The sequence below is a fragment of the Colias croceus genome, chromosome 15 (genome assembly GCF_905220415.1).
Source record: "Colias croceus chromosome 15, ilColCroc2.1".
Lineage (NCBI taxonomy): Eukaryota > Metazoa > Arthropoda > Insecta > Lepidoptera > Pieridae > Colias > Colias croceus.
The window spans coordinates 4,081,788-4,147,954 of NC_059551.1; the positions used below are offsets into that span (position 1 = coordinate 4,081,788).

At 32.3% G+C, this 66,167-nt stretch overlaps 1 protein-coding gene across 1 annotated transcript; it reads right to left on the minus strand.

The window, feature by feature from the left end:
* Positions 1-52,709: 52,709 nt before the first annotated feature.
* LOC123698083 (protein drumstick) lies at positions 52,710-60,524 on the minus strand. Its single transcript, XM_045644679.1, has 4 exons — positions 60,392-60,524; positions 59,792-60,052; positions 54,202-54,273; positions 52,710-53,878 (listed from the first exon to the last, which is right to left on the minus strand). Exons 2-3 carry the CDS (start codon positions 60,007-60,009, stop codon positions 54,249-54,251), a joined length of 243 nt encoding a protein of 80 aa, XP_045500635.1. The 5' UTR covers positions 60,010-60,052; positions 60,392-60,524; the 3' UTR covers positions 52,710-53,878; positions 54,202-54,248.
* Positions 60,525-66,167: the final 5,643 nt, after the last annotated feature.

Genomic DNA, 66,167 nt, shown 5'->3' on the forward strand with positions numbered 1-66,167 from the left:
TGTTTGAAAAATACTTCCTTTATTTATTCAATTGTTTATGTATTCAAAACTAAGATCTAAATTATAGACCCAGTTGTGAGGTGCCTATCACTAATAGTTTTTTAAATTGAAAATTGTACCACACATATTTCTATTAATCGCACCTAAATACCTCGAATTTGTCGCAAGCTCTATCATTAAACAACCCCGTAGTCATTCAGTTTGTGACAACATAATAATGGAACCAAGAAAGCGAGTGAAGTGTAATCCACGATCACAAATTATATACCAATCACCCCAGGAAATCCCGCTGCGTTAAGTCGATACCTTCCATTTTTTCTCACATTGTCATCGACACCGAAATTACTGTCAATTGTCACAAAGGATTGTTTACTTTTAACGGTGTTTGAGAAATATTTGCTTTTAGCATCGAGTGCTTTGAGATTTTGTGGTGCGTTTATTCGACGACCACACACGCTCGACTTTTTTTTTCGTTTGCAAAATTGTATAAGGTGTTTTGACAATGCTTTCGAAACGTGAGGTCGGACTGTTTCGTATGTTAGCGCTCTTTGTGGTGTGGCTTATTGTTTTAATGGTTTTACTTTATTTTTATTTGTTTGAACGCGAATTATATGGACGGCTTGAGTAATCCCCGATCTCGGCGTTAGAACAACGGACACCTACAAGCTTTTGACTCTTCACACTTCAAGTCGAAACCAGTTTTCGAATAATCAATGCTGTCTACGTCATACTTCCGCATAGCGACTGAGGTGTGTTCATTCAGTTTAGGAAAAGCTTAAGGTTGTTTAATAAAACCCGTATCAACAACGTCTTTTGAATTGCAGAATATTTTATAATGACCTACTTGTATATTGTGATTGTATTGACATGTATTGATATCCTTGCTATATTATTATTCTAAATTTATAATTTTATAGTAATTTACAATAAATATGGCCTAACCTTATTAATAGAAGTACCTAAATGAAAATTATAAAAACGGCACCAAATAATTTTAAGCTCAAAATTGTGGCCCATAAAAAATAAAATTTCACCATAACTTTATCCCTCAAACGAGGGCATTTAAATCAATACAAGGATATGACCAAAGATAAAGCAAGGGCAGAAAACAGACGTGTCATTGCGCAATCGTAATTGAAGTTACATCACAACGTAGTAACATCGGTATCGAGGAGATATGTTCTAGCGTCGTGTGCGGCCGTTATCGGCACTACTATCGCGACGACGCAGTTACTGTCCGCTGCGACACGATGCGCGTGGGCAAGCGGCAAAGATTCGAAAGCGCAGAAATGGTAATGTACATAGGTGGATACTCTTGTAAGTATGTATTTTAAATGGTGATGACATTCTAGTTTTGATAATAGCTAAATATTTGATTACCAGGTGTCATTAAGAATACTATAGTGATTACTGGTTTTAAATTAGTCTTTCTTAGTGTAGGGTATAGATAAGAATTATATTTTTTTTCATTATAAATTAAATATTATACCTATACAAACATGATTCGTTTTTAAAAATGTAGATACATATTGCGTCCTACAGAAGTAAAAAGTTGAGAATAAGGAGGTAGGTACTGGCAGCTTAAATTTTTGACGAAAACGCTTACAAATGAATCTGATAGGTATGTCTGTTGTTCTAAAATAATATGTTATTCAATGCCAAAATTAACTTTATTTGATTAAATTTGCCACTACATTTCATGCATTGCATTGATTCCTTATTACAATTAGGTACCTATGCACTGCTTAGTTATAGATGTAAAATAAATTTGCACGTTTTTATTTATCTTTAGGTAAAGGTATCTTTAAGTGTAAGTAGGCTATTTTGTGGTAGGTATATTTGATTAATCCTGCTACTTATAAAATCACACACAATCGGTAATCCAAAATATAAATAACTTAACCATGTTATTGCGATGGTTGAATAATAGTTGCATAGGCACTTAAACATGTTAATAGATGACACATCTGTTTATAAGCTACTCTTTGAACCACATACACTTAGCATATATAAAAAGGACGTGCAATCACAATTGTCACCGTTAATTCGCGGACTGATATGATAATACCGAAGCTCGCTCTTGAGATTGCAATGAAATATAAAATGAATATTTAAGCGTTCACTTTAACTTGATAGTCGAATAAATATGGAATGATCTCAGTTGCATTTTACCTTTGTTGTATGTTTGTTGAAGATATAATATCGAATGTGTTACGAACTGAATTCGAAATTATATTTCTAGGAAATTATTGAATGATTTTATATATCGAAATGACTAAATTTATTGGGTAATTAACAATTTAGTAACCCATAATTATTATTTATTATTGTCGAAGAATCAAAAGCTCGACGACATCTGACAACTAGAACAAGAACATCTGCCAACCGGCACTGGGCCAGCGTGGTGGATGTTTGAACCCTCATAGGAGGCTCGTGACGCTGTAGTTAGAATATAATATTGGTATATTATGTAAGCCCATATGTGGTGAATGAAAAAAATAGGTTAATTAGGGCGGATTTTCAGTGTAAGCTTGTGCTTTAGTATATAAACGACTGTATTAATTAATAACGACTAAATTTTTAATCGTCTTTAACTCTTTAATCATACTTAGTTTTAAATATAGTTTAAGTAGATACTTACCGAGGTAATAGGTATATTTTATTAACATTGAAGATGGCTCTACCTAATAGGGCTATCGCCACACAAGTAAATATAATGTCTGTTGCCATTTCATTTTTAATGTTACAAAAGCGTACCTATAGGTAGGTACCTTCATATCGGCCATTGGCCTATTGGAAGACAAATAATTATTTATTGTTTTATCTCTATGACTTAGTTATAAAATTTCATTTTTGCATAATAATTGTTTACTTATCTGTATACCTAGTTATAATAAAGTTGTAAAAAGCACAAAAAGGATTTATTTTTTATTCATAAGAAACGTAGGTATAGTCTCTTTTTGAGTTAGTGTTAGAACTATATAAATTATAAATGCAAATTATTGCAATGTTGTATTTATAATTTAGACCTGCCTAAATGACCTATAATAGGTACCTACCTACTTACCTTTATATGCAGGTAGATAGGTAGATAAGCGATAATAATGAATCTGTTTATGTAGGCATCATATTATTATGTTTTTCACAAGATATATTTTTAATAGGTACTACACGTAAAAAGAAACGAATCTTTCAGAGAGATGTCTGTTAGAACCACTATCAAACTATCAAACTATATTCTATTGTACTTGTCTTGTAGGTAGGTACCTACATAGCTAACTAGGTTACCTATGTTTTTTTTATTTTTCATAGCCATTAGTTTCAAAAACAGTTTAAATTTAATTAAATAGGTAATTACGCAGCTAACAAATATTTAAATAATACCTACAAGAAAGGGAAATAGATAGATGTAGGTATTTAAACATAAAATTAACTACCTCAAAATTTCCTTCATCGTTTAGGTACATGCCGTAAGTTTACTTAGGTAGTAGGAGGGTAGCCTACCTACCTAAGTTATTCACATTTTTAATAATGAAATTGTTTTGAATACAGTATAGGTAGGTAACTAGTTCTAACTTCTAATCTAATTAACATCTCTCTTTTATCAGTAGGTACATTATCTATATTCTAATAACGACTTCAAAATTTTCCTTTAAAAACAACAACGTAATTGATACCTCCACTTTTCTTCACCTGATGACATCAATAAGTTCGATCATCTGTTCAACGTAATTCAATACTTTTAAAATGCTGTTTCAGGGCGGTGGGCGGGGCCAGCACAAGCCCCACCCCCACTCATAAACTAGATTGTGATTGGGCGTCGCTATCGATGCGCGTGCGCCGTCGAAATTCAAATTGAATTGATCAGTCTTGAGCGCGCGCTTTGAGCACGTATGTTATGGCAATCTGTTAAATTGATTTTGTACACTTTTTTAAATAAGAATTATTTTACGTTATAGCAAACAATTGATTAATGTATGAATTGTAATGCTCTCAATTACATTTAAAATCTGATCTGGATCTAATAATTCCTACCCACTAACTGTAAAAGAATAATGTTTATTTTAATAAATTAAGAGTAACAAAACAAGCAATGAGTTTTTTCTATAATGCATTGAACAATATGCAATTTTCGTCTTTAATATAAAAAGCAATAATAATATTTTTCATCATTTTTACCATAATTTTAAGTAAGAACACTAATTTCGCTCTAGATTTAGAATTTAAGATAGGTATACTAATTTCCATAGCCATTTTTTAATTAGCCAGCTTTAACGTAAGTACCTACTAGGTTTTTACCTATTTTTATAAAGAAACACATCTACTCAATAATACCTAAGAACTTTTCCATAGCCATTTCTTAATTAGCCAGCTTTCACGTACTAGGTTTATAGGTACCTATTTTTATATAAAGAAACACATCTACTCCATAATTAGAACTTTGGTAAATATGTATCTACCTACTAGGTATTTGTAACAATTAGATCATGGTTGTAACACACCTTTTCCATTGAAACTATCTTCTATACCTAAATATAAAGCAAATATAAAATAGATAGCAAAATATACTACAGATTATATCAAAATACAACCTAATACCTACATAGGTATAATCATCGTGTTAGTCATCCATAAAGGTATTTCTTGATAAAACTAATGGATATTTAGGTAAACCTAAAAGCTAATAGGTACTAAAGTCTAGATCAGCAGTTGAGAAATATCCCCTATTAACTTCGACAAATTGTTCTTAGTTCTTGTATAGTATAGTATCTGTGCTATCTACAAGGAATAGTAAGCAAAGACATGTATATTATCCTAATGGTATTGGTATTGTTCTAGTTCAGACTAATAATGTTTGGTTGTGGTTAATAGATATTGAAAACATAGTGTATTCTGATAGTGTTGTGTTGTTTGTTTGTACTTTTTAAAAGAGGGTTTTAGCTCAATAGGTACCTAGGTGTAAGTGTTTAATATATGATGTTTGTAACGTGTTTTAAACAATTTAAGACACCAGCTATTATTAATTGATATCCTTTAACCTTTTTTGTCCAGTTTTTTGAGCAAGTTCTGGTTATAAACGTATCCTATGAACCGTACCTTTCCCATCTACGTAGGTATATGATTACCGTTTGCCTATTACCTATTACCCTGATGTTTAGGTACTATTTTAAATGCGCATTATCTATGACCACAATGTCAATCATCCTTGGTCCGGTTTGGTGCATCTATTCTGTGTATAGGAATACTTTTTGTTTAAAATTAGTACAAAGCCATTTTGGCCAAATTATGAACTGTGCAATTTAGTCGTGTAGTAGTAGTGATAATCGTCGATTATTTTAAATTTTTTACAGGTTTTTCTTAATGTTCGTTTTACGTTGTTTAAAAGTTATTAAGGGTTTGTCCTAGTTTGTTCAAATGGATGTGGGTGTACCTATTCACACGTTTGAGAACATAATTTCCAACACTTAGGTAACTATGTTGTGTTCTGAAATTTTCTTTGAAATATTACTAAAAGATTCTGAAGTATTTTAATGTATTAATAGGTATATTATTGATAGGTAGTTTATACTTAGTTGGTATTCTGCTTAGATTTGAAATATTATTGATTTATTTCTTCTTTTAGCCATTCTTTTTTTACTAATTCTAATTTCTTTCATTCTATTTTATAAGATTAGAAGACTATTGTTTCTACACGTACCTACCTACAATTACCTAAAAATTCTATCTTTTTCAATAAATTATACCTAGGTATATATAGGTATCAGCTATTCATAGAAATTTGTCGTAGGTACCTACATAGTTATATTTGTAGATATGTAATTAATACCTAGAGCAAGAAAATTAAATAATAATTTACGCGAGAGATTGTTACGCGTCGGTGTAACAGTCGGCCGGAGCACGCGCTAGGCCCTCAAAGGTATTCACATACACAAATATTTGACATCCTCCGCCCATTGTGTCGGCCTCACCTAAAGGTTATCTTATCATTTGTTTGCGGAACAAACACCTCTGTTTGGTGACAGGCGCTCGAGTGTCTGTCCGTTTGTCTTCAATGTTAAATAAGCGCTTATCTGCAATCGAAGTCGCGCGCATTGCTATGCGCTTCGGGGAAATGGAGCTTTGAATTGTGATAATGTTTTAATGTTTTGTGTTTTATTGTTTATTTGTTTTTGGGTTTTGTTTTTCGAAAAAAATTATGAAAGTTAGGATTAAATCGAATTAAACGTCTGTCTAAGTATGCCTGTGTTATCACATACCTATATGTGACTCTATTTTTGATCCAAATAACTTTTTAACATTAGTATAATATATCTATATTTTTAACTATTATAAAACGATTGTACTTACACAATAATACTGTTTGGTATTTTTTAGTTTGACTGTGTTCTCGAATCTTTGGAATCTTCGAGAAAACAGTCGAATTAAATCGTAATAACAATCAACACATTACCTGTTATTAAAACTAATATCTACCTATAAGTATAAGTGTTCTTCGTTTCAATTCTTAAATATAGCAGAGAATTGAATTAAATAAAGTGACAAGAATAACGCCTACCTCCTAAAAAGGCACAGCCCTGTTATTTTCAAGCCCATAAAGCTTAAGTAGGTGAATATTAAATAATTATCCCTAACAGGGACTTTATAAGCGCAGAAAGCTGGTTAACGTCTTAATTGCCTACATTCAGTCCATCAACGGGCAATTTTATATAGGGTTCAAGTAAGTTGTTTATCGTTTTATTACGCAATAGCCCCCGATGATCCTTAAAGTTCCTGGCAAAGCGCAAAGGTATCACACGGGGGGCTTTTCTTGATGTTCGATAGTTTTGCGACTGGTGAGGAAAGCGGTAAATCTTTATAAGGTTTTGAAGGTAACCTAGGTGATAAAAGGTACCTAACTCTACGATAAGAAAAAATACCTAGGATACAATACCTATCTTATTAAATAAGTAAAAAATAAATAAATTGAACAATTTATGGGTTAATCATTAATCAATTATTATAATAGATTAGACTCAGCTAAGTAAGTATCTTATAATCCTTACGTTCATTGCAGATATGAACTTTTACCTAGGTATATTTTTACATTGTATTTTGTAAAAAAATGTGTAGGTACCTATTTGTTCCTTAATTGAAATAAAAATCACCCCGTGTGAATATGGTCTAATTAACAGCTTTATTTAAAGAATTGGCCATCATTAATTAACGTACCTATAGGCCGACAAAATAGGGTTTCATAATTAAAATGTCTTAATTTTATTGGGCTACCCTTGGACGTGTTCCTTTATATGCCCAATAAAGGGGATCATTTAGGGGGCTCATTATTGAAGGATCGATAATTCGTCAGGTAAAATTGAATGGTATCTTAGTAGCCCATTTAAAAAAGTAACAGAATCCAATTGCTATAAGAAGGAAATAATTATCTACTTATGAAGTTAATTCATAGTTAATTGGAATAACTTATAACATGTTAGAACAATTGTCTGTCTCACGATACTTTGTTCGTTCACTTTGGTATTAAGTAGGATGGATAGATAAAATAGGTTATTATTTTTTACCAACATTCTAAATTATGTTTTTTATTATAATATTTTCTTGAAGACTCAGCATTTACTAAAACATGTAATGTCTTCTTACGGTATTTTATTAGATTGAACAGATCGATGACCCACTACAACTTTTTCTCAAAGCTGCATTACATTATCATGTAGGTACCTACCTTGTTTATGTTTTTAAATCATGCATCATATCTATCACATTTCCCTAACTATAGAAATACATTTGACATAGGTAGATAGTAGATACTATTACTTTAAAGTTACAACTCCAGATTACAAACATTTAGTAATAAAAACTACACAACCAACGTCTTTAGACAGAAATCATTAATTATCAATTAATTACAATAAGTAACGATTGTAATCTAGCTACGTCAACATAGAAATAAAATCTATGAAATAATACCAATTAACTTCTACCAGTTATTATAAACTAAGTTAGTTCATGGCTTCTTGGTTTATAAACTTAATTCATTATTTATATGCAGGTAGACCGTATGTGTAACGTGGGATAGTAAGAATAAATTTAAGGAATTGGTTCTGTATACCCAAGAATACAATATAAAAATAGCGATACCCAATATAATACTAGTAATACTATAATAACATGAAATGTTTAAGAATAATTGTATTTTAGTAAAAAATGATATAACTTAGGTACATTACCTAACACTAAAAACAGTGCGTTCGTTTAAACGTATGTTTTTTTTTTATTAAATTGAGATATAATAAATTAATTAAGTAATCTACTCACTAAACGTTTTACCAAAAAAATATTTATTCAACTAGAGTTTTTAATAAAAACTTTTTCACCTTCAAAGACAATTGAAAATTTTGTAGAGCATTTTTTAAAAAAAAATACACAAAATTATATCACAATATCACTGTATAACCCTAAATACTAAACTGTATCGTGTACATAATTTGAATTTGATTTTCATGTAAATTGATTTTATTCCAGATTTTTTAATTAAAACCAACCCACGGGTCCCACTGTTTCACAAATATATTACAATTTTAAACAGAAGTTTACGACCGCCACTTTTTTAATTAGTTATGTTTAGTTCTATTTGTTTAATGGCTACCAAATGACAAGTTACGGTCGTATTTTAGAATAATTTCTATCTCTTACAATTCCCATATTATTATACTCATTAATTTTTATATGATACCTTGTGGAAACGCCTATGTCACTCGAGAATAATATAGCTTTCAACTGTTGAATGACTTTATTTCATTCACTCTTCATTTCACTATAGGTATTTAGTTTAGTGAAAGGATACATAGGTTACTAAATTTATTTATTAAAAAGACGCAATTAACAAGAATATTCGACATCTTCCGTGATTTCGTGGTATCTTCTTCACATTTCGTGAAATCTCCGATATTCTCTTTTCCCTGTGTCATATACCTGTCTACTAACTTCTTATAATATTGTTGACCACAACCTTTAGAATAATTGAACAGATCCTGATTAAACTTGCACATTTATTAACATTTGGTCTGAACTTTAACCTCTTGGTCTCCTTCTGAAAATAATAAATATATATTATTTTATTAAACAACCAGTAAAAAATCTGTTGTATGATCTGATCTGATCTTGATATTATCTTAAACCTGCGAATATATTTTAATAATTTATCCATAAATAAAAATAAATGTGGACAATACTAAATTTCTTATTGATATTTCTGTAAGTAGTCCTTGATTTTACTATCAATATATTTTATGTTTAAAGCCTTATTCAATTACCGATTATATGAAGTTCAACACTTGAAACGCTTAATAAATTATTGTTGCATAAATAAGGCTAATACCATAGTGCTGAAGAAAGCGAGGCGAGTAGCGGAGCGATTTCTGTAAGTTTACGAAATGTAGTTGAACGATACTTATTATTTAAATAAATAATAAATGTGAATTGAACGATACTTATTATTTAAATAAATAATAGGTACCTATATTTAATAATTTTCTGAATTAACATTTAAATCAGACTGAAATTATTTGAGCTACGCATTAAGTTTTTATTAAGGATCTAATTTTATAATTTTGCCTCTGAATGGACCTTATATTCAATTTGATTTTAATTTTGTATTTAGATAGGCACCAAGTATTGGCAATATTTTATTTTCTCTCGTGTCATAACCGTTTTATGTTGCATTTTGTAAAGCTTTGTATAGCAAACTTTATTATAACACAATAACATAATTAACAGTAAATTCCCCGTATAAAAAATAAAACATTTTTCCGCTTATCGCTAATCGCCCTCGCTATCCTCAAGTCTCAACACCATAACCACACGCCCAATAGTAACAAGTGACAGCATCTTCGAAACGCAGCCGACAACGACTTAAAATACTTTTACACGGTCGTGTCGTAACCGTATGAGGTAAGAATTTAAAGCAAATATGGGATCCGTATTGCCTATAACGTCGAGTAATATTGATAATAAAATCCAAATCGAACTGTTACAGCCAGTTGCAGTAATGAAATAATTTGCAACAGTTTATTACGTTTAAATGAAAATCAACTTATCGACGGCGGGTGGTAATCGAGTAATGAGAGCTTTTAACACGATCGAAGTCGGATTAATGATAATATTGTGGACTCTATTACCTTGTAATAAGTGAGATAATTGTATCCGTTATTAATTGAGACGTATATCTTTGCTTTAATGTGATCACTGTTTGGTGCTTGGAAACTAATTTGCAAGTAATTGATGAACATTAAGTACATTTTGATTGTGTTGGTTACTTTTAGTGGACGCAATTAACATTTTGTTGATTTTTAGCTTTGATGTTGATCGCTATGAACTGTCTGGATATGTTTTTTATTTGTAATTATGTTTTGTAAATTACTTTCGGGCCTTAATTGAGGGCTAAATATTAAATTATGACAGGAATGTTTATTGCAAATGGAAAATTAATATTTGTATTGCAATTTTTATGATTATTACGTGGTTTAAACATTCACAAATTGTAAATTTTTTCACATGAAAATAATAATTTATTTTCCCTAATGTCAATGAAGACCAAACTAATTTAACGCACGAATATTTATATACAGGGTTAGGTACTTGTAAAACACCAGCAACCTCGCAGGACAAGATAGCTAACATCATATTAAGTAACAACATTTGTTCTACGACTTTTGGCATAACGCAATAAATTATTTTTAAATGATTTTTTTAAGCTTTTATTGTACTCTCCTAACATTTGTAAGTCTATGTTCTATTCATTAACGCGACGCGACGCCCGCGCACGCTTTTTCCCCCTCTCGTTCGCTTCTTGTTTACGTAATTTTTGGTATGCGCGTAGAGTTTATAATATTCAAACGGAAAATTAAATGAATATTTATTTTTGTATGAAAATAAAATCTAACAAATTATCAAAAGTCGTAGAACAAATGTTGTTACTTATGATGTTAGCTATCTTGTCCTGCGAGGTTGCTGGTGTTTTACAAGTAACCCTGTATACATAACTTCAAAAATACATTATTGTTTCAGAATTTTCACAAGGCAACGCAGAACGAAAAGCCAAATCTCTATTAAGATAAATATCGCACCAAAACCATAACCCACTACAATAGTATAAGTAACATTGTTTATCATATCGATTCGTGTTGAGATCTCCAAACCACACGTTCATCAGACAATTAAAAAGCAAAGAAAGGGTATCGGCTGTATCCATTATGGCACCTATTGTTAACAATCCTCACAATACGATGCTTATGACCCGTTTAGTTTGTGAAAAAAGAAATGGCTAAATAGTTAACACACTGCTGTCGAGAATGTAGAGCTTTTTGAATATTTTAATATTGGACACTTTTAGTAAAGTCATTAGGAATTACTAAATGATAAATGAGAACACAAATGTACATCTTACGGTTGTGTTCTCATTATTTATAATCCCAAGGTGACTATAAAACATGAATCAATAAAGTAATAAGAACAGTAGTTGTATTATGAAATGTATTAAGATTTTAATGCTGTCTCTACAATATCACAATTACAAAACATTATTTTTCTACTGAATTAATCTTAAATTGTCTTACTTATGCACACTATGACTTATTACAGTTTTTTTTAATTTGTTGGTAAATAATAAAAAATGTTTAATGTTTTGTTATCTGAACAAAGCGTGCGTGTGTATCATATATTATTTCGGACCATAACAAATTCGGGCAGATCAAGCGGCGAGCTTGACGTTCAAGGATTTCGATGTATGAATATAACTCGAGTTTTATTATAAACGTCGTTTATGTTAGATGCCATTGTGAAATCCAATAAAAGCTGAAACAAATCACTGACCATTATGTCAAATCACGTTCCGAAGTGCTATGTTATTGCACGCTTATCTTCGCTCTAAACCTTTACTGCACGAGTCGACAGCCGCAATTAGTTTGACTAAGATGTTTAACAAGATTGAATAAATCTGACCCACATTGGAGTACTAAACAAAACTAGCCATTACAGATAATAAACGTACAGCTATAGCTGCTATGTGTCTATAGTCTATACAAACAGTGTTGTCATTGATCGAAATTCGAACGTTATTCGAACTAAATCTAATGCAATCAAGTAAAGATGGCGTCTCGCGTTTCGGGTGTGTTTCTCGATATTGGACTCTATCGCGTATGATTTAGGGCGATGTTATGAGTGTATTAGTATAACAAGTCGGTAATGTAATGGTATCGTACGGACGGTATGACAGTTGATTAAAAGGGACCGAAAGAGAGGCGAGGTTGGGGGCCCGCGACAGCACCGTAGGGGCCACGCGGCAGGAGGGCCCTGATGATTGTATTTAAAATAAATAAGTACCTCAATGAACGATTGTCCGCGCGTTCCCGAGTGGTTTATGGATGTATGTGATTGCGCATCGATAATTTATGCGATGTTTGTCGGTTGCGATGTATCGATACCGGATATTGATAGTTTTACTTCGTTTATAGTCTTTGTATGGATTAGACAGGTTATTACGTGCAGCACTAATCGTGATGTAATAAACGTTATAGTATGTTAAACGTTCTTATTAGCAATATCTTTGCTTTATACTTAGTTTATAAAGTACATAATGTTTATAAATTATAGTGAGGTTTTGTTATAAAAGCAACTATTATATTTATATTATTTATTTCAAATTCATTATTTTTGTTTTGAAAAAATCTCCTAGCAGCTGTTAATATTGGATTGTTTTTTTTACTTTATAAACATAAAATTATAATTGTAATCTTTATTCCAATTCCCAATCCTTTCAGAATCTGTAGGTACCTACCCAAAATAATAATAAAATGGTATCATTACAAGGGTATCCGACAAAACAGATAACAACAAAAATGGTACAATCCCTATGTAATTACAAGACGATTAAGCACAGGCTAAATAGAATATCTATTAAATAACGCATCTGTTAAAGGGTAGATGTATTCATAATGGTTTTATAATGTCCAAATGCTGTAATCACAAGCTTATCTTTTTTTCAGTGTAGCTTCATTAGCTAGCCGTGGTTTAACCAGGGGTTATATTATAATAGTCTAAGAACCTAATTGTGGGTTAAGATAAATGGTTGCGCTTTTTGTGACAATATAGTAACCGACGGTTAGATTTAATCGGATGATTACCTACATGCAGGCAATATCGTTTGAATTGTGACTACTTTATTGTAAGGAACAGATGCTATTTGGTTGAAAATTATGAAATTTGTTGAAGGTAAATTTAATTGCAAACTTTCATTGAAGCTGCCTCTTAATTCTTTCTAAAGAACTGATTAGAAGAAGAAGAATGATCATGTAGGCCTACCTTTATTAGATATTTCCACAAAAATAGGAAAATCGTTCCGAAAATTCCTCTTAATACAGATAACCTAGTAATTCAAATAAGCCCAAATCAAATGCACTCCTAAACATACTGTATTAATAAACCAGATGACATTTCAAAGAATCATAAATTTTACAACTGTCTTCCGAAGAACTGCGAACAACGCGCCTAAGTAGAAACTTATGTATGTTTATTTTTTGATAGGACTGTGTAACTGTGTGCCTTTTCTCTTAAAATCTTTTTTTCGAAGGTTTTTTATTTATGTCTCCAATAAAAGAGGTGGCCTTCTTACATCGCACGACCTTTATTTTTTTCGTGGCATTTTTTTAGCGCGCATACTTACCTACATATTTATTTTTCGCGTTGGCTTTGAATGTTTTGTGATAACGCTGAGGTATTAAACAAAAATGTTTGATATTTCATAGAATGGGTCACGTTAATGCAATCTTTATTGCTTAGGTTTTCTGGCAAGATATAGGTAAGTAAATTCGTAAGTAGGCGCACGTAATATAGGAAAGTGTGTAACGCACATATTCATTTTAGTATTGCATCTATTCGAAATACGCATAAGCGGACCTCGGTAAATATGGACAGATTGAGACATTATCAGAAACTGATCCTACAAGTCATTCCCATTCTAACACGAATAATAAACAAATCTATGAATTACCTATACTTTTTTGCATTAATCTTTTTGACTTACAATCAATGAAACATCGTTTTATATATATTAATTTTAAAATCATAATTGCATCCAACATGAGCCGCTAAAATCGATTGACGCCACCTTTTTTAAACATCGGCTTAGATATAAAGCTGTCAAAATGTGAGTCAAAACTTTATAACCTGATAAACGGAATTCTTGTTAAAGTGTTAACGTTTAACAATGAAAAGATCAAAGTGATGCTATGAAAGCTATAGATAGGTAGCCCGGAATGTCGTGGGATTCAGTTTATAATCGGATATATTTTTATTCGTTAGCATGGGAAAATTTTTGTTTTTAAATTCTTCATTGACAACTCTCGTTTGTTTGAGATTATTGCATTTGAATATTTGTTTTGAAATGTTGATTAATGTTTTGGTTATTTTGGTAGCTAAGATTTGTTTACATTTGTGTTGTAATAACAATTTTCAACAAAAATTAAAAGAAAATCTTGAAGTAAGTAGGTACATAGAGGAAATTTCAAATTATAGACACTAAGTACCATTGTACTTATTGTCTATAATCGCTCTAATAAAACTTATTAATAAAATCATAGGACTATGTCAATTGTCGTATCAACAAACAACAATCCGTAACAAAACAACAATAAAAAGGGATAAAACGGTTTCGTGATCTTTATTAAAAATTCCACGCAGCGACTTCAATTTCTCAAGTCAATTATATATTCAGTGTTTGTACATGAATAAATTTATAAACTATATTGTTTGACAAATTGTGTCCCATAAAGTTACTGGAGGCGCCACTCGTAAGACGATTTTTAATATTTGAATAAGTTTTTTCATTTTTATGGTGATAATATTATTTGTGGTAGGTATTTGTTTTTTTTCAAGTTTAATAAGAAGGTACATACTGTATTAGGTACTTATTACGCAACTTTAATGCAACAATTAGGTACATATAGATACCAATTTTCGTCCTATTTAGGCGTATGAAAAAAAAAAAATTTTTAATAGATGTACTAAGTTTTTACGTCTTATAATTATTTCCATAAACAACACGGCCTTAGACAAATTCTAATTTTATTTATATTTAATTTATTGGTCTCTAAGTATATATAATTTTCGTTTCGGTGTCGGTCGGCTTCATGACCCATTTTTATGAAAAATTAACGTGTAGGTACCTACATATTATTCAATAGGTTTGATTCCTGAACTTTTTTGCATACCTACCTCTAAATTTATAAGGTTGCCCTAGAAAACGGTTTGCCTTATCCGTTAGTATATACTGTTGAAACCAAAGCTAACTTATTACTCCACGTATTACCAACATGCAAACCCCCAACAAATTGCATTTCAACCCACACAACCCATTGAATGGGTTACTTTTATCCCGTACGTAGGGCGGGCCTGTGACCGGCGATTATGGTGGCCCTTTTTATTCCTTTCGCTACGTAGATGCCTTTTACATTGCCGTTCAATTATCGAAGCGCGGTGAGCGTTGGAATCGTGTGGATAAGACGTTTTATTCTAGGGATAGCAGGTTTTAAAGCACAACGTAAGTTTTATAAGCACACAAGACAGTGAAGGAAATTCCTTTCTATACATTTTCTAAAATTTACTTACAACAAAACACATAGTCTCATCTTAGTGTAAAATTGTAAATTCAGAAATACATTTAATACAGGAATATTACCTACTGTTACAGTATTTTTTTATAGATTAAGCTTATTTTTTATTCAATATATTATAAGACTTAACAATATACTTCGACATGGCACTTATATCTGTAGATGTTACCTATAAAATACTAGTAGGATTTTTATTGTGGGCTTAGCTAGTAGCTTTTCCTAAATCCTACTAGTTTTCAACTTAAAAATTCCTCAAAAACTAATCCATCCATTGGTGAAAAAAATGAGAGTCAGTGCAGTTTATTTTTAGTTTAACGGAGGACTTTGCTTTATAATATGTAGTGTCCACACACCGCAGAATATGTAGAGAAATGTTTATGCTATTTCAACATAGGCCTATCCACACTATTCTTTCCCACCTACGCATACTGATTGCACTCTTCTTGACATTAGTTCGAGTGTGTTCGCTGCATACGCTTAGGCTTAGCACGCACTGCGGTTAAACGCGAGCAGCACAGGAATAGCTGAAAACGCAAAACCGCATACGAACACGCATTGCGGCTCGCGTTTTGCTTAATTTTATGTCAGTACCATCATGGATTTCTGGCGAGTAGCATGTGTTGTGGCTTTGATTTTGAAATATAAGAAGCAAAAGTCGTAAACAACGCCGCCGCCATAAGTACTGGGTACATCCGCTAACAGATCAAAGACATTTAAAAGGATACTTTTGCAAAATGTACAATGATGTGCGAGAGCATCCCGATACATTTTTTAATTACTACTGAATGCCTATTAGTACCTTTGATAAATTATTACAAGCCGTAGCAAGCAATATAAAACCGAATGCGGTTAAACGCTGTGCGTGCGCTACCATACTATTACTATAGGACACAAAAAAACGCGCGTTTGCAAACCGCGATCAAAATGTAGCAAGTTACGTTTTTAAAATCAGTCACTGAAAAACGTCACTAATGTGTGCGCTTGTGTAGAAAACTATGTGTTACATTTTTTTGCGGTTTCAGACCTACGATAAAACGCGTACGTTTAACCGCAGTGCGTGCTAAGCCTTATACCCCGCACACTTTTGCTAAATAACTCTTAAACTATGTTATTTCGCAGTCGAATTTGAATCAATGGCATTTATTATTGCAATATGAATGTAGAACTTCAATCTGATGATGTCAAAAACGCTGAAACGGAATAGTAATTACTTCATATTTGTGTAGAGTACGTGTATTATAATATTATATTCACATAAAATATCTCTCCTATTAAATGCCAGTAAATAACATTTTTCAAACTAAATACCTTTAATCAGATTGACTAGATTTTAAATTATTTTTTTAAGTTATTGATACAGAGCTACGAACTTCTTACCTAAATTAATAAATACGATGAAAATAAGCATATAAGTGTAAGTATAAGTACCTATAAGTCGTCTATTTAACTAGTTTTAAAATGAGGTACTCTTAATGCTATTTGCTACAAATTTCTTGCAAAATGACAAATTAATAAATTCGCTTAAAATAAATATTTACAATTATACTAAAATCTCCTAGAAATCTCTCTCTTATCATAGCTATGTGAAAGCTTGACCCGACCTCTCCAATCTCTATATATCCCGAAGTCTTCCGCGAGAAATTATCGAATGTCCTTATCTTGCTCGCCTCAAATTATTGTACAGTTAGTGATGCGCCTGCGCAGTTCGCGACGCTGCACCTTATCAACTTCAACAAGCATATAAGACAACAAATAATATAAGAGACCTTTCCTTTGTATGGGAGTTGATTATTGGTGTGAGTTTTAAAGATATTACGTATATTAAAACAAAAAGATTTCAGTTTGACCGAGATATCATACAATTGATTGGTATTCGTAAATAGATTACCTATATTATTACAGACTAATTGTTAAGTTAGTTAGTAGTAAACAAGTTGCTTTTTATTGCCGAACATTTTGGAATAGATAGTGCTATGCTCTTTGAAGGAAGCTTCAGAAAAGCTTTGTTGGTATTTAGTATTTACTTACAAAAATAAATACTCAAGAAATGAAAGCTTTACGTTTCCAATTCAAAGCGTGCATATGGAGTTTTCGTTAAATACCAAATTTAATGAAAACACAACCGCTATCAATAAAAATATCGGTTACATAGATAGCTTAATTAACAAAAGATGCACCATACGATTGGAAACCGCACACTACGCTTAAAATCTCGAAAATCAGTGCGATAAGATAAAGCGTACGTCAACGATGCCTGACCAGGATGGAAGAGCCCTACCCTAATGATACCACAATGCAGGTAGAGGTCAAACTGAACTGGTGATGGATATTCAACATCCAAATCTTAATTAGCGTCTGCGGTGACCGTCATTATGTATTAAGCTTTCGTTTCATCAGAGATCTGTTTTCTGCTTGAGAGAATGCCGGCGCCTGCATACCTGTCCGGTGCCTTTGCCCTTATCGATTTAACATAGATCGTGTTACGTGTCTGGATATTTTCCGATCCATTGTAGTTGGTGATGACGTGATACTGGAATTTCGTAAACAACTCTTGATTCATTTTTATGGTGCTCTCCTTTTTTTAAATCCTAGATATTATAAATAAAAAAATCGGGTAGAAGTTGGAACTGCGTCGTGAAAGACATTTTTCAATAGTCTATATGTTCGAATGCACTTTATGACTTAACAATTTTAATTAAAAAAAGAGGGGATCAGGTCTTAATTTTTTGACTCATACCTGTCCTGTGTCCTGTAGGTATATTATATGAACGTTAGATATGTAGTGTCCACACAAATAATTATAATACCAATTATTAGCATAATATCTAAGGCATGAACACAAAATTAACGATCTATTACCGATTCATCCGCAAAACTCATCCGAATTATTTTAGTTCCCGATTCATCCGAAAAAATATTCCCGATTCATCCGAAATCCAAATTATAATTATATAATTACCAATTCATCCGAAAAAATATTCCCTTTTCATCCGGCATGAAAATATCCTTAAATAAGACAAGAAAAAGTATAGATAGCAGAAAAAATATTTTAAAATATATTAACTCATATTTTTAATATACTGTATTAGGTATTACAAATTATATGTATGTATAAATACAAGTACTCACTTTTTTACAATATTTTTTCACTTTTTAACTGACTTCCCAAAAAGGAGGAGGGTCTCAACTGCCGAGTTGTGTTTTTTTGTGTGTTTGTACATCGATAGCGCCCAAACGCGTTGACCGATTGATGTGATTCTTTTTACATTCGACCCGAAATATATTCCGAGTGGGCCCATTTCAAGAATATTTGAAATCGATCCAGTAGTTTCCAGGCGGAGACAATCGGTCGATTTCTCGAACTTGCGAGACGATGTACACTAACTTCTACTGCACGTATCGTGTTGTAACTTTGCATACGAATGTAGATAGAGACTAACCGACTTTTAAAAGAAGAAGAAGTACCTACATACGTAACGAATTCTCGCTTGAAATTTCGTGTTGTACCCTTCTTACAACACTAAAAAGTGAATTGAATATACCTGTCCGACTTCTAAGTACGTGTTAGAAGTCGGGAAGGTTTATTATTTTTACCTTTTGGAAGTCGGTTTTTTTTAAATTTATTTTTATAAGATAAACTGTACGAATCTATTCCTACATTATCTAAAATGCCCAAAAAAAAACTAAAAAGAAAAACATTACCTACTTACTACAAAAATAATATCTTCTAATATTCAAAATCTTTTATTTGTCGTCGGTCAGGTGACACGACCAACCTGTAAAAAAAATATATATATATATATATATATATATATATATAAATACCAACTTGGGCACTAAGTTGATCCAGCCCGACTGCCGTGCATTCCTGACTCCACCTTTTCCCCGATATTACTCGACTCCGGTTGCATAGATCTTGTCCGGAGTGGCAACGGCGCAAAGTTTTGGGCGATGTTGCCAAACGTATTCATGGAGAAATTCATATACTCAACATTTTTATTGCTAAGATCTTGAACTGAATCGACTCCGTAACGGCCAAAATTCAGAAACCCATAAACACTTGTTGGCTCCGTTTTATATACCAAATCCAAAGTCGTATGTTGATCAGATCCATTTATATTATCAAAATTACAGCTTTATTTGATCCGACAAAACGAAACTGTATATTAAGTAACGTAGATTAATTTTTCGTAAACACTACAGTATTTGTTGGCTCCGTACACAAACATATTATAGTTAGTTAACGTTCCATACATTGCTGAATCCACCTAGACTAGAGGAACTCGACTTCGTAACGGTTCAAATTTTGTAATGCTCAAACACTACATGACTCCGTTTTATATACCAAATCATAAGTTGTATGTTGATCTGTTCCATTTATATGCACTTGCATGACATTGACATGGGGATATGAAATTAGGGCTAGCAAAAATCTCCTGAGTTTTATGGAAGTTGAAGAAGTCGACCGTAATTCAATTGAAACTTATAGAAAACGTTGTGAAACTAAAAATACGGAACCCTAAATGAAAGATATTTGGACGAACCTTTCGTCATACATCGACGGTGATAATTCTCAAGTAGTATGCATCCTACAAATAACAACCTACCTCTTGAATCATCAGTTAATATCAAGATAATTATCATAATATTTGTTGACGTGTAGCGTTCGCCTTTGCCCTGATTCTGACATTAATCTGATAAAATAATTAAAATTTTAGATTTAGGTGAAACAAATGACGACTCATATTCCTGCACAAATTATCCATTGTGGAGTACTTAAATATGAGTGTACGCAGATCGCCAACATGCAGTGGGTACTGCCGGTGGATCGCATCCCGATCTATCAAAGCTAAGTTCGTTTTCTACGAGTTCTACGCCAACTGATACTCAAATTACTTACAGAAAACGAAAACAACCGCTAGAACAAGATTGCAGATTTAGTGATGATATGTATTACATTACTTGAAAAATATGTATGCTCAAATGATCAAATAGTAAACAAAATTCATGAAAACATTTCTGAGGTAAAAACACAAATTACCGAAATTAAATCGTCCAACGAACAATCTTTGAATTTATTTCGCCAAAATACGAATGAAATCAATGAAATTAAGTCATCAGCATGTATGATAATTACTGAACAAAACATATTGAAGAGTACTATTTCTCAATTAGAATCCCAGATAAACCAGGGTGAGAGTAAAATAAAATTACTGAAATTAAATCTTCAATCAATAAATTAGTCAGCCATGAGCCAACCCATCGGGTTTTACGTCTAAAAATCAATTTCATATAAATTAAAACTTAATCAAGGAACTACGGGACAGAAAGAGCCGCGAAAAAAATGTAATTTTTGCTGGTTTCCCAGAATTGACATCTTATAACTCAGAGGAGAGGAAATCTAAAGACAACTACGAAATTTTAAAAATTACCTCACTAATAAGTTCAGACCTACCGAAGCCAGTAAAGATATATAATTATAAATAAGCTTAAAAACATACTTCAAACTGTAGTACAGGTCTTGATGGTATTACTACAAAAGCAATTAAATTCATCAAAGAAAAATTAAATCATACCTTAAGCGACTGTTTTAACCAAGCCATAATTCAAAGACGTTTTCCGGACTCGTTAAAAATAGCGAAGGTAACTCCTATCTATCAGAGTGGCTCAAAATTTGAACCTGGTAACTATAAGCCAATTTCGGTTTTGCCAGTATTGTCAAAAATATTGGAGAAGATTTTACACACGAGATTAGAGAAATATTTAGACTCATTTAATTTTATTTCAGTGCGTCAATACGGATTTAAGCCAAAAAGTAATACTCTGTCAGCGACTATGGACCTAACTATTAAAATAAAAGAGAACATTGACGCAAACAATATAGTTTTGGGAGTGTTTATTGACCTACAAAAGGCCTTCGATACCGTTTCTCACGAACTTTTAATAAAGAAATTAACATCCATTAACATTAATGGTAAAGCACTAGATATGCTGAAATCATATTTAAAAAATCGATAAATATTTCACAAATAGTTAAAATAGATAACCACGATAGCATTTCCTTACCAATTACATGTGGCATACCACAAGGTTCGATTCTAGGCCCATTGCTTTTTTTAATTTATATTAATAATTTACAAGATTTAAAGCTAAATGGTCACCTAACACTTTATGCGGATGACATCTGTCTGTTTTATTTTGGTCCCTCTATACATGACATGATAGCGCAAGCACAAAATGAATTAAATAAATCGTTTCAATGCAATCATCTAAAAATAAATATATCTAAATTCAAAGCTCATAACAAAATTATTCCACCATACGCTCCATTTAAAATTAACCGTGTTGTATTAGAACATAAAACCCACGAGAAATAACCTAGATTTGCGAATCGCAGCTCTCTGAAATGGAATTATCACATCGACCACCTAAAAAATAAATTATCAGCACTTCTTAGATCTCTGCGTAATATTACTTCTTGCATTCCTCATAAATTACGCCACACCATCTACAACACGTCAGTAAAGCCGCACCTAATGTATTTAATAGAAGTATGGGGGAGTGCTTACAAAAATAAATTAGCGCCACTCCAAATTTTACAAAATAAAATCATTAAAACTATCTTTAACTATCCTTTTTTAACTTCTGCAAATAAAATCTACGACGACACTAAAATAATGAATTTAAAACAATTATACTTTTATAATACGTGTATGTTCATCCGCAAAGCGCTACATAAAATCATAAATACAAATATTATAATCTCAACATCAAATCGCCACTATCCTAATAGACGAGCTAGCTATCTTGCCCTCCCGAAGATCCGAACAAATTATGGAAGGCGAACGGCAACATACGTTTCTATAACGGGAATAAATGTCTTGAAACCTTCAAATGGCTAAGGCCGCAAGCGACCAATGGCTGAGCTCGGTGGGCTCTGATTGGCTCATTTGAATCGGATCAACAAGAGCTAAAACGCAAAAAAGGTGGATTTGTATAAAAAGCACGTAATTATTATTATTACTGATGGTGACACTTGTGGCTCCGTTCGGATCCACATACGGACGGTGGTGTGGCAATGGATCCACAAATACCAACCGGATCAACAAGTGAAAACGGATCAAATAATTACTAACTATATGGCACGTTTGATCAACATAGTGCCCATGGAGATATCTATATATATATATATATATATATATATATATATATATATATATATATAGGTAGATACCATATTTTTATAATACCTTTTCCCTTCTTCCATTATATATTAACAAAAAAATGTTAATAAGTGTGCCTAACCAATTGTTCTTATTACGATTACATAATTAAAATATTTGTTTTATTTGTCAACCCTCCATCACTTTTTTTATTAATAACTATCTTTAAAACTCTCGGATGAATCGGACATACCATTTACTCTTCGGATGAATGGGGAAAATATCATAGGTATTTCAATATTTAATCAAATTTATCCGGATGAATCGGGAATAGATAGACATAATATAGACACAAGCAACACCGCGATCCCCAACTAGTCCAAAAACCTATCCCGTCAACACCTCAACATTGTAAACACATACATTGTAACGATATAAACGCAATGAATAATCGAAGATAGTGATCTCGACGATATCTCAGATCGTTTTCATTACAAATTTATTTCATCCGAATTGAGCAATAATTTGTCGTCAGGGGTTAGCCCGCCGTGGACCGGACTATAATGACGTCCTTATACGATTACCATAGATGACTATTACCACAGATACTATAACGCTATACTAGTAGGTACTATTACCTTACATTGTCATCGCTTGAGAAGCGTAAACTTTTAGCCGTATAGCCATTTTATTATCTGTATTCAGAACTAGTGTATTCAATTATAAAGGTACGGAAGTCTGTGATTATAATTTTATCTAAAATATAGTAAACAAAAATTTCAGATGAAAATAAAAATGTTAAATATTAAGTTATTTTTTCGATTGGAATTAAAACTTATGGCAGATGGCCAGTTAATATTTTAGCACCATTTAATATACGTATTATCTTATTATTAATACTTCTTATCTTATTATTAAGTTTTCTTTTGTTCTTAAGACTTCTCTATTTTTAAGGGGAAAAGCATATTAACAAATTAAAATGAATACAATGACAAATTCGTCAAAACAAAACATAGGTAAGTTAGGATAGGACCAGGTTCGGTTGTTTTTTCATGTATTTTTTTAATCGCATAAGTATTGGTCAGTCAAACCTGTGAATATGTAAACAGACCCATTCCTAATCTCATTACCAATATCCGTTTTAGCATAAGTGACAGGTTTAGAGAAAAAACGCCACACCTCTGATCCTCTATTTACCATAGATTTGCAAACAAACTCCCATAATATTGTCTTTAATAATCTGTGAATAAAAAATGATACCAACCAAAGATAATCTGACCACAGCTAAACGAAAGTTAATCGGCTTTTCAATGTAAACTTATTGTTTAGAAAAAACTAATCCCACCCAGTTGCGGGTGATGCTGTATCGAGGAATCTCTTTCCCAAGCCTTGTTCACTGCTGATGGATTTACGACACTTTAAGACACATCCTTTTTTACTCTGTATCAATAAATTTGTCGTAAATTTAAACGTATTGAAATAAAGAGCAAATTCCCTTGCCGGTTTTCGCATTCAGAGTCAATATGTGCTGTATTATTTCATGATTTATAACATAAAGGACTAGCTACTGTTGTTGCTTTGTCTCATTTTAATTTACGTTTGACTTAACTTCTATCCGATTTGGATATAATCCTTTGTTAAGCTTGGAAATCTTTTTAAAGGCACATTCCTTGGTCCGTTAGTTTTGGCTGTGTGAGCAAATCTTAATCCTAAATTTAATTAAAATCTCTTTGGAGTTAAAATTTAAAAACAAACACAAAAGATTAAAAAATTAAGACAACGTTGAGAACAGTTACATTTTGACTTCATTCATGTACTTTATAGTAAAGGGACATTTTTAAGCTCATTTAAAAAAAATCCGTTACATTGAGATCTAAAAAAACACCTGACACCAGACCGGCCCTTACGGTATGTTTTTTGTCAATTTTTCACAAGTAAACAGCATTGAAATTCATTGCAAATTGGAGCATATTGATGTACCTATCTGTGTTATAACGGATGCAATGCTGTAATTTTGGCAAATGTTTCAATAATCCTGACCAGAAAGCAATCTTAAAGTTAGTCCATCCACCTCGGTGGTCCCTTATCGCCAATACGTCCAATGTCACTTCTGCTGAGACATTTCACCTTTTTTATAGCTCTGCTCTTCGCGACTCTAAATTACAAACTTACATCTACAATCAAATTAGAACACGTAAACCTTATTTCGTCGTAATGAAGTTCAAAATTGGGTTGTAGTTCAATAGGAGACTTCGTAGAAACTTTGTTTACATCTATAGTTTTATCTCAGTCTACTTTCTCACCTTTTTACGACACAACGTGTGGCTCGAAGTGTCTAAGATACAATTATCGATTACGTAATGTTATCGGTACCGATCTTTTGTCTTCCGGTTAGATTTTTGTTGATTTAGGTTGGTTTTCTTCAATTTAGTGGCGCTAGGTTATTCAATGGTCAGTTTCCTGTTAGATTTCACGTGTTTCTTTTTTTATTTTGTCAATGAAATCTTTGTTTATTGGTTTTACCTGTGGGGCAGACCCAGCTACGTCTGTTATTAGAATAACATGAACGAAAGATATGTTTATTGTTTACATACTAACGCCTAAAAAGTGTGATGTTTCGGGGCGGGTAACAAAAACTTTTAACACAGTTAAGAAATTAATTAAGTGTCCTACTCACAACGGGGAATAAAGATAATTTTAATTGCAAAATCAAACAATTTGCACAAAACACTACATTATCCAGTTCGTATTTCTTAATATTTATTCGCACACTTTTCATAACAACTGCTATACATTACAATTCCTCAAAACATTAAACAAACAATAGGGGGCGACGTTAAAAATTAACTCATTCCTCGACTTCGTTGATTCTTATCGCTAAAATACGCGTTAATGGCTCACTCGAATGCTATCAAATAATTATCTGCGAGATAATCTCATATTACGACTACAATAAACTAAGGCCACGCGTAATAATTCAGGAGAAATTATGCCATAATTTAAATAGGAGTATAATTTTCAACGCAACGGAATAGCTACTTCAGTAAGAAAATTATAAGACGTAAATAAACTGCTTCGTATCAAATTGCATAAGAGAAATCTTAAATATGTGCATATTGTACGAGGCGTCTGTTTGTATGAAGACATGAATACCGGCGGAACAAAACAAGCGTAATGTCTCGGTTGAATTATTTACAGAGTCTATTGTTTATCGTATTGTGTCGCAACTCGCAAATATACAAGTGCACGTTACAGGTGGTTGTGGAAAAATCAATATCATGTGCATTATTTAAAGTTTTTCAGTATTACATAACATTATTTTTTTAGCTCCTACTTTTTTTTTGTGGTGTCTCTCAATGTTAGCCAGAAGGGCTTCTACATTTTAACGCGGACGCGGGGGTGAACTGAAGCTTCACCCTGGTAGCGACATGCACAAGGGCGTCCCTCCTTGACGGGGATCTCGAACCTCGGCTTGGGCTGTCGCTTGAGTGGAGGAGGCCAGAAGGGCCCTAATCGGAAGCTCCTGCTGATAATGACGGTTGAAATGAAAAAACGGTTGATAATGGGTTAATGCGAAAATGTATATTGTTCCTATAGGAAGGTACGTACTACCTAGGTTATGGTTTTTATGGCTGAAAGGGACAGATTTTCATAAATATACCTAAACAATGAGATAATTAGATACACAGATTTTGGAGGCAGACATAGGATACATTTTTAGAGTATTTTTTTAAACATGATAATATTATAAGAAATATTTTGATAGGTACGATTTTTTATAATAATGATGCCAATAGGTTAAATAGTTTATATTATATTTCATAACTTTATAGATTACTGTTTATCAATTAGTTATCACATACTACCGCTGTACCACATCCCATATTGCGTTTAAAATAAATCATAAATACCTTAAGAAAACAATGATTAATTCCAACAATCAATTTCAATTTACATAAACGTTTTTATACTATGACTCTTCAGTTGAATCGACAAGGATGGTACCCAGGGAATAAATAATAAAGCACTAATATGTAATTATACATAATAAGAGGCGTGGTTGCGTCCAACATTGGCCCAAACGATTGAATTATGCTAAAATTATTCATTGTACCTATAGTTATGATGGTTGTAGATTTTTGAGTTCTTGTTCTGGTAGGTCATAAGGTTAGGTGCATGAAAATGCTAATTAAAACATTTAAATAATAAAAAAAAACTATTTATAGTGCGCATATGATGGCCTATGCATATGGTTGATATTTTGAAGCATATACCTTCAAAAAATACTTAGGTCTATGGGCTATGACTCTATTTATTAATAGGTAGGTAGGTATCTCGATTGCATCGGAAGTCTTTTGAAGGCAAACTTAGCCGGAAAAAAAATTATTTTCTTTTTATACGACTGCAAGAGAGTATTTATTCAATGTTTTGTATTAATTATTATTTATTGCATAGTTAGATGAATCTTTTGATTTAAGTACCTGTTAATAAAAGAAATAAGATACACATTGTGGTAATTATAGCGCTAACAACAAAAAATCTTTTAAAATCCAGTCAAAACATATCAATAAACTCCAAACCAAATCCATATTTAATTAAGTCATTACGAAACAAAGTCTTCACGCATGACAATTCTCACGACAAATTGCCGCCAGGCGTCGGGGGCGACAAAAAATTTGCTCCAGTTCCACACAAAACATTTATTGCGACTAACAAGCGGACCCTGATGTTATCGTATGTATTACTTTCATCCTTTATCGCGCGCCCTTATAATTGATTAGGGCGGGGTTATATGGTGCTAAGAATATTTTTTTATTTATCTATTGTAAAATATACCTACGTTTGAAGAAGAAATTTTTTTGAATTTAATTGTAGATACTATTATTAAAGGGCTTTGGGTGAGCTATTTTTAAACGCTCCATTTTTTTGGAATTCAGATGATAGGCATTACACAACACATCCGTTTACCTGTAAGATACAAATAAATAATAATCATTTTTTTACAGTTTAAGTTGATTAAAAAGTAACCAAAAAAATTTAAAATATGTATAGATATCCTTATAACAACATATTTCAGTTAAACGCTCACAAAATTACAAATTGCATTACCCATTTTTGCACTATGAATTCAAACTCAAACTCAAACTCAAAAATATCTCATAAACAGAGCCATGTAAACTCACCCTATTTTTTATAGACAGGGTTACCGATAATCATGTCACAGCTTTTTTTACCCAAAACCACACAAGACAAAATGGCGTTACCATCAGATTATCATAGGCTTGTGGTCGGATTATTGCTTTATTTTTTCTCTCGCCTACCTGTCCAGAACCTTAAAATATTAGGACGGATAGGCCAACTATTCGATATAGAGGTAACCAAATTAAAAAGACCCCTGTATTTACCGCTATAGAACGAATAGTAAGGTCTCTATAAAATGGTGGTGTTGGACCCAAATTAAAAGGGCAAGCAAGCTTCTTAACCGGGTGAATATTTTGTTTATTGTATCTATTAGAGATTTGTCATAAATTCGTGGATGTGTAAGATAAATACTTTGATATACGCTCAAATATTTGTGGTATTCGTTATACAGTGATTGGAGTGTTTAAATCTAACATTGAGTTATGAGCAATCAAATGTAAGGGCTTGGCACCTGTGATTATGTTTTTAACATAATTTTGTTAGTGATACGATTAACGCGCTTGTGTTAGTGTAAAAGCAGGATGTAATACTTGTAATATACCTAGGTATATATTTTGCCAGATGTGCTTGTAAAATATACAATTTTCATTAATATTTTAAGTTTAGTAACCAACCTGTTTCCTGATAAATTTCATAAAATTTTCGTATAAGAATTATTAAGGCTCTACATTTATATCCGATTTATTTTGTGTATCTGTTATATCAGTTTATTATTATGTACCTAATTCAAATTTACTAGAGTTCATACATATATAAGGTTGTAAGAAGAGCACATAATATTTTAAATAAACTTAACATTTCTATCACTCATCATAAATCGGCTTTTATAATATGCGATTACACTATAAACAGGCTATTTAATTCTATTTCGTTAACTTTTTAAACATATTTTCATAAATTATAGAGAATGTCTTAATTTATTTTATATTGCAACATTAGGATACCAGTAAAATATAAAAGTATCAATAAAATATTATTTATTTGCTTGTCAATCACACCCACGCGATTCCTAATGAAAGATTTAATTTATTTTAGATTCCACAATTATTAATTATTCATTTTTAATAAAGACGTTTACGATTCGTATTGATTTATAAATTGATGATATCAGTTTCTATTTTTGATTAATTCTGATGTTGCACAATATATAAAAGTCCACTAATATAAAAAATAACTTATTTTAATATAGGTACATACCTAATATTGTAATGAGACAGTTTTATGTTTGTTACTCAATATCGCAAAAAATGTCTGATTGATTTTAATGAAATTTATAGTAGAGTCCTAAATAAGAATGAAACTTATTAATTAAAAAGTTCTATAAAAAACCTTGTTGTAATTTTATACCTATTACTTAAATATTTAATAAAATCTAGAGCCGTGACAACGATAATATGACTACAACGCAATACAATATTGTTTCCAAAAACGTTTCCTTATATTTTATCGTGTATCAATTCAATTTAACGTCTTTTTTATACACCTCTTACTTTTACGAGCGTACCGGGATTTTTTGTAAGTATTTTATGTTACAGAGGCAAAAGTGTGACGTGTCACCTGATGTCAATGACGAACGTCACCAATTTCAGCCATCGATAAGTCATAAACAATCTTATATAGTTATGTAGGTGTCTATCTTGGTTTCTATATTACTCACTCAATGTGATAAAACTCAATAATGCATGTCCTACTTAGATTAGCTAAATAAGTATTTAAATATCTCGAAAAAGAAATCTAAATAGGAATTAACAATTGTCAAATTCAAATAAGCTTTCCAAGCCTTATTTTCGCGCTGTACATCTCCTACAGCAAAAGAAAGTGTTGCTAAGAATCTTTTACTATTAAATACATACACTTACCTAATAACAAAACAATAATTCCTAACATCAACAATTGGTCTATGTTCATAGTAATTTTCTCATAATACCTATATCAAGTAGGTAGGTATATGTAACAACGGTTTCCACAATCAATTACAGTTTACAAAGGGCATACAATTGCCGTGTGGGTGATCCCTGTTTTATGGTAAAACGCTTTATACTGCGCCATAATGTGTTGAACGGTGGACCCATAATATTTTTATCGTGAAAATGTATCAGATAACTGGGGTCGATGACACGGTACTTTGTTTGACAAAAGCTTTCGGTAATTCGCTAAGAATGGTACCTAAATGTTTTGTTGAAAAATTCTAAACAAGCATAAACTTTATATAATTCCTGACTAATAATAATGTATAAGCAAACATTTATATATTTAAAAGGTAGGTAAAACCTAGAGGTAGGTACCGTAATTGAACCGATTAATAAATAAATAACATTTAAGGATAGGAAATAAGTGCGTTCTCATACAGAAGCATTATAATTTGTAGCAAAAAATTTGTAGCTACTCGTGTTACTTTAAAAACATGGATATTGGATAAGCAACGTATTAGAAAACTAAAACAATTCCATAACTGAAGCAAATAACTGTATAGCACAACATTGCACTGAACCCTACCGCACCTTAAATTAATCTGCGTCAGAAAGCATCGCAAAAATAAAGCATTTATACACGAACGTGAACACTCGCGAAAGAATTCCATACATCAGGTAATAAAAAGAGGTATCGTAAGGAAAGCAGCTCAATCGTTGAATGGAGTGCCTTATTTATTACTTTAGATTATCACAACAAATCACTGGGCCGATTGTCGTGGAATCATTTGGTGTAACCCGAGAACACCCCTTTACATTTGATGATTGGACAAATAAATATATTTCCCGTATCCTGTTTATCGCTTCTCTGGTGTTAATAAAAATGTAGAGAGGACTGGGTAAGGATGGAACTGTTTTATGTATATTCTTTTCCCTTTTCGTTGATACAGATGTTAATTGTAAATACCTCATTGCATAGTGCCTGTGTGTGTCCTGTAAAACAAACAAAATATAAATTAAATATTTAAAGTTTTCTTAATATGGTTTACTCGTAATGTTTATGGATAGAATTCTTTACGTCATATTTTAAAGATACTAAATTAAAAATGAACTATATCTGAACTATAACAATATAATTATACTATTTAAACCTAAATCAAAACTTATCTTCATACCAACCATAAGTTTATCTAGAATCCGCAACAAAAACGCCATACATATAATCATTAATTGCATATTCATTCTACCCCATCTCCCCAACCGGTGTGAATGGGCTCATCGCCGGGTGGCCGGCGTCCGTCGCCGTATCGCTCTCAATAAATTAGGAGCCGCTAATACAAGCCGTGCCCTTACAGAAGACTGTCGTGTCAACCCGCCACTAATGTACTGCCTCGATAACACCTTCAAAAGCTCTCATGTACGTACAAGACGACGCGCTTCAATTACATGGAGGATGAAATATTAGAGAGGAGGTTAGACTTTTTTTTAGATAGAAATGGACTCATAAGTCTTTCAAAATTTTCAGATAAATTAGGTTCTGGTCCTATTTTTTTTAAGCCAACTCATAATTAGGTATACTGTTTCTTTAGTATACTACTTATTTATTTAGAATATAATATCGTTGTTGAATTTTACTTACCTTAATGGAAAATATTTGAAGTAATAGAAAAATTAAAACTAACTAAAGCTTTCACGTAAAATAATTGATAGCATTCTACAAAAGCTTTTTCTTTACTTCGTGTCAGCTTTTATATGCTATTGCGTTCCCAACTTCCCACCAACATCTGGAGTCATAATATTTCTTAGAATGCGAATACTTACCGAATTTAATACAAAAATACACCAATTATTATATGCTCTATCCTAAAATGTAGCGCTTCTTATACAATAAGAGAAAAATTTGTATTGTGACGAAATAAATTCTCGCGTAGGTACTTTATTGTTAACGACCATAATTGATTGTGCTCAAATTTATGGATTTATATAAATTTTGCGACGTGATTCAACGTTTTACCGTTCACATTAAGGATTGTAAATCAGGAGTCCTTCTTGAGAATTTATTACGCGCGTATTGTGATAGCTTGTGTCGCAAATCAGTTTTATTTTTGATCGGAATGCGGTGTGCGATTTTTCTTTAAGGAGAGCAACACTATGTTCGCTTCGCTTCTCCTATAAGGTTATTTTAAATCGTGTTATTATAGCCGTGTTATTATAATCGTGTTTCAAAAAATAAAATAAAAACTCTTCTAATGTTAACTATGTAATTTAAATATTTTTTATTTACTTATTCATGAGGCGTAAATATTTTTTTTTTGTAATAGGTAATTATAATTATGATCATCATACTTATTTTAGAAATGGTAGATATAAAGCGGGTACCTAAGTATGTTTATCACAGCTATGTTTTATTCTGTATTGTATATTATGTTTTATTCGTGTATTTATATTTAAAGTACCTACATACTTAACAAGAAGGCCGCTAATTAATTTCTCTTCACTAACTTTATGTGAGGTCATCTTTATGAGTTCATAGATTCTTAACACTAGAAAATTACGTCTTACCTAAGTTACAGTCATAATATTGAAAATGATAATGTTTGAAATGACAGTAGTACCTACAGCAGCTGTAGTAATATATATACATTACATAGATTGTAGTATAATTTCAATTCAACTTTAAGTTATTATAAATATAGAGCATGATGACCTTACACAAAATAACCGACATTAAACAACGGATACCTAAATTCATACATTTTCTCGTTGGTTCTTAATAAATAACTTGTAATGCAGGTCGGTCTTATTAAGCATTGTAGTATAGATTGTATTCAAAAAGTCAGATTCCTCATATCTACCGCTGCATACGAATTAACTTTGTTGTATTCAAGGGTTAAATGGCTTTATTACCTTGAGTTAAGATTCCAAGGGCCATAAACGTAGGATAAAGACGTTAGTCTTTGATCTATCTCCACACCTCGTGATTGTTTAATTGTAGGCATATACTAGCTCTTATGCGCGACTTTGTCCATATAGATATATTTTTTAAATCGTGAACTGAAAATAAACATGCAGTATGAAGAAAACGATAATATTAGTAAAAATTAGTTAACTATACTGTTTCAAAATGTTGTGTCCTGATTATTCAAAAAAAATCATAAATTGGAGCAGCCATTGTTTTGAGTTCAATTGCGTCAAACTGTTATCACAGTAAATATACTTACGATGCAGAATACAGAGGTCAGAGATATACTACACGAGTGCATAGTAATTGTGTAAATATATTATCAATATGAAGGTTTATAAATTAGTTAAGTGAAAACTCTCCCAAACAAAAGCGTACCGAAACAATTACAGCCTTTTCACGCCTCATCGCCACAATGCGTTGAAACCGAAATATTCCAACCTGACCTTTGGCTAATGCACTGTCTATATGTCTATCTAGTGAGCCAAAACTAGTAATTAACCTATTGGAGCCAATACAAAGTTGCACCGAGCTCCCACGATCTTACGATACGCTTCTAAGAACAGTCCTTTTTATATTTAAAAGGTTTTCGACTAGATAATTATACGTTTACTTGGGGTGCTTTTCAGAGATGTATCTTATGATTATGCGGTAGCTGTGATGAATCAGTTTTTGCTTTGTGCAAGGCGTTGTATTTGGTATTGTAGCCGTCTTTGTAAGCTTTAGGTACATGGTATTTCTTTATATTATTGTGTTATTCATTAACATCGTCTTGATTGGTAGAGCTGTTTTAGAGATTAGCCGGAATAAACAGTTAAACTAAAATAAATTTCCAAAAAATAGGTAGGTACAACATAGACTACTGTTTATACTTTTTAGAGCAGTAAAATCTGTGCGTTTGTAACTTCATTGTTTGTTATTTGTAGGTATGATACCTACTTAATTAAAAATGAAACAAACCGCAATTTTATTCACATTTGATGAAGAAGGTAGCATGTGATAAGGAACAGGGTGGAGTGTGAAAAGCATCCCATTTTATCTGTTCATAATATCAAAATTTTTTGCATCTAAAAATAACTTTTTATAGAATTGAAGAAAGAGTTACTTATACCAATTCAACGCTATATTACTCATGAAAATCCAAATGAATTACCAAAACAATAATGCATACATTTAAAAAATTAACGAAGTGATTAATCAACACAAATGTAAGCGTCCCGTGTTAATCAAAGCGGCGAAACAAGAAAACAAACGGCACGCAATCTGCAAAACAAATTAGCAATTATCTGGATCGTTATTGTTAACGCGAAGGCGCTGGTTTAAATTAAAGTTAAGGAGCCGTCATTAGGGCTCTTACAAACTGGCTTCTGTTACGCCTTTTTGTGGTAAAAGCGAATCGCTTGCCCGTCGTTAATGCATCGATACGCATCTGTAGGAATGTTGTGTACAGGGTGTTGTCTTCTACGAAATGGGGAACGTAATGTAGAGCATACTGAAACATGGTGAATTCCAAAAACAATTTGTAGGGTCAGTTGCGATCAAATATCGGAGATGTTGTAAGAACTTTAATCGTGTTATTATTGAAACCTATAAGTAGAAATTTAGAATAATATGTATTGACATATTGTAAACTTGTAGGTTTGTCGAATGAACTTGGTAGGCAAGCCAGTGCTTGTAATGTTCATTTGATGTAACCTTTTTTTTTTTTTTTTTTATAGTGGGGAAATCTTCTTAGATACCCCCGGCTCCCGGGGATGGAGCCGTGGTTATGTCAGATTTTTACCGACTAAAACCCCACTCTGTTCCATCGCGCTGCTTTGGACGGAACTGCGGGAACGGTTACGACTCTACCGCGTGTCCCGCCCAGCAGATGCCCGTTTCCAGGCCCACCACTAGAACCCCCCACGCTGGCGGCTGCTGGAACGCCACCACCAACGCGCAGACAATGGATTTTTCCCCGCTCCATCATCCGCGTTCCCCCGAACCCCCGACCCCAACACCGTCCGGCCGGAGGGTGCACGCCGGAAGGTCCTCCGATGTGTGAGATACACGTCGGGGGACCCTCCGGCGCACTTTTATAGAGATAACCTCGCAGCCCCCACCTCACCAGAGGTGGCGGCCCTCGGTCCGGCCCCACGGACCGGATTACGAGTCCGCCGCGCCGCGACCTCTGGCCGCCATCCACCGCCGCATAAAAGCCGGCTCCTCTCTGGTCCACAAACAGGACCTCTGCCGTCGGGTCAGTCGAGGCTTCCCAACCCCGACTGCCGTTCAGCGCCACCTTTGCCTAGTGGACACGGGGTCCACCAAGCCACGACCTCTGGTCGCCATCCCACGCCGCACACAGCGGCCGCTGGGCCACACCTAGCCCTGGCCGTCGGGCCGGTCGAATCTCCCCGACTCTAAACCAGCCGTTCAGCCCCTCGCTGGTCCAATTTCGCTTCACTCAGAGGGCCATAACTCTGAGCTACTGAGCCCCTCCGCCGCGACAAGGCCTGGACCGTTGGGGGGATTTGATGTAACCTAGTGTAACATTAACTACGGATAATCTTTTCAGAAGTTGGTCTAATGTGCATGATATATCAACAATAAGTGAAGCTATAATTAATAATTCATTAAATGTCTGTAAATTAAAGATTTTCTAGTTTTTAAAATACGGCATGTAGCACGCGTATTATGTATTGTTATAATGAATATAAGATATTATGTGAGGTGAAGTTTAAAAAATATAATCTTATAAAAGTGTAACACCCTGTATAACGATGTTTTAAACAGAATACGTCAGGCTTGTCAAAAAGACGTAGTGGTCGCGTCAATCAAGATAGAGTGAGTGCAGGCAAAAAACAAAAGTTTGCCAATTATTACTAGTTCGGCCATAATGGTTTTGGCATGTAAGCACATTGCTTGCAAAGCACTAATTAGTTGTTGTTAATCTTTAATATTTAAATGGTTATGCATCGCTGGGGATGGAGAGCAATTTGCGTTTTTTAATTGATGGTGTGCATAATAAACAGTTTTGTTTATATAGTTTTATATTATTCTTCACGCGAGACATATGTACCTGAGATACCTACTTTAAGATATTGTATAGGTATTGCTTGAAGATAGCTAGTAAATGAATTATGAATGTACTATAGTTATAATTAACTTATATACCCCCTTGTCTGTTATAAAATCTTTAGAAGAACGATGTCAAAAAAATCGCATCTGTGGACCCCGCTCCTGGAGCTTGATTATACCGTGACGTACCTTCTGTCGTATTTTTTACAATTGTATATCGTAAACTATATCTTTCCTACTCAAACTAACACAAAATATCAACAGAAGAACAAGGATGGCATACATCCACATGTTTACATAACAAAAACGTAGCTACGAGCGTCTCTAGCGCTTTAAAAAGTTACCGTCCAACGTCTCGATTTCGCGCGCAGCGCCGACAGCGTCATTGGGTTTAGTCATCGATTTTAGGAATGTTTTACAAAGGTTTCATATGTCTTTTATTGTTTTAACGATTCGTAAATGAACACTATGCTTTATCATGACATCTGTCATCAAATAAATGTAACAGAATTCATCCTGTCAGGTATCCAAAGTTCAAGAGGTACTTTTTTCAAGTGCTTTTTTTGTTGTTTCATTTCTCGTAACATAAAAACTTCTTACAGCCAAAACTCTTTTGTAGTCAAGTATAAGAACCGAACTTTAATATAAGTTAATAACCTAAGCCACTTGGATTGAAGAATAATTAACGGTCCCTATTTTTTGCCCGGCGCTCGGCCGCTCGGAATGGCTAATGTTTTTGTAAGCCTTGTATTTTAAAAAAAATGTATAGGAATGAATGGTTTTTATTATTTAATGAGTTTGTATATGTATTATTGTAAATACAATAAAACCTTTTTGTATGAATAATTATTTATTTATTTATTTTTAACGAGTTTTGTACAATGAACTAAAAAAAATTGCTCACCCTGATTTCAAGCTAGAATTACTTATTTATTGCAAAGTAATTTATGACTAAGATATCTTTTATATATTAGCTTGTTTCATAACGATTCGAACGATATTAGTTATACAAAGTAGCTCCCTACAAAATTTTAGAGATATCGTCATTGTTTATAACTCGCACGGTTTCGCGCTGACCACGCAGAATGGCCTTCACAGATGCGCGAAACCGTGCAAAATGGCCGCCACAGCTGAAGGGATATCTATAACGCTGACGACTTTTCTTGAGTTTTCTCTCTTTTTACTATGTTCGCATGTACGCATGTGACTTTGCGGAAACTTTTGCGCATCTTAGAATTTAATAGTATAAATACATGACTCACTGTAGAGATTTGATCATAAAAGTATGATTCAAAAAAATAAATTTCGTTTTTATTGTGTTAAAATTTTAATTTCTAACGGTTATTCTATCAAAGCATTGTTACACAACAGCCGGCAATCAAAGAAATTAAATGCAACACTTATTAGATACGGTTAACAAATAACATGTTATTAGAATTTTGTCTGTCTGTCTGTCAAAACGTCCTTCAGTGGCATGAGATGAGACGAAAATGACAACCTCCGTTCTAGAACCTGTGATTATAACTTAACCAGAGGTTAACCGCGTTTTTACCTTATAATTATTTATTTGATAGTATCTTTTGTTTTTAATTTCATTCTTTACCTACTATATAGGTCTGTGGTGTGCTTACATGAGTGTGAAACTTACGAAATCTATTATAAAGCTGAAGAGGTTGTTTGTTTGCTTGAACGCGCTAATCTCAGGAACTAGTCCGATTGAAAAATTATTTCGGTGTTAGATAGTCCATTTATCGAGGAAGGCTTTAGGCTATAATAAGTATATCATCACGCTAAGAGCAACAGGAGCGGAGCACTGCGGGTAAAACCGCGGGGCACAGCTAGTGTTATATATTTTTTTATTCGATACTTTTATTTTACAGCTTAATTCATCTTAAAATTTTAGAATAAAATATAAAATGAATGTATCAGATTTATTAGTTTTTAATGCAAATATTCGTTAATTAATAATTAGCTACTTCGTTTTGTTTTTGCTAATTTCCAGTGACATTTAAGACTTGAAGAATGTAATAAATAAGATTATATAATACAAATGCATTATTCAATTATTAATGGAAACAATTTTTTGTAAACAAGTTAAAATATAGAAAATCATATCCCGTATGGATTACATAAATATGTAGCCCAAAGGTATTCAGTAGATACAATTATTATGATGGGTAAGTTTGTAGGTATCTACGCTAAAAAGAAAGATAATTACATCTAAAAGTAAAAGAGCTCTTATTTTATAAACACAAAAATATAGAAAATCTTAAAAACCTAAGTAGGTAGGTATATAGGTTTCAATAGATACACCATTTACTTCAATAGGCTTAGATAATGTTTTAAACATATAGATAATTAACAGTAGTTCTTAAATAATAATACGAAATTCAATATCGTGAGAAACCAAAAAACATATTATTCTGGATTACGTTAAAAGCACCGATTTAACCCTAAAATGTTCGCGTGTAACCAATGATAGACAATACGGTCTATAAACCCTCCTTATTACCGCCCTTTTCCACGTTAACAGTCATTTGATTAATTAAAACTTGGGAGATCAATCGGGGTGTCTATAAAATTTGCTTTTTAATTACCCCGTATTAAACAAAATTGGCTTTGTTTTTTTAAATTGTATTCCAGAAAGACGGAGGCCTTTGTAAACCTATCGGTTCTATTGATGATTATCCAAGGTTAATATAATATATGTTATTGACTGTGATTGTATAATTTCGATTGGTGGTATTTATTAGATAACGTTAATAGGGCGTTTAAAACATTTCACAGTAGTGTGATGGAAAAAACGTAATAATTATAATGAGATCCTCGTAGCGGTCATTAGGTGCGTTTTATTGTTTTATTTTGTTTTCGTTTCTATGGACTAGGTATACCTATAAAAAATGAAGAGAATCGTGCATATGTGTATTAACTATTATTCAAGCTGACTTCGTCGTTTTAGAATGTATTCTGTGTTAACGAGAAAAGTAGGTTTTGACAAATACGTTTTACTGATGATAACATATTACGTAGGTAATTATGAATAAAAATTGCACGTAAAAGTATATAACACAAATAAAAACAATAATGTAAATATCAAACACTGCAAATACTTTTATATAAAACACGCATACCTGCTTTAGGGAATCCATTAAATCTTTAACACCGAGGTGGTCATTTGATAAGCTTGTTTTGACATGTCGTATTTATGCGGTGTTGGAAACACACAACTTTATCTAAATTACATTGGAAGCTTCGGACATATCTATTTAAGACCCAAAGTCAATTAAGTATACCTGGGACTTCTACTAATACAGTTTTATCTCGAAATTTTATTGTATTTTTTTATGAAACGACAAAATCAATTAATGCACTGATAAGATCTACTACATTTAGGAATCTATGTTTATAATTTGTGGTTTTTATGTGAAATGTCCTCTCGCAATGTGAAATCTAATCGAGTCATCTATACCTCAGCGTAACAAATAAAAGGCGTGGAGTTACCAAAAGAATGCTGTCTCAATCGCAGCTGGGACAAATTAATTTCGTTAATCAAACGCGGCGCAGGCGCAATGCATCAAGCGGACAGCGAGAGAGCCGATAACATTAGCGTGATATACGGCTCCCCTAAAACGTCGCGGTAAAAAAGGCCCCGTACGTAGGGTTGCCAGGCCATAAAATGCAAAGGCCGGACTGCGCACTATATAAGGCCGGACATTTTAGCCTAAAAGCCGGACATGTTTTTTTTATTGCCAAACATAATGTTTTTACAGCTGGGCTGTTGAAAAAAGTATTTATACGTGGTGAAAAGTGAGGATATTCGATATTTATTAAAAGATGGACATAATATTTATAATAAAAAAACTCGTTTACGAATTTGAAATGTTTATTAAGTTACACTATTACAGTTTTACTTACAAATGGATCATCAGTCTTTTGTAGATAATTAAATATTATTAAAACTAAAAAACAAATGAATATAGCTCTCTTTTGGCATTCTTAATACTATAAACTAAAAAATATAATAAAACAAATAAAAATAATCATTCTTCTGGAAAGTAACAAAAAGATAATATTAATTTTACGGCTAGGTAAGAATTTACTTTATAGTAGGTATTTATAGAACAATTTAAAATCTTTAAAAAATAACAAAATCTAGGTATATTTGCCGGCCGGAAGATAGTTTGCTCTCCGCTCGCCCTTGTCCGTTCGGGTCGGGCGCTCGTCCGCCCATCGTCGTACGAATCGCCACTCTGACAAAAAGCCTGACAAAAGCCGGACAGGCCAAACACGTACATATTTGGCCGGACGCGACTGCAAAAAGCCTAACATGTCCGGCTAAAGCCGGACACCTGGCAAGCCTACCCGTACGCAAGAGAGTGTTAATCGTTTACTTCGTGAGTGATTATATTTAGGTAAGTCGAATGTGTAATTTTGCAGTGTAAATATGCAATCTGATTATGACATTAGGTGGACACATTGACTTCAATATAACTATGTAATAGGTATAATTTGGGATCATACAAAGTCTTAAAAGGCTTCGCTTTACTATGCTAACAACAGTTTTCTATAAAAAGGATTAATTCTAAGGTACTTTTAGCATTGGATATCCTAACTGACCCATCACCCAGGTTGTCTGGTAGAGATCGCTGCCTTAGCGATAAGACCGCCTTTATTTATATCTGTCTATATTTATATTTATTATTTACTTCTGTTTTTATATTTCTGTGCACAATAAAGTGTTTTTTTTTTTCTTATTGTGTTGCTAAACTATAAAAAATCTTGTTGATCCTGAATCTTCATTCATATATAATTATTATGGCACTTTATAATACTGAAAGATATATTACGTCCACCTGAAGAAACAATTATCTTATGGTTACTGTACTGAACCAAGCAAATTTTCATTATTCTAACTTATCTTTGCTATATATTACAAATACATATTTCCTTTATACGGGCATTAGAACAAACATCATTAAATACTATGACAAAATAAATATTGTTACAAGTAAAATAGGTAACAAAACATTAATATTCTTAACAAAATATACCATAACAGGTCAACCTACGTAAAGTTAAGACAATTAGTATGTTGACAAAATACTATAATATATCTTGTCAGTTTTAAATGAAAATAATAAAGATATTATTCTATTTAACGCCTTTTTAACAATAAGTAATGACAATGAAAAATGTTAACCTCATTTCCTAATTTTAAAACGACATTATGGCGTTGTTGTTGACATGTGATAACTTTCAACAAAAATCTAGTTATTAGTCAAGAGTTTAAAAGAATTATGACGATAAACATGTAATATATTTTAATCACCCACGTATTATTATTATTAATTACTTCTTTGATAACTAGCTACTAGGATTGTGAGACTTTTGAATGGTTTTATAACTAGGTATATTCCTAGTGACCTGAATCGCTTTCATATAACCACAGTATAACTATGTAACGGTAGGTATATAATAATTATATTATATCCTTAGAGATATAACTATATTACGGCTTTATCTATCTTACTGCGACATAATATATTGCTAATTACTAATTAGTCGTATGCAAATATGTATCAACAAATTAAATGTTCCAATAACTTTTAACTAATTACAAAACAAAGCAAATGAAAACCTCATACCGCCTCTTACAGATTTAAAATTCCTTTAATCTACATAAACAAATTATGAAAAAACAACCAGCAGTATTCGTAATTCAAACATGGCCCAAGGCATTACACAAAAGGCGTAATCAAACCACTTATCTAACTCGATGACTGATCGCTTATTGTCCGCTGGCTACCGGTCTTACCTGCCATAATTACGTTCCATACAGACATAACTCAAACGACACGTTTCTCTAAACTAAATCTTAACACAACGCAATTGAGATCTATTCGTCGTGCGCAAAACAGCCACTTATGTTGTTCCAATTTCGTAATTCACACAAAACTGGGCTACCTGACTTACGCCGCTCATTGTAATAATTGATAGAGCAATTTAGGGTTTATACGAACGCATTAAAATACATTTTTGCATTGTTGTTTTATTGCAAAATGTCAATTGATGCTAAACACTTAAGAATGTATCTCTTTGAAGAAATCTTGAGCACTTTGCAGAGTATCCGATATTTCTTATTGCTTTTAGAGTATTGTGATGTTTTTTTGTGATAAATGTTATTTTTCATCTTTGTGAATTCCAAACCTATTGTATCATTAGCGCATACTATTAATGAAAACAAAGATAATATTTTAATGAACCGTAAAACAATAGCAATTAATAATTTGTAATAAAATGTCCTTATAAACTGAAAGCGTCGTGGCCAAATAATTAGGTAGGGTGCACTACTAAGTGCTTGGGCAAAACTTTTAGCTACTGGCTATTAAGTATTCTGTGGCAAAACTATAATTTATACGCAAATCAAAGGCTTTTACGCTTTAGCAGTTTTTGCCTTTTGTCAAATCGGTCAAGTAGTGCCTTTGATTAGCATGTTCAAACAAAGAAACTCTTCAGCTTTATAATATTATTTATTAGTATATAGATTGCCCTTACGTGCTAAAGGTTAGAAAGCATACATTCACGTATCCCAAACCGCAAACAATGGACACAAGATCCAACCAAATAAATGACAATCAAACGGCGTTTCGAACACGTTCGATGTAATAATACATACGAATCGGTTCCCATAATTGTGTTGATTTGTTGTTGAATTACATGAGACAATGGGAGGCGTAGTTGTATGGGATCACGATGACAGCGGGCGCATCTCTGATGGGCTCTGTTCACAATGGGCAACGTTGGGCGAGTATAGGCAATCACGGTAGGTAAATGTCTATAATCGGATGTCATTGAAGATGTTTATTCATAATCGCCGTAACGGCGGCAAACATTGACGATCATTTGTTGGGCCAACGTTGCCCATTTTGAAGAGGGCCTATGAAATAATGAACGCGCCCTGTTGTGGTCAATGGGTTGAGGCGAATGCAGATATTCATTTCAAATGATTATTGACGTTTTACATGGAAGTATTAATAAGGGATATAGTGAAATTTGCTGTTACAGGGAGTGTCAAAGGGCAAAACAAACAATTAAAGCTTTGAATAAAATAAAATGAGATTACAATAAATTCCAATTTGGTATTACTTGCTTAGCAAAGCCTATAAAATTTACTAGGTAGGTAGGTACCTAAAGTAAATAAACAAATTCTTAAATCAATTTATGTAGTTAATATAACGGCATGTAATTATATCATTTATATTGTTCTTCTCAGTAAACATTAATTATAAACGATGTTAAATAAATTGACATTTTGCATTTTTATCACGGGCCTTGTACCTAATTATTTTTTTTCAATAACCTGGGTACCTATAAAATCTCGTCAATTTTTGAAATATACGTTTTTATGTTTTTAAATAGATACAAAATACAAATCGATAATATAATTGTTGTAATTAACAATTAAACAGTTATTAAATATCCTTTGACATTATGGGCAGGGAAATAGAAGACTATCATTGGACCCTAAATAAAAACTAACAGAAAAAAACGGAATCATACTTATAATAATTATTTTTTAAATTTCGAACATCAATAGAGGGATAATATTTAAAAACAATTTAAGTGTGAATTATTATATTTCCCAACACTAAAAATATCATCGTTGTTACAGATGTAGGTATATTTAAATAGTTCGAATCAGTAAAGAGTAAACGGAACAAATACATTACTAAAACATTGAACTAATGTTTATCTATACTTCCTGTATGAACGTTGTTATTACTCAACTTTATTTAAAGGCTGTGTGACCAAATAATCAATTTAAGGTAGGTTATAGGTAGTACCTATTATTTCGAATTTAATTCTACTTTACTTCTGTAAAATTTGGATGTATTTTCTGCTCATATATACTAATAGAGTTTCACACAATATAACTCTCCAATCTCCATAATTCTACGCATAAACAGTAGCACTATCTAATATTGATATATTTTCTGCTCTTATAATAATAGAGTTTCACATAATATAGCTCTCCATAATTCTACGCAGAAACAGTAGGTACTTGTCTTATTTATTTATAAACTGGATAGATATCAGTGCAGCGAATCAAGTGTAAATATTATAGAAAAAGCAAGACATTAGGTATATTTCAAATTTTAATTTATTATCTGAGAACCATGTAGGTATATGGTTTTTTTCTTCCTTTTTGTAAGTTACTGGTAAAGTTTTAGTAATTATTTTTAGAGGTAATTATTAGGGCCAGTTATTTGTTAATTTTAAGGGGTAGATTATAACTATACCTATCCAAAAAATAATAATCTTAAATTTTGGAAGTTGAATAAGATTAACAAAATACACATTTTATGCTATTTTTAAACACAATCCAAAAACTTAGTGGCATTAAATCTATTTAAAATAAGCTATAACTAATAATAAGGCTATCTTTATAACTACAATGTCTCTATTAAATATGGTTGCCTAGAAATACAATAATATATTATACAAGTAATCTAACTCATTAGTCGATGAGTGGTTATTTATCTACATAATGAAGCTATCAAATCCACACAATTCGATACACGGCAATCTATAACAAATTTATTTTACTACCAAAAAGATAAAGTTTAACAAATTGAAAAATTCTTATGCAATCATTAAATATGTTGAATAATAGTTTTATGTAGTCGATGTCTATCTCTGTCTATAGCGTTTGTATGATGATCACTCAGAGTTCATTATATAGGTATAGGTAGTATTTAATTTATAAATATTAAAAATGTTTTGCGAAGTTTCTTATAGCAATAAAAAAAGAAAATTATTGTAAACCAAATTGTCTACTCTATTACGTTACAAGACTAAGTCTATAATATAAGGACGTATAGCTTCAAATCGGTTCGCTAAAACCGATTTGAAGCTTGTAAAGCTAAAAAAAACTTGTAAGCTAAAAAATAATAAAAAATAATAGAAAGAACAAAGAAAATAATAGAGGTGCCATTTTAGTAGATATAAAGCTATATATGGTATAGGAGCAGTGGTGACCTTATGTTGTCGGTGCCGGCCGATACGGGTTAAAGAAAGATTGCGCTTCAATAAACTAGTGATGTTCAAATGATTTATCGATAAACATTTAATTTATAATTTACGGAATATAAAATATTATTGTTGAATGTTTACGTAGGTATTCCATAGTTTTGCTATTCAATTTAAGGAGATACCTACCTAAATTTGGCAGTAAATAATTAACTAAGCTATCATTTCAGAAGTTATTGTAAAAGAATTAATACAAATTCTTTTCATCTCTTAATTTTCAAACGACTATCATTTTTTATCTTAAATACCGTTCACAGTTCTGAATATTTTGCAATATATTACCCACTAGCTAATAAATATTTCTATCGATATCAAATGCCAGTAGAGCAACCCTAAGGGTCGCCGCCCACGCGGGTCGCATGCTATATTCGCACCGCCCCAACTTCGAGACAGAATCAGAATCGTTTAATATCTTTCACAATCACATCACCTCAACCTTTGGCACATCACCCTAATTTACCAACATTACAAAACTTCAAAAATCAACACGTCAATTTTATCGCCAACACCTACACTGTAGATAGAAAAACCTATTATTTATGACGTCACATCGTGGTAAATTCGGCCAATTATACCGAGTGGTCCGTAGCGGGTCACACCCGTAATATAATATCAGATCATTATGTGTGGGTGCAAAACCACCGTATCCAAACTATAATTTGAGTTCTGTCCGTCCGTCCGTTATATACGTCTGCTAATAGCCGTAACAGCATTTAATTGTTAACGTTTGTGATTTGTTAGACTTAGATTTTTAATTGTAAACACGTGCGTCGATTGGTGTCTGATAGCCGGATGCAAATTTATGTGGGTGATATGTCTGCTTTCTTTTCCAGAGCAATAACGAATTTATCTATGCCATTGTAAATCTTGATGAAATAATCATAAAAATAGTTTTCGTATAACTCGGACGCAATTTTCTCCATCTGAATTAACTTTTATGATCACATAAAAATGTAGACTTACATTTACAATTATTTAAATATTTTTTCGTCAGACTACCTTCAATTGTAAAAATATATTCTAAGCTGTAAAATGTTTCCATTAATAAAATATACAGTTTTAAAATAATTATTAACATTATCACTATTCAATTAATTACAAACATTTATGTTATACATATATACTCTGTTTTATTTCTTACCGACCTATTCAATAATTTTAGTAATTGTTCCGTTATATTCTTAATCCTGAAATTTTCAGTATTTTTCACGAACATAGTATCTAACAGCCAATCTACATTCTGACCATTAGAAACTCTTGAAACTAACCTACTCACATAAAACCAAATACATTGTTACAAATTTTCATACCTACTTGCCAACTCCTGTCCACAAAATGGTATTGGCACGCGACATTCAAAATACTGCACGCCTCTCGACCCCGGAGGATCACGATTTATTCAATGGATTTAGTCGCCTCGGCTTTCGATACCATTCTTTGAGTCAGGGTTGTTGAGATTTATTTTTTATATTTACTATACCTATAGGTATCTTGTTTTGCCTAGAACATGATATTGATGAGAGGTCGTTTAGTAGATGATGCTGTTTCTTTATAATAATTAATGCCAAAACAATCTTGAAAAAAATGTTTTAGTTAAGGAACGTGATTTGTTAACTCAATCATCAATTAGGTTATGGATGAGAAACCAACGGAATAAAAATGTTGTGTGGTTTTATGAAACCACGGTAAAAGTGAAACTTTTTTTCACACTATAGATATAGACATTTAACTAAAAATTATCGTATTTGTACGATAATTATCGTAAGTATCATGCGTCACGCGACATGCGCTACACAGACCAAAAAGTTTGAGACTATGTAATAAAAGTTTCACTTTAAAATGTTATTTAATTTTATTTATTTATATACTACAATACATTATCTCTTTAGAGATTTACTCCGCGCCAGCACCGTCGACATAGAAAACAAAGATTCGATAATTGACAAACATGAATAATACAAATTAATTATTCCATACATTCATTCACAAAACTAACAAAAATATTCCGCAACATCTAAGTAGGTACATCTTTTATTTAATTATTAATTTAGGCATTTCGGAACTAAATTAACAGCTAATTTATTAAACTTTGTGTAATAATTAACGTCCTAAATTATAATAATAAACTATGCTAACTAACAGTTTCATAAAGGTGCGACAACGATGGAGGTTTATTTTCTGACGAAGATTCACCATTTACTTTAATTATGTCCTTAGACCAGACTAACTAACACCCAGCAAAGCTCGATGGCACAACCCTGCTATACTTTTATTTCTATTGAATGGATCCGAAGAGGCGAACTGAATGCGTTGTGTTCAACACGATGTTGCCAGCAGTGCATCAAGCACTTATTTATGTGTCACGTGTTGCCCAGGGCGGTGTACTTAGATTTCAGTTTGTAATCTGCATTTGTGGTGATGACACGGAAAGTTGTGAAGATAATAATGTTTAAAGAAATCGAGTATTTGGAAACGATGTTCTGTAGAAATTAAACAAAAGCCGTCTTAAGTAACTAACAATATTTCTAAAACTAACTTTACAACATAGAACTAGGTACATTGCCAAGTGTAATCACTATCAGCTCGATTAAAAATGCTTAGCGATCATAATCACAAAACCTTTAGTAAATTATAGGTGGATAATAATTATACCTAGGTATAAAGTAGCAATTAGGTACTTCGAATTAAACACCTATTAAAAGTTTGCAAGGAACTAATTCATTTTTGATTATTTTAATAGCATGTAAATTTTAATTGATTTTTTATTTAATTTAAATTTTCACTTATATCTTCGTGTCCTTGTAATAATTGTAAATGGAAGACACATAGGCTCCTGAAAAACAGTTCTTACTATCTTCGGAGCCTGGGTCACTTTGATTTGTAAAATTATTACCTATGTGAAAACAAATGATTTATTTATTTATTTCCGTATATTATGATACACTTGACCAACAATTAACCACTAATTAAAACGCAATAACACGCAATCATAACTCACAAACGCAATACGTGTCAATTCGCTTCTCCGAAAGTCAATTTCGCGCCATTTTGCTTGCACCGCAACCGCAGGTTATGATCTCATGTCGTCGATTGGCCCATCCGTCACGGATGCGAGTCCTTTTGAATAATATACTATGGTAATACCTATGTAATCTATACTAATATTATAAAGCTGAAAAGTTTGTTTGTTGGAACGCGCTAATCTCAGGAACTACGAAAAATTATTTTGGTTTTAGATAGCCCATTTACTGAGGAAGGCAATAGGCTATATAATATACCCTCACGCTATGACCACCAAGAGCAGAGCACTGCGGGTAAAACCGCGAGGCACAGCTTTTATATAGGATACACTCTTGTACTAGATAAAAATTAAAAAAAAATCATGTGTCCAAAATCATTCTACTGTTATTATATTTAAATTATTATCAATGAAATATAAAAAGTGTAGATACATAGAGTGAAAAAGAGTGAAATGAAACAACAAAAACCAAATTAAAGTTTTACATAAAATAAAAACAACAAAGTTTGAAGTGTCGAATTATTTTGATTTTAAATTATTTTACTGATTTTTAACAGAGGTCTATAGGCAATTTGTCCCACTAACAATAGACTTCAAAAAGATCATTGAACCTAAATAACTATAAATAAGTAATAATATTTGAATAACGTAGACTATGTCTTATATACCTAGCAAATATTGGTTTTTAATTCAGGTGTAAAATAATTTGGTAAACGTATAATTGGTTTAATAGTACATATTTGCATAAAAACAGGTGTTCGAACAAATACTAATAGCGTCAAATGACGAGCATGTAATTGTGTAAAAATATCGAAACGAAATTTTAAAAATTGTTACACATAAAACGGTCTTAATTATATAAGCAGTATGTGTCATAATCGCTTGTATATATAATTTTTTAATTATTCCAATATTTGTTGTAAGAACAACTCCATTAATAGCCAGCTTACACGCAACGTTATCAATTAAATCTCTATAAATCTAGTCCATTCACGGGTTTTCCATTGATAGAAAATAATTTTATTTGTAGTTCGACCGTAAAACAATTATGTGTAATTACAAATTTTGTTCCTTGGTTCCGTTTATAGAAAATCGATTTAAATTTATAACTCGTATAATGGCCGAAGGAAGTATTGGATTGTTCTAAATATTCATATTCCAAGTAATGAATAAAATGAATAAGGAACTGAGAACCTTCATTTTATGCCTCGTAACTAATTTATCGGTGTTTGGTTTTACTGTGTCGGTGTGGTAAAGGTAAAGAATTAATGAATGAATGCTATAGAAACGGTTTTTATTAATTTTAGTTTTTTGGTAACGAAACTACAAAATGAGAAGCTTAATTTGTTGAGATGTTCAATGATTCTTGAAAAGATTTTAATAATTATATAGCAACAATATTTAATCGGAGTTTCTATTGTATTTAAACAGATTTGAATGCTGTGAGCTTTTCGCTAAATCTACTACCTAACATTTTTTTTGTCATCTGTTATTTTCTCACCTTGATATTTTCAGATTAAAATTGAATATACAGGTTGCAGACAGTACCTAGTTACTAAGAAGATAATATTGTATTATAGCAAACTTTTCCAATGTAGGTACCTACAGAAAATAGTCCCCGAAGGGATGGATCTATCGGTGGTAAGAATGCCGTACAAAAATATGTGACCAAATTGTAGAGTCACTACCTGTACAAGGACAGCTTACAAGTGACGGCATAGTGCTGAATCTTATTATTTTATGCTCTGATATCGTTCTAGATAGGTCACCTGCAGGTGGTTCAAATGACCCATAACTTTTTCAACATGGGCCTGTAGTCTATAAGTAGTTCATCAAAAGTTAGATTTCAAGAAATTAGAAGAGTACCTAACTATGTATAACAAGTTTTCTATAACAAATAATATTCCACGAAGGGCATTCATTTTTAAGCAGCGTTTACATCAATTAAAAAGCAATTAAAGCATGATCAATACTTGTGTGAACTAGGCTCATTAGAACAGGCGCCTACGCCTACCCACGCGTGCAGCGAACCTTATATCATTATGCAATTGTAACACAGCTCATCTTGATTTGTAGTTAAAATTTTCCAGGCAAGTGATTGGAAACTATACTATTATAAACGATAATTCGTGAGCACAAATTGCGTAGAAAATTAAAAGCATACTGTACTGTAAAATTCCACATCCTGGTGTAAACCTGTGCTGCAAATTACAAGCTTCTGTGTTCCATCTATTGTATAAAAGTGATTGGTCGTTTCGAAATCGAATAGAACAAAGGCTTAATTATTACATAGGTTTCTTATCGAAGTATAGGTAGATCTACTTAATATGTAAGTAAATACTGAATCGAAATCAAGACGAATTCGATTATAATAATTATTCTCCTTATACATATGGATAATAATCATCATTTTCTTCAGCAAGCTAGGTATAAACGTTAATATCGAACAAAATATAAAATGTATAAATGTATAGGTACCTAATATCAGAATTCTAATAATATGCCTTTTCTGAAGACCCGAGGTAAGAACCTATGTCGGAAAAATTTTCTACCATTTGTCCATATATATATTTCTCTATATTCTCGCATGTAGCTCTAACAGGTCTACAAATCCTGAAAGTTTATTTATGATATTATGTTTCTTAAATTTCAGGTAGCCACAGGCTTCACCAACAGCCGTATTAACCTTTTAAATCCAGTAAGTAACAGTTACATCGATGCTATTCTTCTGCACAAAGTCACGATTAGATCCTCCTTCCGCGTATTGTGCATCGCGCCTAGAGGTAAACTCCTAGATATCATTTGTTCATTTGGTGCAACGTGGGAAGTCCAGAGCTATAATGTTAACTACATTATTAATTGTTACTGATTATTATTTGTATGTAATTTGGACCTTTTGTTATTTTTCTGCTGATCTCATGAACTGACTTATCTTATGAAGACACTTTTTGTTTTTTTCAGAATGCCTTTGGATGATGAGATGCCATCTTGTAATGGATAATTGGATTAGCTTGTTACGAGTCGTAACTCAAATTTAACTTTACCTCTTTGAATACTCTATTCTATAGGATTAAAGATTGTCGTATTAACTTAACCATTTACTGATTCTTAAACATCAAAGTTGTAGCCACAACAATTACTGTTCCTATTTTGTACCTACCTATACATTTCATATTAACTTTTATTGTTTCATCAAGTCATCAACCCTCCTTACATCAATGACAGCCAGATAACTATTTTAACCGCACCATCAGGATCCTGACTAATAAGTATCACAAATGAGTTGCGAAATAATGATGTAGTCATGCACATCACCTCATCACACCGTGGGAACCAGGCACCGTGACTTACTGAATAAAAATTTAACTTTCTAGAACACTGCTTCCGTTGCTACTTTTTGATTAGATCTGAGATGTGAAGTTGAGACAAATGATTCATTTATAATATGTTGTAATGATGTTCTCTCATTTGTAATTAGAGCTTGTGTGCTAAGCTTACTTTTAAAAGGCCCGTTAAACAAAATAATTCTAACAGAACGAACAAACGGCAGTTGCGTTTGTCTTAATGGACGTATGGGCTTTGAAAATGGGTAAAAGGTCTTTATTCATTATTGAGTACTGTAAATAAGAGCTGCTTCATCTTTCTGCTTGATTTATAAGAAAAACAATCGTTGTCTATGGCACTATGTAAATTTCCAAATGAGCATTGGAATTTGGACCATTCTTTCGAATGAGGGAACATAGGACGAGAATCGTTTCCACAGAGATCGATAGATACTGAAGTGCAGTAGGTACTGTCAGTAAATTGTTTTAGATTCTATTATTATCTTTATCTGCACACACAATTATTTAATCATCATTTATTTTTCAAACTAAATATCTCTTCTATAAACATTGTGGACTATGTAACAAAAAGGTAACAAACAATTAATGCAACAAAGCGGAATATGCACGAGGCTTTATCCGCATCAAATCATTTAAAATAAAGCTGCATAAACACTACTCTAAATCTGTATCAAACCTATAAATAAAGCTGCATACACACTAAGCTTTATCGGCAATAAGCCGATCTAAGATTACGTGGTTTGGACAGGCGATGACTAACGCGGGTAGCCACCGTGTTACGCGGGAAACCTGTTCCATGCGAAAACATTCAGTGGAATTCATTTGGTCGAATTACTAATTTATTGATGTTTGAATTTCGAATTGCTATTTTTGTAGAGTATTATTTTGAAGTTAGGTTGGGTTGGGTGTACACTGTGTATGATTGAATGATTGTCGTAAAGGCATTATTTTGGTTTAAAATATAATATTATCATGACCTTATGGACAATAATATTCTAATTTCAGGAAAATAATGGTAGGCTAAGGCTAATTCCTTGCCACATTGAATAGATATTAAACTCAGAAATATGATTTTTAGTCAAATATCTAGCTATTGAACCACTCATTAGATTAAAGTTTATACAATTGTAACAGAAAAGTGCATAATAAATATTAAGTAATCTGAGCTATTATATTTTTTGAGTTTAATGTTATATTGATTAGGTAGGTACCTACTTTTAAAGATACCTATATCGGTGAAGGCTTCAGAGGCCTAAATTTTAATCAGGTATAGGTAGTAAAGAATAAAACGCTGATAAATATTTAATTATTATTTATTGTTATACATCTACACGATGAAATACATAAGTAAATAGAAACATTTTGCATATTAATTTTTATACAACTTATTCTAGATAATATATGGCTAAATGACAGACATCTGTCAAATGTTGGCACGTGGAATAAAAATATAACGCCTAAGCTCCAAATATATTATAAATTATAATATTAAGGCAATGGTCTTATGACATTTTATATATAAACAAGATTTATATATTGTGTGTTAAGACTATTTTAAACTACTGATTACTTCGTCGTAACAACGAAGTATAGTAGTTGTGTTACAATTATAAATGAACAAAATATTAAATGACATTTAATGATTATAGATTTTTATCGAAAAGAGACTTTAGGAACGATGCATACAATATCTATGAAGCATAAAATTTATATAAGCTTTATTATATCAATATTCATTAATCATCTCTCTATAGGCATTTTAGGAACGAACTCCTAATCCATCCTTAAGTTATTAAACAATCCCGTACGTTCTACGTATAAGAAGCTAATCATAACAATTTAAATATAACATAAATATTATTTTACATAGAATATAGCTAAGCAGTTAAGCCGTTTATATGCTACCGTCACTTATCCTAATAAATACTATTTACAAATCACCAGAATACATTTTTTTTTTTCTGTATTTAAATATTTTTTTCAACATTAGCAACATTTTTATATTGTCGAATATGGATTCTGAATTGACATGTACGTAACATGTAAAATTTAAATATAAAAAATGTTTACACAATTTTAAACAAATTATTAAATTAAAAGTGTGTAACTATCTTTATATTTATTTACACGGTCTATGACCATATTTGCGTTGAATTAACTGGAACAACATAATTTTAAAACAAAGGTCTACCACAGACATTAATTAAACGAATTCTTCGATAGATTCCAATTTGGAACGTTGCGTTCCAAATTCGAATGTTTGAAATTTTCTTCTTTTTTATGGCAGGCCGTTTGTTTTAAATATTCTTTTGTTTTATATTTAATTCTGGCTTTATTATGGTGATACTTGAATACTGTTAACAGAATTCCCGGGTTTTAAAGCGTTTGACGTCACTGGGGTCTTCATAATTGTGGTATCACCATCGCAAATACATGGTCTCCTTGTTGGATTTGTAATGAATGTCTCTGTAACAAATATAACACAATAAGTACACTGTAAAATATTTACTAGTTATTAATTATTATCTTCCATAACCTCAAAGTTTTAAGAATTATTAATATCTACTAATAATAAAATTAACTATTATATTCCCAATATAAAATTGATTAAATTTTTAATGCTTGTAGGGCATTTATGAGCACGACTGTACTTTTATTTTGAAATGCCAAAATATTCAATATCGCGGTCTCTGCATTAGTTATTCATCAAATGTCATCAAACAATCGTACAATCAGTATGTTTAAAAATGTTGAACTGATAAAAATATTTGTACAATATTGAACCTTACTCTATTGTGTTAGAGACCGTTGTTGAATCGTGCTACCTCCATCACCTTCACCGCCACAAGCATTGACTACATCTACAACAATCGAGAAAAATATGTTAATAACATTCATTTGACATAAGAAATAGATGTTATAAATACATTAATTCTCTGTGGCTTCAATAATCATGACTTGCCAAAATTATTTTGCAAAAAAATAATTTTCTGAATAGTTACATTATTCTCAAAAATCCCAGTTATTTGTGTACACAACCAGTGCAAATACAATCTACTGTTAGTGAAAAATTTAGAATTTTGAAACCGTTACCAATGTCACCAAAAAGTATTAAAAGTCCTTTAAAAAATACACCGTTACAATGTTAAAAATTTAACCGTTAAAATCCCAAATGAGATTTAACTTATCCCTGAAACAAACTAAAGGATTGTCAAAAGCCCTTTTTTGATGTTTTTCGATAGTTGCTAAAGCCTCCAGGGCCTAAAAGGGATTAACAGAAACACGTGGCCAAATCCTCACTAAGTTTTTAAAAGGTTTAAAAATATATTAACAGTGAATGAAACTTTAAAAACAAAACACAAATGATTATTAAAATTGGTATCACAATGATGTTTCTGCGTAATTTTTTTGTCATAGTTTTCCTGCTTACTGCTTTTCCTAATAATTTTATAAATGACGATTTAAAGTGCTTATAAAACAGATAACCTAAACAAAATATCCCTGAAATATGAGAACGTTGATACGTTTTACTATTTAAAAATTACATAGTTAATAATTATTATCTACGAATGCAGTTTTCATACTTCCGTTTCCTAACACTTAAAAAAGTAAACCATAAATTCCTTGCAATGTCGTAATTACATTTTTACGCCTCACACGTAATAAGATAATGAACGTAATCATGATTAAGAGATTAGTCCGCCCGTGAACCACGGTGTAATAATCTGATAAAACGTGTTGAAATGTTAATGACTCCATATTAATTATATTTATTTAAATTCCCGTCACCTGCAGCGCTAATAATGCAGATAAATTAACCGTTTTGGCTACTATTTTATCGAATATTTAGCACATTTGATTACTACAGGTTATGTAAAAACGATAAAGCATTTCTAACATTGGCTTACTTTTTCCAATAGATCAGATATTAATAAACATGCCACATAAATACTATAAGTAATTTACTAATTCTGTAGTTAATATTTTGAAATCTAAATTTCCAAGTAGCATTTCGATACTACGATCGCGTAAAACAATTGCACTTTACAAGAACACCAGATCGCGATGGGTTTACGTAATCCGTGCAGAAATCGCGTCGAATCCGTATCGTAAAGGGCGCAGGTGACAGCATTTATACTTCCCGATACATCGGGTTACTTCGTGAACACCCTGTATGCAGTGTGGGAACGGAACCGTTTTCGTATACAGCATGATTGTTTTATCACGACTGCGGTTTAATTAGTGTTTTATTTGTGGGCTTCCTGATTCTTATGTTGTTAAACCGTAATATGGTTTAAATTTATGATTTCTATATTACAATTTTAGATAAGTATGACTAACCTATGAGTAATTTTTATTTATTATAATGCAAACATTTTAATGTCTAAAACCTAAATTTCATAAATAAAACTTTTCTAAAATGTTATTGAAATTACTTTGCCCCACTATTAATTATCCTCATAATTTCTTACACAATCAACATATTCCTATCTCCATACTAATTGCTAAAACAGTTCAACACCCTGTATAAGCCAACTTAGAGTCAACTAATTAACCGCATTGCCACCTTCGTCGCGAACGATTCTGTACAAACACCCATTGTCTCCGATCTACTTCAATTATACCCAATTACCTTTGCACAGGAACATTACCTATTTGGAGCTTGGCTAAAATTAGTTCTGTTAGAATTAAATCCAGCGTCGAACGCTAAATTGGTCAGTATCGCACGAACTTTTATAGCTAAAAATTTGTTAACGGTATCTGCAATTTGATAGTTTTTAATTGTATCTTACAAACAAACTACTATTAAAATATTTTAGATACTAACGGAAACATGTACTAAAAATTAAAGATATAGGATCTTCATACGAAAGTATAAAAAGGTAATTTAGACACAAGCAAAACAAACCTAAAAAGAAAACAAAACGCCCCAACTACAGTTTTTACTAAAAAGATAATATCGAGTGCAAGTAAACTCGAATCGACCTATCGGCTGATACCTGATCTGAACAATGACCCACTCTGCTAACTTTATAGACCATCTCGATCGCAATTAAGGTGGTAAGCCCTTTGTTATCGATACGTCAAAGGCTAGCTTAATTACGATATCTGTACGTGACTAAGATGTTCGTTTAATTAAGTGGGTATAAATGTCACCGAATGTTAGCCCGTTCACACATAATACACGGCTGTTTATTCTGGGGTAGGGACATTTAATCTTACTATAGACCTTTGTGCATTTATCATAGTTGCAGATCGGTAAAATTGTCATTTGATAATTTTTTCTGTTTCTGTAAAATATCTGTTAAAATTTGATGTTTAAGTAGACAAAGGTACTTTTTGTCTGCAAGTTTAACAAAAAAGAAACAATGCAGCCAGTAAAAATATTTTTTTCCAAATGTAGTATAATAGTCGCGTGCTACAAATAAGTAGGTATGAAAAAGGTAACTAGACGTAAACAAAACTATTATATGCATAAAAATATAGAAAAGTATAATAAAACAGCTAGTCGTGCCCCCTGCATAAGAGCGTTTATGAAAATTGAATAATTGGTCGTAAACATCGCCAAACGTTTAACTATTTCCGCGTAAATGATCAGTACTGGGTTCATGCACACTTATTTAGCGAAATAATCAGTAGCGGTACCTCACCGCCGCGGCCGTCGGCACTCACGTACAGAGGTTCACACGATGTATGCAACTAGCGTGTCCTACGTATGCGCTTTTCAGGGCTTACAGTTTTGACAGAATGTATCCTAGAAAGGTCTCTTTCAATCATGGTAAAGAGGACACGACACAAAATTGTTGCTCATCAATCTACCTAGAAGAATGGAATATTCAACACGAAACAAAATGAAAGTGTGAAAGAAAGATATCTATTTTTAGACCAGCTATACCGAAATGAAATTAACCATCAATTTTCCAGACAGAATCGCACCAACCGCAACCAATCACCAATTTTTCGGTCGATCAATCCAGCTAGCCTTACGGTTACATCACGTGTCTTGCTCCCATATGCATAGATACCGTAACATCGATACGGTATACATTGTTACAAATTGTGCTCATATGGGGCTACCGCGTTCGCACAGTTTCGGAAGCATTAGGGGCTATTAAGCACCGTTAACACACCGCCACGTCACGAGCTCACGATTCCGCGTGAGGGATCTATCGAGATCTCGGTAGCGGCTGCAGCCCTCCGAGTTCTCACACGGCACACATTCACGTGAGCACTGCGCTCTTTACTGCGTCATAAAGCTTGTGAACTACTCAAAATAGGAAGTAAAAAGCCAGAAATATAGCAGTGTGTAATTCAAAGATTAGATTATACAAAGAATAACTGAAAAGTAAAGATGGATGCCTCATATACGACATAACTAAGAAAAGAATTCCTATATCCCAAATTTGCAAAGTGTGAATGACGATAAAAATTACCTACTCCTCTAGCATTAATATGATACTGTTATGTTGATGTTATGACATGACATACCTACCTAAATTTTAACTGGACATATCCAATTTACTTAAACCTACAATGAGTTCGAGCAACGAATGAATAAATAATTAAACCACTAAACAAGCACTAACAATGAACGAGTATGACATTATTTTGGAGACAAAGATGAATTAGCGAAACGTCATAAGCCTGTCAAGTCGTCGCTACTAGCACATTGTATGGTAATTAGCCAAGTACAAGAATGTCACCATCCCACTGCTGTAGCGAAATAAATTAACAAGTTCAAAGGCCTTGTTGTGGAAGTGACGATTTCATTGTCACGGTGAAAGCTGGCAAATTATAAGACACAAAACATCATTATAAATCCAATAATAAAAACGGATGAAACATGGAAGATGTTAAGAAACATCTATCAATTCTACTACTACAAATTACAATCAAATAATTTTTATTTGTCACGAAATATTTTGACTAAAACGTAATAACCAATGATGTTATGCATTCAATTGGACCCAGTGAAGCAAATAAATCAGAGGAAATTAAAAGACATAAGTCAAAAGCAAGTCTTTTTTCATTCCCACGAGTTGCAAATCTTATCAGAACCAATGTACTCATAAAATGCATTCGATACTTGCATTTTCCCATGTTCGTCTGAGGACCTCGCCTAATAAATTAATACCTTGATTTAAAGCTTAGTAATCGACATTGTATGTAGATAATAAATTTAAACGATTACATTTATGGCATAGATAAGAATTATACAATTAAAACCTTATTTAATTGCCCTTTTAGATATCCTTGACGATTCAAATCTTCACCTTTACCAATAATTAAAAATTATTGCCTTTATTTCAAATTGCAATAATTTTTAATTGGTAAAGTCGTTAAATTTAACAAATTAGTCATATCTGCATCTGAGTGTTGTTTCATTAATTACTAACAACAAATCATTATGGTAGCAATTAACTAATGAACTCGAATTATTTAATAAAATTAACATGCAATTTATCAAACTATACTGGAAGCGATACTATAATTCATTCTTGAAACGGCAGCGAATATCCCCGCTACTAACACTTTTAAGACGAAAAGATATCAGACCAAAGTATTTCAGAACTCTTTAAAACCCACTGAACCTGCGGTTATTGTAACAGTAGTAGCTAACATTCAGAACGTCACAGCTGATTGCGCTCCTGATAAAGTAAGCCCTAATACGCCTCGATGCGCCTAGCCACGGCCTTGTCTCCTGTGACAGAGAAACCGCTAAGAATGTAGGTCGCTTGTCAAATTAACGTAACAATCCCATTACAAAATATAATTATAGAATGTAACATTTGGTTCGGTTGTTTGAGCAAAATTGATTGGAAGTATGAATTATTGGAAGTATGATTTAATGGTAAGAATGAACGGACTGTGTATAGTTTTGTAAAGCATGATTGATTTGATGAATCAAAGGAATGTTTTCGAGACTCAAAAGGATATAAACAAGTAAATTTCGATTAGTCTACGGAAGGGGTATAATGCATATTATTCACATTTAAATTTGTAAGAAGTTTTGAAATCATTCATCATTTTAATTGTACACCTGGATTCAGACATAGGATCGAAGTTTGACAATAGAAATTATTAGGTTATTGTTATGTAATCACTATAATCACTAATGTCAGGTACTTAATCATTATAATAATTAAAGTATATAAATAACCAATCAAGCACGTATTTGTTTAGCTTTTTCCTATAAAAAATCTCGAATTATTACCATCTAACTACAAGCTTTAGTAAATTCGTCCTAGCCATCACTGTGATACCAATAAACTAACAAATTAAATTTCATATTCAGTCTTTAAAATCTATCTAAAACTTTATAACAATTTACAATTAATGTTAAAATAGTAACTATTCAAAATTTTTAATTTCACTTACCTGTGCTGACGTAAATTGTCCTGCCTTTTGAAACTCTTCCCACAGACCTCACAGCTGAAAGACAGCTCGGGGCTCTTGTGGGTCCTCTCGTGTATCATAAGGTTATAGGACTTAGTGAACCGACGTTGGCAATACTTGCAGACGAACTCGCATTTTGGGCGCAGTTTACGCCTGAAATCTCTTGTGTGATCTTCGTCGATTTGCATCACGGCGAACATTTTGTCTGGGCTATGGTGCTTGTGACGGGCGGGGCTTGGGCGCCTGTTGACAATGATAACTTATCAGTTGACAGCTCTATACGATTCTTAACTCTATGCACTTAGATTAAAGCAGAAAATGTTGTGGCGCGCGCACTGATAATTTTAATGCCTATTTGTTTTAACGTTATGCTCGTATAATCAAGTAATTTCGTGCTCAGTACTAATATTTTTATACCACCCACAACAAACTCAATTAAAAATATGACGACTGTAATTTCTTGATAAACAATAAACAAAATAAAATAAAATTTTCTTTAAACAATAACAAAATTTTAAAACAATATAAATAGACCTATCAACACAAAACATGCACACCAAACCAACAATTCGTAATACGCACCTTAAAAGCGTCAAAAGAACAAGCTACACTTTCACAAACATGAACAGTAACATAGATCGCTAATGAGTTATTGCAACTGGATGTGACACGTGCGACGGTAAGCGGGTGCGTTTGGCAACTGAGCGAGGGTGCGGAAACTACTGATAACATTACGCGGAAGACGCATCGCCCCCACCACGTGCGAGTGAATGAGCAGGCTACAGGTAGCGGGACGGTAGGCTCATACAGAAAATGCACTGCAATACTAGTTGTTCCGCGTTTCAGTGTACGTTCGAACGATTTGTGGGGCATGCGTTTGTGTAGGTATAGATCACACGTAGTTTTCATGTATATGCAATAAGGTTGTGCAATGTGCATCACGAATGACGCGAATCATTAAGTCCAACGATGTACTATAAAATTAAATGTTACAGTAAAATAAAGAAATAATGGAAATAAAGCAGAACGGTATCAAATTGAAGTCTGAAAAACAAACCCGCTTCATACGTCACTCATTTTTGGGACATTTTATACGTCTTTCGTCGTTAAAGAGCAAATTGTGCGGGTTTTACTTAATTACAGAGACATAAGGAACGTTTACTATCGGTCACGGTGGGAAAGCCGCCGCCCGCTCGCGGCGCTACCGTGCGTGCGTTTCACTCACGACGCACTTTTGGCACTGGCGCTTACAACCGCAAAATTACCGACTTCTGTTGTTATTGCTCCGTTCATTGCACTTTCTAGTTTGTGTAGTTCTTGTAATATTTATATGAGACGTTAAAAACTATCAGAAATCACCATCTTTTATATTTAGGAATCGCTAACTCAGAAGACAACACTATAACCATAGTTTGTATGTTTGTATGTCACGTTTTCTGTAGGGATTTAGTGTTGTCTGTTGTAACACTAAATTGCAAATCATTAAACTGCCGACATTATTAAATAAAACAATTTTCACACACTATTAAAATCTTAACTAAGGATTCAAAGGTGCGAACAGTTATTTCACGCTTCAACACCGACTTGTAATTATGTCTTGTATTTATAAATAAATGAGTAATAAATACTGCTTTGAAATATACTAGGTACCTGGTACCTGGTACATGTTAAAGGCATTCTTGGCTAATATGTATTATAATATTAGATGGTATAGAGGTCAAATAACTATAAAGTAAAAGAAATAAACAGATTCTATTATAACGATATAGAATAATGCGTGATGTGATTGGAACCAAATTTGAAAATTAGGTATACTTGTAGAACTTTAACCTACAATATATTTTAACTTTGAATAAATATGAAATATGCACGGATATATCCAGAAACACTATATCAATGTATTCCAGACAAGACGCTAGACGCGAATGTCATTAAACCTTTAATAACCAAAAAACGAACTCACGACGTCAAAATCGCGGCATGTGATGGCAACGAAGAATCGGCAATCTAACAAATCTAAAGCATTTCGACATAACTGGCTACCATTTACGGAAGATGTCCCCTGTATACTTTTAGATAATTATCTTGTAGTCACGAAGTACACGATTTAGTAGCTATATCATCTCTTATGGTATGAGAGATGGCTAGAGATTTATCTAGAAATTTCTTTTGATCTAACAGCTGAGAAATATTAGCGAAATCGTTGGAGTAGAACGGCTTCTAAGGTCAATTTATGTAAAATTGTATAATACACGAGAATAAAATAAATAAATAATTCCTTTATTTAACAAGACAAGATTATTACAATATGGTGTATTTCACAATATTAATTAATTTTAATAATTTGATATTAATATAAATATGAGAATACACGTATTATATTAACCAATTGGAAATCGGAGCTCATGTTTTGTTTTCAAAATAATTTTGAATTTTCATAATCCTAGTAGTAAGTAGTAACTTGTATCTACTACTAGATTTTACTTAGGTACATACCTACTTTATTATAGGTTTTTATTTTATATATTATCAGTGCAAAGATTCTATCATCTATATTTTATTTTACCTTAAAATGTTACATTCAATTTACCTCCTCAGAACTATGGCCCCTAATAACATTAAACACATTAATTAAAACATAAGCGGATACACGAATGAATCATGCACCGATATTTTGGAGCGGCATTCTTCAAAATTGATACATGATTCAGCGAATGAACTATTGACCTGCGTTCATAGAACAACGTTCGGAAATTTTTTATTTATTTATTTATTTATTTAATAAAAATATCACTTGCTGCGCTGTGACAAATAGTGGAAATTCATTGTTACATTCTATGAAATTTTATTGTTTTTACGAATATGTAGTATGTACTAATGAGAACTCTAATATTGACAAGTGAAATAAATTTTAAAGTTATATTATCTTATTTGAAAAAAAATAATTTCCTCAATATTTATTAAACAGTGTTAGCTAATTGAAAATATGGCTTCAAAATTGGCTTGATTTGTTATTCTTATAATTATTTTACCGCGCGACTTTTGAGGCAAGGGTACCTACATACCTAAGTGCATATTACGCCTTTTAACTTTAAAATCTTGAATTCAATCTCCGGCTAAGAATGATAAAGAGCCCCTGATAACATCAAAAATATACAAATACCGGATCGTTTGGTCCCCAGATGCATCTAGCATTCTGCACTTCCTCAGAATTTATTAAGCTCCTAATACATTAGTAATAACTCAACCAGTAACATATTATAATAAGGATAACCAAATACCTAACACTTTACTAAAGATATCGCTAAATTATGCGTCAGCAGGTGAGAAGCTGTGGTTTTCGTTTGTTTTAAAAGGTCTGAGTCAACTGTTAATTAATATTAAGTGAAAGGTACATCGCTACAAGATTCGTATTACATAAACTGTATATCAGTAGGTTAGTTTGTGTTAGTTATGGCATAACGCAATAGTAGGTATTTAGCAAAATTATCTTGGAGTTTGTAAACTAGCTTCGATTTGAACGCTATTTTGATGAACATCGCTGTGGAAAACATTGGTAAGAAACTATCAACTTATACCTAGACACTGAAATTGATTTCGGAATTTCATAAAATTTAAAAGAAAAAGACTAAAATGAAGAACGGGATCAGTTAGATTTTTTATTAATGAAAAAAATACACATAGGTACGGGGAGCTATTATTGGAAAGCGTGATTAGCTAATCGCCGATTAAAAGAATATTGTAGATATAATATTATATGATAATACGTTTTTTTTTCTAGTGAGAATAATAATACCTGTCTATATTCTTGTAGTATATTAAGTTTGCATTGAAAAAAACTATGTTTATGTAGGTATATCTACCTATCAGTTGCAGTGTTTAAAAATACGAGCACTCATAGTTTAAGATAAATGACGTAGGTAGGTACTAGGTACCTAGGTATCGTAAGATGTCAGAAAAAACAGATAATAAAACGCATTACAGAGAAGGTTATGTAACTCACGCTTACTACATTCCTCTGCCTAGTTCTTGTAGTTTCTTTGAAAGATTTTTTGTAATAATAATTGTGTTTCTTAATATGTTCGAACGACAATAATGAAAAAATTGATTTAAATTAGATTTAACTAGTCATGATTTCCCCATAACTAAATTACTAACAAATCATTACTACCTATTTTTAATAATAATTTTCATGCAATACAAAATACCGCAGTGTGAATAAGGCCTATTCTATTTTATAACTTTACGATGTGTTCGCAAATCATAAAGGCTACAATATATTTAACAAAAACTGCCACTAACCAGTTAATCACGAAACATTCCACAAATTAATAAAAGTACATTTAAAACGAAATTATTTTTCCATTGTGAGCAACATAGTTGATGCTGTTAAGCATTACAATGCTTATTTTAAGTGCATTGCGTGGTTTTTGTTTTGCTTCGCGCTGGCAATGTACATTAATATTAGCAGTAGTATCGAATAAAATATGTACTGTGTGTCTGTATAAGATATTTCCTAAGAATGTATTTTGATGAATGTGCAGGTAATTAAAAATGAATTTTGTATAGGTACATTTTTTTGCATAATGTATTTTCCGTAACATTTATTTTATTCCTCAATATTATTGCCATATCTAAATAAAATACCTACCTTAAAAAAATATAAAAGTTTATAGGTAATATTGCCTTGGCCCTTGGCCGTAATAGGTATATCTACAAGATTTAAACTACTCAAGTAGATAAATCTCAAAACATTTGAAGCTAAAAGAGAAAATCAGATGTTGAAAGAGATGAAAGGGAATTCATCAAGTTATTGTGTCTATAGACGTGCCTAATGTGAACACACACAATAATAGATCTATTATTGTGTGTGTATTGTTCGCTCGCTGAGTCAGCGTGACTTGGGATTATGGTTCTTGGAATTTGGTATGAAAGTTGAAATTCGCTTGATGATTCTGCAAGTTGGATTTTAGCGCGCTTGTAACAGGATACGTGAATTAAGTTTGAGGCATATTTGAATTACGCGTTAATGTGTTAAATCACAATTTAAGAAATGATTTTAGTTATATTGCAACGAAATCTTTAAAACTGTTTAAAATTATCAAGACGAAAAATGAATGGAGCTGCGTTTGGGACAAACAAAATATAATACTTTTGTATCGGCGAATGAAAAATTCGTGCAGTAACTAGCATTTCCATTGTCCACTGTACAAAAAGTTGGAAAACATACGGTCTATGTCATCTGTGTAACGTAACATGACCTAAAACTTAAACTCTCATAGTTAGGAAGGTTATAAAAATCTACTGTGGGAAGAATATTATAATATTATGTGCTGATGAAGATCCTATAACAATTTATATTCATGAATACCTCACGATAATATTAATTAAAACCTACGTGTTTTCATGCCAGCCTATTAAAACTAGTATTACAATACAAAAATATTTATATGCAGTGTAATAAAATTTACATAGGTAGGCTAGATGAGACGTTAAAATTCACAAATACTTTTCAACTACGTACAAGTTACAACCCGATGCAAAAACGAATGCACTTTGCACAACATATTAATAGTCTTCATGAAAAAGTGAAGGATACTTACTCCTTTGCTAATAAACGCAAAATAACAAGCTATAATGCCGGCTCAGAACGATTAAAGCCTCGACAGTAAATTAGCCATCTTTTAACTCATTCTGCGCCATAAATATCATTACGAATAAATGTATAAGAATAAAAATATCTCGTGCTATGCGCGTGCCCTTGTATTTCAACACAATTTTATGTTTATCATTCTATTTGACATTTTTACGAACAATGACTCGTGTTCTCCCTCGCGCAGATAGGGATCGCCCTGGTGGTGAAAGGGATGGAATACAATTGTTAACTTGTCCTTAAAATTTTGAATAGAATGCCGAGTATGAGCTGAATCACGTTGTAATAATTATACTTTTTATATTATAAAAGATTTTAATGCATTTATAATTTACGCGGTATGTTTTATTTTTTATGAATTCAGAATTGACGGTATATCTCCGTAGCTTTTGTTTATTGATTTCATATTAGGTATATCAAGTGATAGATTGAACAACGAATCTATAATTTTATTAAAGCTACCTATAACCTAACTAAATAACGCAGTTGTAGTAAAATTGACGGAAAAAATAAACTTGTGAATCAGATTGATTTTATGAAAAATATAAACTGTATTAATTAAATGTAGGTGTTTTATTAAGCTTTCTATAAACGATACATAAAAATCGATCAAGTAGATTATAACTTATCCTTATTTTAGCAAAAGATAATGAGTACATTATAACTTAATTTAAATTCAAGCTGCACTAAGCCGAGACCAAATTA

Excerpts from the sequence above, each read along its gene's own strand:
- LOC123698083 (XM_045644679.1), bottom strand. The coding sequence starts at position 60,009 with ATGTTCGCCGTGATGCAAATCGACGAAGATCACACAAGAGATTTCAGG. Across the intron at positions 54,274-59,791 it reads GACAATTTACGTCAGCACAG|ATGTAGTCAATGCTTGTGGC; the intron begins GTAAGTGAAATT and ends CGATTGTTGTAG.